Source organism: Quercus lobata, chromosome 8, assembly GCF_001633185.2.
Source record: "Quercus lobata isolate SW786 chromosome 8, ValleyOak3.0 Primary Assembly, whole genome shotgun sequence".
Lineage (NCBI taxonomy): Eukaryota > Viridiplantae > Streptophyta > Magnoliopsida > Fagales > Fagaceae > Quercus > Quercus lobata.
Genome location: NC_044911.1, coordinates 26855606 through 26916990, shown reverse-complemented (window position 1 = coordinate 26916990; position 61385 = coordinate 26855606). Strand labels below are relative to the sequence as shown.

The following is a 61385-nucleotide window of genomic DNA, read 5'->3' as shown; positions in this document are numbered from 1 at the left end:
TGGATCCGTCTCTTCAGTTCTACACTTAAGAGTTTTAGTGCGTGTATTCTGGGTTCGTCTGAACTTCCGCCCCAATTCCAGTCTATCTCAAGCACATAAAGCCTATCCGAAGCGTAATTCCTCTTTTACGTAAGTTCCCTAGCTCCATTAACTCGTGTTTTTTTTCTTTTCTGGGTTTATTTCTCTTTGGCTCCCTTTCTTTCCCATCGCGGGTCAGGTTTGTTTTAGTAAATCACAAAGATGACTAAATTGAGATTGAGGAAGTTAGTCGATACTGAAGAGGCGATGAATAAGTTCATCGTTGATTATAGAATTCCCCCCAACGTAAGTCTGGAGTACTGTAAGATGGGGGAATGGCACTATAAGAGGGGAACGGGCGCGGTGGTAATTCCCGTCCTCGCTTTTGTTGAGGGAGGTATGAGAATCCCTATGGGGCCAGTGACGAGGGGTTATCTCAGACATTTCCGTCTAGCCCCCACCCAATGTGCCGGCAACGTTTTTAGGATTCTGGGGTGCGTGGACGCTTTGAATGAGAAGATGGGGTTAAGACTGACCCATCATGACGTGAACTGCTGCTATAACCTCCAAAAATTGAAAGGGAAAACCTACTACATGAGGTCGAGGGACGAAAGGGTTCGGTTGATCCAGTGCCTCCCTGACTCTAACAAGGGACTGAACAAGGATTTCCTTATCGTCTCTGGGGAATGGCACGATGGCGATCCATGCCCCGTAGTAGAAGGAGAACCAGGTGGGGTACTGGGAATGGAAGGGGGATAACCCTTTACGCCATTCTAATCTAACATTGTTCGATAGCTAACCATGCATATATGTTTGTTGTTTTCTTTTTTTTGTAGATAAACACACCTACACACGGCATTTTCACTTAGTCAATCGGGCGGACTTAGAGACCGTTTTACAAGCGGCGGTTTTTGTGAATGACAAAGATGGCCAAGTCCAAGCAGCTCACAAAATACTAGGGTACCCTCCTGTTCAGAAGTCATTTGGGGACGCAAGGCACGTGATCTGTGCCCGCCGTCCTTGGCTTCCAAAAAGTACCGTAGTTGAGACAGGATTTTTAATCTCCTAGGAGCCAACTATCCCCGAGAACATCCACAGGTGGGCCCCTCCTCGTCTCACCCAGTAGCAGAGGACGAAGACGAGCCAGATCAGCCCGAGGAAGGTTTTAGGGTATTTGACCTAGTCTGTCAATCCGGGGACCCTCCTGGTGACATAGGTGACCTAGCCTTGTTCGAGGCGGAATTGTCGTCAATAGACACCTCTTCTCAAGCCGAGATGGGAGTCAAGAGAATACCCTTGACCCCTCTTCTCCAACTCCTCGAGGGCCAACCAGGGAAGGATACACAGGAAACACCACAACCCGATGCCCCTCCTCCACCACCTCGGCCCCTTACAATCCAAACCAGGTCATCCTCCACCAAGTCCCAGCCACAATCCACCCGTCCCGAACTTCCCACTTCCTCCTAACCAGTTCGGCCTCCTCGACCTGAAGGTGCTAATTCCAAGAGAAAAAGGAGCCCCAAGGGCAAGGACGTTGTGGACAAGGGAAAATCCCAACCTCCTAAGGAGAAGGATGAGACTCCACGCACAAAACAACTGAAGATCGGACACCAAGGCAAGGGCAAAGGAACCGAAGTTCAAACTTCTCAAGGCAAGGGAAAGGGAATTGATTCCCAGTCCCTAACGAGTGCCTGGCTTCCTTCCCCAATGCTTCACGTGGGTCCACTACTGGAGACGGCCTCTCTGAGGGACCTTGGAGACGGCGAGGGTGGCTACGTGGCGGATGCATTAGGGAGAACCATGTTACTCCCTAATGACATGGATGAGCTGAGGAGAATGAGGATGCAGGAGGTTTTTCTCAGTACTAAGAGATACTTGGGCATGGTAAGATTTCTTGAAACCTAACACTTTATTAACTCTTGTCACCGGTTTGTCACTCACTACACGCTCATCTTTCTTGACAGGCTCTCCAGGCAACCTATAGGATGGAGGAAGAAGTGCATGACAGGAGTAAGGCGGTCGAGAACGAACGCAAGAAGCGCATAACGGCCTCAAAGACTTTCAAAACTTTTGAAAATGAACTTGCCAAAGTCAAGGATGACTTAACAATAACTACCCGCGAGAGGGATAACGTCTCGGCGGGCCTTGCTAGTGCCCAAAAACAGGCCAAGGACCAAACAAAGCGTGCACTTGAAGTCGAGGACCAGTTACGAATAGCCAAAGACCTGATCGAGGATTTAAACAAGCAATTGGCCGCGGCTGTGCATGAAAAGGGAGTGGCAGAATATGCCCGAGATGAAGCCCAAAGGGCAAAGCAGGAGGCCAAGTTTGCCAGGAATGAGGCAGAGGCTGCCAAGAATACGGCCGAAGATGACGGTTACAACATGGGAGTAGCCGAGACCCAGGCCACCCTTAAGGCGCAGATTCCTGGAGTGTGTAGGTTTTATTGCTCCCAGGTTTGGGAAGAAGCATTGAAGCAAGCTGGAGTGGATGCTTCATCTGATTTGTGGAAGGCGGAGAGCATATTCTACCCGGCGGCCATCCATGAGGCCACTTCTACCAGCTCCGCGGCTACGTGTGATCAACCCGAGGAAGAGATCACCCCATCGGAAGACTTACAGGCCAGCGGTTCCTCTAGCAAGGCGCCCAAAGAAGGAGAATTTCAGGATGTGATAATGATATACCAGCATACGAGTCTTGAGGCACCTAAAGAGGTTACTGAGCCCGTGGTTGGCATTCAGGTGTCTAGTATAGAGGAGCCAGCCACACTTGCACAGCCGCCACAGGCCATTCGCCTTACTGTGGTCCCTCGGAGTACCAGTGCTGGCCCTGTTCAGCCTTCCCCAGAAGGGACCATCCTCCTGGGCATCGAAGCTGATCCTGTTCCTTCCTCTCAGGACGTGACCGACAAAAAAGCAGAAAAGTAGAGATCTTGGCTAGGCTTTTGTATTCATTTCTATTTTAACGATTAACTTGTTTCCTTTTATTTCGAAAACTTCCTAATTTATTGATCATTTGCAAGCATTTGAGCATGTATATATGAAATCTTGTTTATCCTTTTTCCTTCTGGTTACATCGTTAACTGCCCTCGTTGATACGCAATATTTGTTTATAAATTCTGCGCTGTTTCATTTTATCATGTACGAATATCTATTCATGCAATACATTTATCATCATGTTCCCCAAACCCTAACTTATTTGCACCCGCAGAGGCTTTAGACTCATTTCTAACCCTCGTTTAACGAAGATATAGGCACCATTTTCGACGTCACGCATAGTAGCTAAGTCTTGCTTAGTGCCCAATTTTCTCATCCAAGTAGTTGGTTTCCCCATAGGCTTGAGTCCGAGGACCATGCAATGCCTTGGTTCTGTCCAAAACCTAGTTTTCCTCATCCAAGTAGTTGGTTTTCCCATAGGCTTGAGTCCGAGGACTATGCAATACCTTGGTTCTGTCCAAAACCTAGTTTTCCTCATCCAAGTAGTTGGTTTTCCCATAGGCTTGAGTCCGAGGACTATGCAATGCCTTGGTTCTGTCCAAAACCTAGTTTTCCTCATCCAGGTAGTTGGTTTTCCCATAGGCTTGAGTCCGAGGACCATCAATGCCTTGGTTCTGTCCAAAACCTAGTTTTCCTCATCCAGGTAGTTGGTTTCCCCATAGGCTTGAGTCCGAGGACTATGCAATGCCTTGGTTCTGTCCAAAACCTAGTTTTCCTCATCCAGGTAGTTGGTTTCCCCATAGGCTTGAGTCCGAGGACTATGCAATCTCTTGGTTCTGTCCAAAACCTAGTTTTCCTCATTCAGGTAGTTGGTTTTCCCATAGGCTTAAGTCCGAGGACCATCCAATGCCTTGGTTCTGTCCAAAACCTAGTTTTCCTCATCCAGGTAGTTGGTTTCCCCATAGGCTTGAGTCCGAGGACCATACAATGCCTTGGTTCTGTCCAAAACCTAGTTTTCCTCATCCAGGTAGTTGGTTTTCCCATAGGCTTGAGTCCGAGGACTATGCAATGCCTTGGTTCTATCCAAAACCTAGTTTTCCTCATCCAGGTAGTTGGTTTCCCCATAGGCTTGAGTCCGAAGACCATACAATGCCTTGATTCTGTCCAAAACCTAGTTTTCCTCATCTAGGTAGTTGGTTTCCCCATAGGCTTGAGTCCGAGGACCATACAATGCTTTGGTTCTGTCCAAAACCTAGTTTTCCTTTGGCGGTGGACCTTGGCTTTAGGGGAGTTAGCTCCCCGGCCAAGCCCCTAGAATTATTCGTGCGATTAACGCTACCAAGCGTAGCCCCTAGTCAAGAAGCATAGCCCCTAGCGGAACTTTACTCTAAAACTCTACAACCAGTTGTTAGAGATGTCAAGGGAACTCTCTCGACCCACCGCCTATGCCAATACACAAGCCTTTCCCACAGACGGCGCCAATTGTAAGGACACGATTCGTAACGAACCGTAACAATGTTGGGTTCGCACGTAAAAAGGCCCAAACAATATCATTTGTAGAGCGTGAGTTTGAAAGGCTGGGCCTTAGTCACCAGGTGGTGGGTTTTTCGTGGTGTTCATCCGTGGTTAAGTTTTCTTCACCCCTGGAATCTTTCTCCTGGAGGTGGGCTGGGAGGCTCTGGTTTTTGGTCATTTTTCCCAGCCCCTTGCCTGGTGCACCTACCTTTTTATTATATAGTCTGTCTTGGTTGATCCTGGCCCTCCACTTGTTGGTCAGGCAAGTGCTTATTTCTGTATCCATCCCATCAACTGTCATCTCTTACTTTCTATTAGTTGCATGGATCGAAGTTTACACCGTCCAAACGTCTTTTCTCATTAATCAGCTCTGGGTATTGGCAGGTGCATTTACTGAAGAGGGGACGCATTTTCCTTGGTCCAATTTTACACCTTGCTTCCCTATGGGCCCCATTCCACTCTCATCCCCTTGAGGGGGCTGTTTGGGGATTGCCTCCACCAAGATGTTGGTCTTCCCATTGAAGCTCTGGAATGCCGAGGATAGGGTAATTTCTCAGCCATTTCCCTTGACACCCCGGCCATCGATCATTCGTCCTCGGCAAGAGACCTCCTTAGCACGGGCCCTGGGCCCAGATAGAGTTTGGGCCGGATTGTAGACCTCTCAGACCCACACATATATATATATATATATATATATAAAGGGAAATGAATAACAAGGATTCTACTTAAGAAAGAGATAAAAATAATAATAATAATTCTGTAATTTTGAGAAAAAAAAAATCGAATGACTGATAGAGTAAATTCTTAAAAATAAAAATAAATTTAGAGATTTTAGTGACTTTATTTACATGTTTACTTTGTAAATTAAAAAAATAAATAAAAAAGAAGACAAAAAAGAGAGAGAGGAAGGGGTCGGTGGTACCGGGTGACGGCCCGCGCCCTAATGTAAACATATAACAAAAACATTAACATGTTAATGTTAACCTGAGAAAGGTAGAAACAGGAGAGTCGGTCTGACGTGGCATTGACCAATCTTGTCATGTATCGCTCCGGACAGTCGCCCCAGCAGCGCGTGTGCTTTCAACCTCAGTCAGTCCCTCAGAGCAGAATAGAGTAAACTATTCTTCTGTCACAGTCGCAGTCACAGAGCGAGCGAGCGAAGCAAGAAAGTGTGAGAGTGAGATTGGGAGAGAGAGAGAGAGAAAGAGCCTTCCTTCCTCTCTTCAAGTAATTTCAAACCTTCTTTGTCTTTCTTTTCCATTCCATTTCTCTCTTTTCTTTTCTACTCAAAAACCCTAATAAATAAAATAAAACTTTTCTTCTTTAACCACCAATTCCTCTAAATCCTGGGGATTTCAAAATCCTTAAGGATTTCCTCCTCCTCCTATTTCCGAAACCCTAAAGAAGCCGCTCTGTTTGGTTCGGAATTAATTAGGGTATGTATGTATGGCTTCAGGTGCATTGGGCGGTGACGAAGCCAGAGACAAGAAGCGTCCTTGGGAGGATGGCAACAAGGTCTATTCCCGAAAAACCCCTAAGAAGCCCAAGAATTCCCACAATGTCCCCAAAACCAAACCCAAAACCCAAACCCTAACCCTAACCGAAGATAACAACTACTCCGCTTCCCCGCCTCGTGATGCTTCCGACGACGACTCCTCCAGCCACGTTGGGAATGTCTTCCGCAGGATTTCCTTGAATTCGATAAGGAAGAGTGAGGTTAGAGAGCTTAAGAGGAAGCTAGTCACTGAGCTAGACCAAGTTAGAGGCTTTATCAAGAAGCTTCAAGCTAAGGAGAAGGAGCAGGAGCAGAAGGAGAAGCCCAATCATGATCAGCGAAGGACCGTTCCTAACGCACCGAATCCAAATAATGTAAAGAAGAAGATGAAGAAGTTGAAATCCAATGGGGGAAGTGTTGTTGAATTGGATTGGCATTTGAGTCCTGTGTTGAAGACCTGTAGTGATTTGCTAACGAAATTGATGAAGCATAAGTTTGGTTGGGTGTTTAACAAGCCAGTGGATGTGAAGGGTTTGGGGCTTCATGATTACCATACCATTGTAAAGCATCCAATGGATTTGGGAACAGTGAAGACTAGGCTTGATAAGAATTGGTATAAATCGCCTAGAGAGTTTGCAGAGGATGTGAGACTCACGTTTAGTAATGCCATGTTGTATAACCCGAAAGGGCAGGATGTTCACTTCATGGCTGAGCAGTTGTCCAAGATATATGAAGATCAATGGAAGCCTATAGAGGCCGAGATTAATCACACTAGGAGAGTTGAAACCAATCGCAATGCAGGTTTACCAACACCCACTTCAAGAAAGACTCCAATGCTAAATCGAGCTGAAATGCGTCGTGATGCAGCTTTGCCAACACCCACTTCTAGAAAAACACCAATGCTGCCTCGAGCACATGCTCCGGCTCCGGCTCCTGCTCCTGCTCCACCGCCGCTTCTGCCTTCTCCTCCTCCTTCTCCTCCTCCTCCTCCTCCTCCACCCGTGGAGATGAGGACTTTGGAAAGGTCGGAATCTCGGACAATGACTGAGGAGCCCAAGTCAAAACCTCCTGGTTATGGTCAGTTGGGTAGAACCTCAATTCCAAAGAAACCTAAAGCTAAGGATCCTGACAAAAGGGATATGACTTATGAGGAGAAGCAGAGGCTCAGCTCAAGCCTTCAGAGTTTGCCTTCAGAGAAACTAGATAACATTGTCCAGATTATCAAGAAGAGGCATTCCGCACTTTTTCAACAAGATGATGAGATTGAAGTGGACATAGCCAGTGTTGATCCCGAAACACTTTGGGAACTAGATAGATTTGTGACCAACTACAAAAAGAGTTTGAGCAAGAATAAGAGAAAAACAGAGCCAGAACCAGAGCCAGAACCAGAACCAGAGCCAGAGCCAGAGCCAGAGCCAGAGCCAGAGCCAGAGCCAGAGCCAGGACCAGAACCAGAACCAGAGCCAGAGGCAGAGGGAGAAACTGACCATGCTATGCCAGAGACAGTGAGACCATGAATTACTTATTATTTCTCTCTCTTACTTTCTTTACTACATGAAAGTGTTGTTGGCTAATGCAAATTCATGCTATTATCTTTGCAGAATCTGGCACCAGCCATTGCAGAGGCAACAAAAGAAACTGAAACAGGTAAAATTCTCAAAATCACAAAGATTGGTGATTCTTTTGTTTGAATTTACCATTGGGTTTCGAGGAAAATCTAATTTTCATGTGCTGATATCATTCAAAACCTGCTGGATTGTAACCAGTTGAAAACAATGTTATGGAATTCACCCCTGTTCAAGAAGAAAGGCAAGGTGATAATGTGAGTGGATCGAGTAGTTCTAGCAGTTCTAGCAGTGGCTCCGGATCATCTTCAAGTGGTAAATACTAATTAGTTCATTGTTGGCTGTTACCACATATCATCATATGGCCACATTTGATTTTGATTATAGTGCCATCTAAGCCCATCTATAGATTAATTAATTTGCTCTGATATTTTGCATGCAGATTCTGACACTGATAGTTCCTCTGCATCTGGCTCTGATGCAGATCATTAATCTTGAACTTAAGATGTTCCAGTAGAGGTAGGAAACATTATTCTTACTTTTCTTAGTTATTGACCATCATTGATTTCCTCAATTTGCATGACTTATGATAATATTGCCATTCAAGCTCTATTATATCTTTTCACCCTTAAAACTTGATGGTTCAGTCAGTGTCCACCAGTCCATTATTGGATATCATTTAAAACATGAATAGACATTGCATGGTGGTATAAACATGCTATTATTGTGTGAAGACCTTGTATGCCGGTTGTTGGTTGGAGCTGAATTAATAAAGCTTCATTTTTGAGTCTGAAACAATTGGAATAGCATGGTGACTAGCCAATTGTCATAGAAAATGACCAAATTTGTCAGAAATAGGAAGAAAGATCTACTGGATTAGTAAGTTAACAAATTTCTTTCAAGCTATGCATAGTTTTCCAGGATGTTTGTAGACCAAGTGTCCCAGAGATGCTTGGAAAGCACTATAGAAACTTTAGGTTCACTTCTCAGTTTCTTTTCTAGTTACTTTTCTAATACTCATGGGAGAGAGAGAGAGAGAGAGCTGATTCGTGTCATCATTTTAATTTTCTTATTTTTTACTCATAGTTTGTTTCTCAATTTTGCCCATATTTTACACAAATTGATTTGTTCTTGACTTGCATTTAATTGACGTAAAATTTAGTATTTTACTTTCCATTACTTGTCTTTAAGTTCTACTATGATGAATTTTTGAATGAATTTATTATGCTTCTTGTTATTTGTAAATACTATTAAAAGATGAATTGTTTGCTTGAATTTTTTTTTATTCTTTACTGTTCTAAGATAGGATTTTAATACTTGTATAAAGATTCCATGGTATTTGTGAGCATTTAGCCAGAAAACAGATGCCCTGGAGCTGAAATTTTTTCCTTCTTCCTTTTTGTGTCTTCTTCTTTTGTGGGAGGGAGGTGTGGCAATGTTTATAGTTGATATTTTATTGAGCTAAACGTTAATTTATGCTCTGCCCTTTAGTAAAATATGTACTATATAATATATTACACTCATTGATACCTTGGTCCAATGGCAAATCCTATTGTATCTTTAAAAAAGGGTTCGTTGTTTTGCTTGGAAACATTACCAAAAAGTGAAAAGATATATAGTGGATATATTAAATGCTTATTTAATTAATTTTTGATAATTATCTTATGAAATTATTATCTTTTATGGGTATATCTTATGAGATTATGCTAAGATAACATACCTATACTATTACATTGGAATATGGTAAAAGAAATCATTAATATGTAGCTTTTTTTTGTCATTAAAATCTGTAATATTCCACTATGTATGTCTATTTATGTTTTTCTTTCATTTCCCTTTGTAGATTTTGTGCCTCTTTTCAGCACAAAAAGAGTAGCATTTCCTTGATTATTCTAGGTCGTAGCTTCAAACCACACATTCGGCTCTGTATAATTTTTAGAGACACTCGTATTATCCCAGTAGAACTTAATCAAGAATCATGTCAATTAAAAAAAAAAATCAACAATAATATACTTAAAATTGAATGGAAAAATAGATAGTAAAAATGAAATAACAAAAATTACATTAAGCTACATGACAAATGCATATAGTGTAAGTTTTTATCAAAAACCAAAAATTAAAATAGATTAGGTTATGTTTGGTAACATTTTTTGTTTTCTATTTTCAAAAACTAGTTTTTGGGAATATAAAGAAAAAACAATTTTCTTGTATTTTTGAAATCAAAAACATGTTTGGTTAGTTGAAATTAAAAAGATAGTTTTTTGAAGAAGAAAAAAATAGAAAATACTAAAATATATTGTTACTAGGATTTGAACGTTAATGCTAACTTATTAAATGGGACAGATTCATTAAATTAAATACGTGTTTTTATTGACTTTTGAAAATTAGAAACTGAAAACAGCATTTTGCACGTTTTCAGTTTCTTTCACAAATTGAGTTTTGAGAATAGTTTTTGTTTTCTGCCTATTTTGGGTTGCTAAACAAGTTTTTTAGTCTCAAAAATAGAAAATTGTTTTTGGAAACAGAAAATAAGGAGAAAAAATAGTTACCAAACATACCCTTATAATTTAATTTAAAATGCATAATGAAACTACTTTTAAGTAAATTCCAGTTAACTCAATTGGTATAGTCTATTGTCATTGAACTTGTATACTTATATTTTATTTCATAGTACTAGCATGATATGTATGAGCCAACTTTATTTTTTGTTTTTTGGGATAACTGGATAAGTATGGCCCGACTTTTATTTTAAAAACAAACAATTATTGTAGATTATTAAAATATAGAAAATAAATAATGAAGCTTTTTCTAAAATTCTAGAAACTGTTTTTTTTTTTGTAAGTAAAAATTCTAGAAACTGTTGATAGTAGAACTATGATTGGATTAGTATTTTCAAAACTTTTCAAAAATTTGGTAATAGAGTTTTCTCTTAGAGCAACTATGCTAATTTTTTAAAAATACATATAGTATCGCATGACATAAGGATTAAAAAAACTAATAAAAAAAGAAGAGGCCATCTAGTGCAACCACATCATGTAGGACACAACTTTCATTTATAATATATAATTTTATTGTGAATAATTTGATGATAATGATTAAATGACTACTTATTATATAATTTCAAAATTCGCATATAGTATACCAAATCTCTCATAGTTAACAAGGATGGATCTTTTGAGTTTAGATAATTTAACACGGAAGAACCTTTTTCTGTTTAGAGGTTTTGGTCACAAATTACGTTAATTTCTGTAACTTTTAGTTAATAGAGACTTAATGAGGGATTTTTTCCGTGCACCATAGTTTTTTTTTTTGCAAGTTGTTTTTAATTTGAAACCACCCAAAATAATAGGGGAGTAATGTAATTTATCCAAGTCTTGAATTGAGAGTAGCCATTAACCACTTAGAGCAATGAGAGAGTAATCACTTGGCGTAAAGAAAAAATAGCCACTTGAGATAATTATGACTTTTAGGATCTGACTTTTATTATATCCTTAATATTTAAGAAAATAAATATTTAAATGAACAATGGGCCAAATCAGTCCATTCATGAGTATACTTGAGCCTGATTGAGCCCCATGGGCTAAGGTTTTGGTCCAAGCCCAAAGAACTTTGGGATATGCTGACCTGGCCGGACAGGCCACTAGGTGCATTGCCTCCCCAATCAATGTGATTGCCTATGCTCTCACTTATGATAGGTTTCTTGCAAAATGTTGAGTTTGAATGTGAATTACCCAATCCTCTTGACATGAAGGAATTAGGTAACAGTTTTAGTCCAAGCATGATATATATATATATATATATATTCGATAGCCACAATGGGGAAGGGGGGATTTGAACCTTAGAAGTCTCCATTAGAAGCATCAGGAGGTGTCAGTTAAGCTACAAGGCTCTTGGTAGTCTGAGCATGATTTGAATAGGAGAAAATAGTGGAAAAAATATATGCATTTGATCTCGATTAGTTCGTTGAAGATCCATAGCTAGGTCTTGTTGTTTTTGTTGTCTTTTTAGTTCGAGCAAGTTATCAATCTATAGGGAAAAATTCAATAAAAAAAGAAGAGAAAAATGAAGAAAAAAAGAAGGAAAGAATTTTTCAACATGAGGATAAATATGGAAATCTGTTTGGTAAAATTACTTTGGATTATGTTCCTTTTGGTTCGATTAAAAACTTAATTCTATAAAAGTTCTTGGGATTATGTTCCTTTTTGGATTATGGTTTTTATTAAAAACTATTTTTAGGGCTTAAAGCTTATTCTGTAAAACATAAGCTATAGCGTCTATAATTCAAAGTACATGAATGGCTTGACTTAGTGCAGATAAAGTCTTTAATTGTCAAATTTTAGGTTTTAATGGAGCGCATCAAATCCATATCTTGGTTTCATTGAGGTTGCTTCTCAAAAAAAAAAATCAAAACAAGACAAAAGCTTTCATTGATGTTGGATGTAATTCATTAATCCTAGCTTGTCTTTGTTCTTGGTATTATGCGAGCCAGCTTCCCCCCAATTACATATTTATACAAGTACTCTCCGTTTACATGGATCTAGGGAGCAACTTTTGTGCCTTCTTATGTCTGAAAGTTGAGCTTTTCTCAATTTGTAAGGTTGTTAATATTTCTAAATTTTCCATAGCAATAGGCTAGAATCTCGACAAATTTTTTGGCCAAGAGACAATGTCTTTTTTTCCCCCTAAAAAATCCAACGAACTGCAAAATCATTCTTACACTTCTGCCAACTTTCATCCAAAAACTTCAACTTCTAGGGAAAATTACCTTGGCCAATGGTTTTTAAAATTACTAAACTGCAGAGCTTTGGAAGATTATTCTGCTTATACTTCAAAAATTAAGATGTTGCAAACTACAATTTTCCTCCCTCAGGGTAGTATCTAAACTGATATTTTCTGTATATGAGCTCCAACTGCATCAGAACTGAAGTCCCTGGGTTTTTTTTTTCCTATGGCTTTGTCAGTTTTTGTGATAAGTATAAATTCGCTAATGACTGTTTTCCCAAGGTTGTTCTCTGCAGTGAAATGTGTAATATGTTGCAGAAAGCGTTTAAAGAATGTTCACTGTGTTTACTTTCCCTCGAACTTAGATTGAAAAGCATTAGCACAGTTTGAATTCCCTCTTGTTGGAATGTACATTGGCTATCCACTCCACTGGCATGCGTAACAAACCTCCAACTTCAAAACTTTACTACCATGGCATAAAATTCACTTCAAAACCACTTTCTATCCTCACAATTCATGCTGCCTTCCACCTCCACTGCTACAACATTTCCCCTCTAAAGTTCTTATTAGCCAACCTGATACCTATCAAAAAAAAAAAAACATTTCCCTGCTAATTTCTCCTTTATTTTAGATAGAGGCGCAAGCTGCTGAAATTTTTTTTAGTGGTGTACCAAAAAAAAAGAAAAAGAAAAAAGGAACATGTTTTCCTTGATATTTAAAGATTTTTCTGATTGAAATCTTGTACCACCACCATAATGCTACTGCTATTTTTCTAGAACTAATTCCTAGATTTAATATTTCCATGTTCCAAGGTCTTCAATGTTCCCTTGTTAGGAAGATTTTATCAATGAAACCTCTGTTTTGCAGTTTTATCTTCGATTTGTCAAAGCTATCTACATAATATGTCATTACTTAATTTTCTTGTTATCTTGGTTTTGGAAATCTTAAGTCTTTGAAATTTTAGATTGTTTTTGTTTTATAGAGTGGGGGTGTGTGTGATCAGTACCAGTTTTGACATAATGAAACCCAAAGTTAGCAAGCTCACTAATTTTGCTGCAGTTGTTAACAAGCTTACTAATTTTTCTGCAGATGTAAATTAATCTGCAATTGTGGCACCTGACAATTCTTGAGAATGCATAGGATATGGTGGAGCTGCTTTGGTTTACTGCTGCATTGCCTTTTGTTTTGAATATTTAAGGTGTATGACGTGCAGCTTATATCTATAGGTGGTTCCTTGTAACCTTTTTTGTCATTTTCTTCTGTGGTGGTTCTGTTTTTTTTATCCATTTTGTATGATAACGTTGGATATTGTAATGACAGAGGAAACCTTTTTGCGGGGCAAAAAGGTTCATTGCCACCAACTGCTAGACACCCCTGATTTTAGAATGCTGATGCTAGGTTTTTATGCTAGGTTTTTCCTGTTTGTTTGTCCTTTCAACAATGCAATGCAACAAAAGTTGGTCAAGTTAACTTGAGAATGGTCAAAACAGGTCAGATGTGTTCTAAATCAGCCTGTATGTGGTCACAAATGGTTTAAGTTTAAAATGTAATAAGGTTTCAAAATTGGTTAGAGGTAGCCGATATCTCACAGAATTGCATTTAAAAATATAGGTCTTTGCATTTAGCAATAAATTAATTAATTAATAATACAGATCTTTGCACACGTCTCCTTTTCGGCCTCTTATCTGATTGGTTGGTTTGTACCCTCATTTGATCGAGCAACATCTCCTTTTAGGCCTCTATTTGATTGGTTGGTTTGTACCCTCATTTGAGTCGATCAGTAACCACAGAAATGTCTGAACCATAGGGTTCAAGTCACCACATTCTAGTTGAGCTCAATCAAGATTGTTTCCAGATCTTTGGTTAGGTCTCACATAGCAAAGCACTTCCAGAACTTAAAAAAACAGCAAGTTCTACTTTGTTTTTAACATTTAGGCCTCGTTTGAAAGAAGGAAATGAAATGGAAATAAATGATAAGAATAATTTTAAAATATTCTTCATTTCCTTTGTTTGAAAGTTTTAATAGAGGGAATATAGAAAGTTCATTTCTTTGCCTGGAAGTTTAAGTTAGAGGGAATAGAATGAGTAAGAGAAAACACTCATTCTTCTCAATTTTCTTAGAATCTCAAATTTTTATTCCCCAAAAAATTGGAAAAAATAGGAGAGAATGAAATTAAATTTAATAATATTTTTACTAAAACTCTCAAAATACCCTTACATATTCGATCATTTATTTTAAAATAGTGATCTAATAGTAATATTATTATAAAATAATTTCATTTCATTCTCTCTATGTTGCTCTCAAACAAGATTACGTTGTTACTTAATTCCATTCTTTTTCATTCTTTTTCCTTACTTAAATATATTTCATTTTATTCCATTCTTTTCTATTCCCTTATAATCATTTCATTTCATTCTCTTATGAACGGCCAAACAGAGCCTTAAAGAGTAAATGAGATCATTTCTCAAATTCCAAACCAAGAACAGGTGACAATCTACAGATCAAATTAACCCATGCAAATAGCATATCCGTAATCAATAATTATGAGTAAGATGAATAATCATCCCCAACTAATTGGATAAAGTTCACAGCTATCCCTGCCTTAACATGTCACTGGGAATTATTGATGGAATCTTTGCTTTATAAAAAGCCTACCAAAAGAGCAAAGCCGGTGCCACTTGGAGCAACAAATACAACACTAGTAAAGATAACAACAGCAAAATTTCGCTGACTTTTCTCATGGAGTGTGGACACACAACGCCAGCCACAAATAATATAGGCATCTAACTCTGGTTGGCAAACTTGATACCCTTCTCAATGGATGACAGGAGTTCGGGTTTCAGGCTTTCCAAGGTTTCTTTTTCATAGTCTGAGAGAGGACCTAGCCCTAGAACCTCCTCCACACCGTTCTTTCCGAGTCTCACCTGCAAAAATAGATTTTTTTTTTTTAATTAAAAAAAGTTCTAGTGCAAATGACCATAAAAAAGTTCTAGTGCAAATGACCATAAAGCCTTTTTTGCACTTGCGCTGTTTCCAATATCAGCGGGACAAGATAAGAACTAGAAATAATAAATACATTAAATGTGTTCCCGTGCATCAGATGGATGTTACTAAGTAAATATCTGACCAGACCCAACAAAACAAGAATGATTCATAACTCAACAGAAAGGTGCAAAACATATATGAAAACAATGAGTCAATGACATTATTCCTCTAATTTTTTACAATTCTGTTAAACAGAAAAATACAACGAGACAAGCCTCAAAATTTACTTGGTAAAAAAAAAGGACAGACTAGCTGCTCAATGCACACAAAAGTTCAAAATGGCAAGCTTTGTTTGGAACAGTCTCGAGTAAAATGAAGCTGTCAAAAAATTGACCCTAGCATTTATAATCAGCAATGCACAGTATTGACCCCAGGACCTTACCTCCACCTAGCAATTGCCAAGTGAAGACAGTGCTAGTTGAGCAAGAGCTCATTGCATCAAGTTACAGATAAAAAGTCCAAAAACCTTTTTTCTTTTTTAATTTTACTGATGAGTTACATTTGGGTTTTGACCCCCCGCAACACCTCTCCATCCATCCATGTAGAGAGTGCCATTTAAACCAAAGCTCATTAGTAATAAAAATTAAAAAGAACTAATGATAAATGTGCATAGAAATAAGCAAAGACCCATAAAAATTAGTATAAAAAATGAGTTCAGGTTAATCACCTTGGATGCAAAGAAAGGAAGCTCAGTGACGTTTGATTGCACATATGAACATTCCACTACGTCTGGAACTCCATTAAGTCCCTTTAGACAAGCATCAGCAAATATGGCTCCAGCATAGCTACAAGAAAAATGGGAAAGTCAGTCCAGAATAACTAAATATCGATAGAAAATACAAATGGATGGGTATCAATCAAGACTTACGCCATTGACAATGTCGCAGATCCCTTTCCGGCCTTTGCTTCCACAACTTCTGTTCCTCCATCTTGAGTTCTCTTGGTAAGAGCCTTGATAACTTCATCTGACAAATTGGCTTTTGGTGTGGCCTATTAAAACAAAGCCTCAAGTCAGCAAAGTCTCCATCAACAATAGAGCAGCAAACCAGATTTTACAAGAAAAAAATTATATTATCTAATATTCAATGGAAGAGATACAATTCAATAGAAGAGATCATGAGGGAGATTGAGGGGCAAAGGAAATACTTGAGAAAATAGTGGGAGAATAGTTATGCCAGCATGGCCACCAATAACTGGGACATTAACCTCTGCAAATAAATACAAAAACTCAGGTCAGCAGAGGAGCTATATATATATATACACACACATACACATACATATAAGTTCCTTACATCTGTAGGAACGTAAAAATTGAAGGATAAAGAGTTCACAACCAAAAATCAACTCTTAAATTATAAAACTCATGTTTAAGACTCAATGAAAATGAAGTCCTTAACTCAAAGGAGCCTTAATATAAGCATATTGCCTTGTTGAACTGAGTTTTAATTCTTTAGAAAAGCAAACAGAAATATGATTTTACATTATTTTTTTAGCAACAAAACAGAGAGTTAAGACAAAAAAACAAGAACTAATATCAAGTAGTAGGCCATTATAGGTATACCTGCAACGTTCACATTTGCTTTTCCAGCATAGAACGTCTTAGCCCTAACCACATCAAGGGTAGTCACACCAAACAATCTCTTCTCATCATACGTTCCTGCTTTCTTGAAAACCTCAGCAGCAATGGGAACCGTTGAGTTCACGGGGTTGCTTATCATATTAACAAGGGCCTGTTCTCACACATCAAATCAATGAAACATTCATATTATAAAATAAAAAGAATTCAATAAATAGTTAGAAATAACTAAAGGAGGTGTTTAAAAAAAAACCTTCTAGAACACGAACACAGTAGAAAATAAAACATTTTACTTAAGAAAGGTCATATTATTGAAAAAAGTAAAAGGGTGGGTTCCCATTTCTAGAAAATACCCAATTCAGTGCAACCAATTTTACAAGTGAAATGGCAAATGAAAAAATGCATATGCAGAGAGAGACTCACATGAGGGCAGTATTTGGCAATAGCAGTGCAGAGAGATTTGACGATGCCGGCATTGATGTTGAAGAGATCATCACGGGTCATACCGGGCTTTCTGGGGACACCAGCCGGGATTATAACAACATCCGCTCCCTCCAAAGCTTTTCCCAGATGCTCTTCACCCGCATACCCACACACCTTTTTTTTTTTTAATATCAAATTCAGTTTAAAATGTTAATGTTAAACCCACTTCACACTGACCATATGTTACACAATTCACAATAAAATATTACCAATCCAAAGAAGAAAATATATAAATATATATATTCTGAGAGTGAGAGTGAGAAAATCAACAGGTAATCTGTTTTCATTTTGTGTGTCTAGGATCATTATTTTCTTTTACTTTTTCTTCATTTAAAGAACCAAAAATTAAAAAAAGGAATCCTTTTTTACCATGAATGAAGAACCAAGTAATTGACTTGAATATGTGCGTGTGAGAGAGAAACAATCTCAGGAACACAGATGTAAAGTTAAATCCAGTTTAGGGCTAAAACTAGTCTGAAATAATCCGAGATCGGTAGAAGACAAAACCGTAGAAATGAAAGAGAGAGAGAGTGAGACCTCAGATCTGGTGTTGATGTGGCTAACATCGGCGGCAACACCGGGGGTGCCAGCGATATCGTAGAGGGAGAGCTTAGAGACGAGAGGGTTGAGCTTCATGAGCAAAGCGAGAGGCTGGCCGATCCCACCGGCGGCGCCCAAAACGGCGACCTTGCGCTCAGGGACAGAGTCCGATGAGTATGCGCGAGCACACACATAAGTACGGCTACTGCTACTGCTACTTCTGGCTATGGCAGATTGTACGGATCTCACGATGGAAGTCCTCATTTTCCCACACAAACAGATAGAGATAGAGAGTGAGAGAGATGAGAGATGAGAGATGAGAACTTTTTTTGGTTGGCGAAATGAATGTGTGAGGTTAACTTCAGCCTTCAGTACTACTCTCTCGAGGACTCCGTCTGTCAATTCTTTTTATGGAGATGATTTTGGCCTTTAAATTCCAATTCCCCTTCTTTTCTTCTTTTTTTTTTACTTGAATATTTAGTAATATATTGTTTATAATTTTTAAAAAGACGTGTGAGTAAAATATAGGTAAATATATATATATATAATATTATTTAAATACTAAAAATTATTCTTTAAATAATGATAACAAATTGGCCTTGTTTCCTAAATATGAAATAAAATATTAAATTTTTTATATATTACTTCTTTTATATTTTTATAAATCAGCAATACTACAAATAAAATTTTTCTCACACCTAATTCCATAATTTATTTATTTGTATAATTGTAGGTGATTAACAAAAAGTAATAAATTTATGTCATAAAATTGGACATGAGATAAATATTTCAATGCATTTGGCCTAACTTATTTATTTTTCGTTTTTGTCTTTTTGTCTCAATTTTTTTTTTTTCCAAATAACCTAACTTTTAATAATAAATTAATTTTTAATTTTTTTGCCATACATTCTATATAAAAAAAAAATAGCAAAAAAACAAAAATTATATATTTTAAATTTTTAATAGATAAGATATTGCAAATAGAGTGTTCCCTAATGCAGTGGTAAATTGGTAATTAATCTTTAAAAAAAATAAATCATAGACATTATGGTAAATTAACCTGGCAATGCATGCATCACCTCTTTGGGCTTCTGTTTGACTCGTAGAGAGAACCAACTTATTATATACAAAAACTACATCATTTTTCATGTTTGGATGAAAATGCATGCATCACCTCGTGTATGTTTGGATAGAGCTGAAAAGTGTTTTCAGCTACATTGGACATTTTTCAATGGGTCTCGTGCATTGTACACGAGATCTGCAAGCACTTTATTCAAAAAAAAAAAACTTTAAAACTAGTTTCCACGGTACTATTCATACATTTAAAAATTATTTTGCTACAGTATTTTCAGTTTTCTAGTTGCAATTGATGAAATTTTCAATCTCATCAATATTCATTTTCACTTTCTTATATTTTTAAAAGGTGAAATTACAATATCTTAATAATTACTATAGTTGATGTTAATACTAACCACAATTACTTGCTATCAATATTGTTATGGTGTAGCCAAGGGTATTGTAATTCAAATAATTGGCACCTCCTAGTATTTTCAATGGAGATATCCAAAATTAAAATCTCTCATTTCCTCTAGTTAGAATAATTGAATTATTAAAAAAATTACAATAGTGGTAATAGTCATCATGTGGTAAGAATGGTTTCAACAATGGTGAGTGACAATAATGATGGTGATGTTTGAGTAGGAGTGTTCATTGATCGAATCAAGTCAGATTTATGCTTAACCTATAGTTAACCCATTTACATTGAGTGGAGGAAAGCTCAGCCCACAATCGACAAATAAGGAGCTACAAATCAAACAGAACAAGCTTTTCATGGGTGGCGGGCATTTCAGCTGAAACTAGTAGCAGTAGCTATGAAGTAAAAAAGTAACAGAATAGGCATGGATTAGTTTGGTTGTGGCAAAGATTTGTTGGATCTCATCCAAATTGATCAAGATCTCACCAAATTTGGTTGGGATCTCACTATATCTCGACAGATCTAAGACTAAGAGAGAGAGAAACAAAGGTTCAAATTGGCCGAGTTTGTTGAATTTTGAAGGAGAGAACTTGCCACTCAACTTGCTATTGTCATATTTTGGGGAGAAAACCGGTTGTTAACCGCCTTAGTCACCAAATCAATCCATTTTTAATTTAAATCTGGTTAGATTTATCGAGTTGCCTAAGTCTATGGACAGTCCTAATGTTGATGATGATAGTGACATAGTGACCATGACAATGGTAGTATTAACAAAGTTAAGAGTATGGTTGATCAATGCAAACTACAATCAACTAAAATTGTTCAACTCAATCCTAATCAATTATCTACACTAGTTTATTTGCTTAAAGTCAAGACAAAAAGTGATTTTAAGCAAATAAGTAGACTTATTTATGTTTGGGAACAACTTATTTGTATAGTGTTTATCAAAAGACATAGGTTTTGGTAACTTTTTTATGTTAAATGTGTGACAAAACTAAAATAAAGCTTATTTCCATGGTTAGCTTATTTGCTTAAAGATGAGACAAAAAGTGTTTTTAACAAGCATACATTTGGGAAGTAATGCAAAAGCTAGCTTTTTGCTTATTTTCTCTATTGTTTGCTTATGGACTATGTTGTTTGGGAGTCTTACGTGGGTCCCGCCAAAAAAAAAGAAAAAAAAGCAATAAGCCAAAAACACAAAAGAAGCAACAAACAACCAACTTATTTTATTTAGCTTTTATCTATAGTATTCTTAGCAAACAACTAGATAAACACTTAAGCAAATAAGCATACTTATTTGTGTTTAGGAACAGCTTATTTGCATAGTGTTCATCAAAAGATATAGTAATTTTTTTGGTAACTTATATTTTAAATGTATGACAAAAAATTAAAAGATAGATTATTTGCAAAAGAAAAAAAAAAGTGAGACAAAAAGCAAGACGCCAAACACACAGGTTTTCAAAAAGGAAACACAATAAATTCGAATTGTCCGAAATTTTGTATCCTATATGTGAAACAAATAAACCCTTCTTTCACCTTCCATCCAAAAATGTGCTTTTGAGTAATGCCTTCAATTCGATTTGATCATCATAACGCATATTTGATCAACCACTATACTATGCACCAATTTTCCTGTTAATCAAAAAAATTCAGAGTTTAATTCTTCATAAATATTTAAGGACTGTTTGGTAAGAGGATTTAAATACAATATTTTTGTTTTAGAAACCAAAAAATGGTGAATCCCACACTTAAATCTATTATTTAGCTGATGTTCTTTAAATATAGTTTTTAGAAAATTATTTCTTATTTTCCTTATTCAAAACAAGATTTTGGAAACAACTAAGAGGATGTTTTCAAGATATAAAAAATATTTTAAATGGCATAATTGTAAATAATTGAAAAAAATTGGACCCAACATATCTGCCCAAACTCTTTTAACTCTTAAATTAATGAACTTATCTTTATTACAAAAAAATTCTCACATTTCAAATTTGAAACAAATCATTACAAATAAATAAAAATTTTAAAAGTACATTAGTTATATTCTCACACTTTAATTTCGAAGCTTATCATTATCCAAAAAAAATTAATAATCTACACATTACTTTTTATAATAATATATATATATATATATATTAAATGTCAAAGTAGAAATGTTCTTTCCAAACATTTTTTTCCCAGTATTTTGAAAATTGTTCTTAAAAATGGGAGTCAAACACAAATAATGTAAATACTATTTTCATATTGTTTTAAAAACAAGAACAAAAATTCTCATACCAAACATGTTCTTAACTTTTACAAGTTCTCCTACCAAAAAAGATATATATTTAAAAAAAATCTTACACCTTAGTGTGTGCCTCGGAGGCTCTTCTATTTTTTTTTCAACAGGTAAAGTAATCACATATATGCAAAATAAACACAAATGATTGTGGAAAATTGTGAGTATAATATGTACATGATAACTAATAAATAGTTTGTCTTTTTTTTTCTTTTTTCTTTTTTTTTTCTTTACACTGGAAAAGTAAGTAGGTAAGAAATGTGAGTTAGTGGGATTTTAAAATGAAACACAATTTTACATTTTTATTTTGTATTTATCCTAGTAAGTGAATAGGATAAATCTCCTCTTTTTTAGAAACCGGTGAGATATAGCTAATTTAGAGATAATGTATGCTACAATAATTTTTAGGAAAAAGAAAACCTGTAATCATGTAAATAGTGCATGGAAGGCAATGAAACGTGAGCTGTTTTTTTTTTTTTTTTTTTTAAATGAATGAAATAGATAACTATTTAGAAAAGAAAAAAAAAATTTGCGAACGATTAAAAAAAATTAAAATTGTAAACGTCCCATCCAAAGAGGGAATCCTCTTTATATAAATATATATATATATATATATATTCCTGATATATCAAGTTTATTAGTTGATGTAAGGCCTCTTCATCCTTATATTAGGCTAAAGGTTTGACAGAATTATTGATATTTTCAAATGGCTTCTATTTTGCTTTAGAAATAATAATGTATAAAATATTATACATATAGAAGCCATTAGAAGAAGAAGAAGAAGAAGAGGCCAATTTGAAGATAGAGAGAATGATGAAGCCATTAGAAAGAAATATGAATTGAGGGAACTGGGAAGATAGAGAGAAATATGAATTGAGAGAATGATAAAAGAAGAAGGAGGAGGAGGAGAAGAAAGAAAAAGACGAAAAAGAATGGGAAAAATAAAGGGAAAGCGTCAGCATGTGTGTTAAAGTTGGTGGGCCATATGGTAGGTATGAAATAATAATAATAAAAATGTGAGAAAAATATTGTTTAAATAAAAGAGTGTATAAAATAGACAAAATGTGGGTGTTTTGTAAAAATAAGTATGTAAAATAGAAAAAATATGTTTTTTTTTTCGCAAAATATACAAAAATTATACTCTTACATACTTCAATTTAAGCAGAAAATGAATGTGGCAGTGGACTATATTGATTACAAATACATACACTGATCTCATTATCAAAATCCTCCTTTATGAAACAAACTCAATTTGGCTTCCAAAAAAGATGAATGCTTCCGATATATTTCTCTTTTTTGAGTCTCTGCAAAAAAGATGAATGCTCAAAGGTCTTGATCAAATTGGACAAGGATAGAAATATGCTATAATAAGGCAAGGGCCTTGAAAACTTACCTCTGAAAGGGGGAAAATTGTTTCATTTTGGATTCTGTAAGGTCATTCTCATAATGAATTTAGATTCAAGTGAACGAAAAAATAGCTTCATTGCTTGATGACCCTTGGGTTCTGCTTATCCAGTCCAAAATATCTGAACAATCATGACGGCTGACAAAATGCCTTCACATTTAAAGAGAGCCTTTTAGACCTTTGCAATAAACAACCCAACAACTTTATAAAAAAATATAACTATTTTATTATACCTATTTTTGGTGCGGTAGCCCTTAAGTTTGGAAGTTTCTCGGTGGCTTGTATCTTTCTTCATTCTTAGTGATTCAGGCACCACCAAAACTCCACTTTCATCATGGTATGAATCATAAATGAAGTTCAGCACCTGTTCCTGCAAAATTGTCCCTGATTTAAGCAACAGAATTTAAGGGCCTGATGTGATTCAATAATTTTTCTTTTGGTGCCAATACAACAAGCTCACATAAATCAGTATCTAAGAAACTTATGTTGCATAAAGCTAAATGGTCTCACAACTGTAATTGCAGTAACTAAGACGACTTAATTTGTAAGCATAAAAAGTCAACCCACAAAATGTTATCATTTCGCAAATCCTATCCATGACCAGATAAAAATGAAACCTTTTAGCCAAACCAATTTGAAGGCATTTCCCCCAAGATAGAAAAGTTTGTTGTCAAACGTGAATAATCAAAATGAGGGTTCTTTGGATTGTTATTGGTCTTTCAATGTAAAATATATCCTAGGGGAAAAAAATAAGGAATTCAAATGACTGATTGGAAAAACCCATAGCATGCTTTTGGAGAGTCACTGTCACCTCTAAAAGATGACAAGCTGTACACCAGCTAAAGAGCTAAAAAATGGTTGCCGGACTAGCAAATCCATTTGCTGCAAGTCCACTAAAGATCAATAAATTTGACAGTCACATGTTCCTTGCATCTTGACAAATTCCAGGTTTCAGTGTTAAATATATTCACGTTTGCACGGTACACTATCAGCCTGTTGCATGAAAACAGCATTAATAGTAATAATAATAATAACATTAATTATTAGAAGTAATACATAGTAAGCCTTTGAACATGGTAGGAAGAATATCTCTATAGGATCTGTATGGAGAAGAAACATGCTTCAAAGTTCAAACTCAACAGAAAAAATTCATGCGTGCAGAAAATAGGAATATGAGCAATACAAGAATAACAAAAATAACCATCATTTACAATCACATGAAAATAGGTATATGAAAATAGCAAGGGAAAAAGATCCAATATACACTATGATTAGAAAGATTTCAAATCATATTGTGGGCACTCTTTCACACAATCTCTACATTCTACTGAAGCATCTCAAATCTGATGGAGTCCCTTTGGTAGAATTTGGCAATTTCCCATTATGCATATTTTGAAGTAATACTTTCAATTCAAATAATTTGGGGGATAAAATTATTGTCTAACTTAAAATCCTCTCCTGATTATAAAGAATCTCAAGACAAAAAATAAAAAGTGTAACATTGTCACAACAAATCTGAAAAAATATAAGATAAAAAGTGAAAAGCGCAAATACATTGTTAATATTCAAATATAAATTCCTTAATGCTTATAAATAGATATTAGAGTTATAATACATGAAAGGTGAATAAGAGATGGCAAATTGATATTCCTTAAAGTTAACCCACTGTATATTATTAATATTAATAGATGCGCGCAAATACCTCATGGATTCACTGTTCCATTCCTGGTAAGATTTAACTCTGACTTATGAACTTATATTAGATAAGAACATTTAATTGGTCATGATGTATAAAAAATTTACAATATAAAGAAATCTGCCTAAGGAAACCACAAATTATCCCCATTCCATGTGCATTAGCAAGCACACCACAGTAAGTGGGAAAGGAAAGGTGTGGCCCTTCCATATTTTGTTTCACTAAGAATCCATACTTCATTGTTGAGAACTGTACCTAAATTTTGGATCTTGATAACATACAACTAGGAAGCATGTATACTTCAACATTGCTGCCATACCAGTCATACGATACCAATCGTATATAAACTACAAGGGGATATGGTTGGAATGTTGGATACATACTGGATATGTATCCAAAATTGTTTATAAAACAATAATATATCTTTAAAAGATATGGTGGGATAGGGCTCAAATACGGCGGGAATGGGTACACAGCATGAGCATGGTTAAGATTGAGCTAAATATCTGGTCTAGAGTAATAGAAAATAAAAAACCTTTCAAATTCCAAATTCATGTGTATGCCAACATAGATTGAGCTATTCCTTCCGGTGGATTTTGAACCCACAACACTCCCATTGCCTAACTCATATGAGGGAAGGACATGCATCATGTATTTTTTTTGTAAGTTTTACTTCAAAATTAGTTTCATTATTTATACCAACTTTATCCCTTCGGTGTTTGTTATTATCTTTTAAACGAAAAGATTAACAATATATACAGTTTCAGTTTTACATAGCATACAACACTTGTACAATTATTTCCACACGGATGAGAAATATGCCCCTTCAAGACCAATTCTACTTGTAAATGCAGAAAGGAATACATTCATCCCAAACTACACCAATACCCATGTTGAATTCTGTGCACATATAAATGCACTGCAAAAGCCTTGTACAAGTGACATCCAAATGAGCTAATGCACTTGAAGATGAGGAGAAAAGAGGAAGGAAAAAAAATGTAGTTGTCAAGAAAGATGACATACCAGGGGCTTAGAAGCATCAAGCCAATGATATATATGCTCATTACGAAACCATGTCAATTGCCTTTTTGCAAAATTTCTGCACCAATAAATTTAAAATTTCTGGATTAATATACAATGAATAAGAGCATCAAACTCAAAATTGGTACAAGGAGTACTCAAGCATGAAATGCATAATCAAGCTTTGTCCTAAAACATAATGCACAGCTAACTGGATATGTGATCCATGATCCATTAGACCGGGTAATAAAGCCTAAGCTACCACCATCAAGCCTCTTTTTTTTTCTTTTTTCTTTTTTATTATTATTATAAGGTTGCACAAGTAACTCCACATGTGTGTTGTATATTTTTCTTATACCCAAGTCCAAAAAAAATTGGAAGGGTTACTGTTGGTTGACAGCCAATGTAAAATTTGGTCACTTTATTATGAATAGATCTTGTGTAGATACAACTTGGGGTGTTTTCTACTAGCGATTCACAACATTGGACCCTGGAAAAAAATGGAAAGTGGGTAAGGGTAGCTAAGGTGTTCCCTATAAGCGATGCACTGCATCAGCACCTGCGTGTAGTGAGAAATGAACAGTGATTCACCCCATTTTGATGGATGGGTGTGGATAAAGAAATTAGTCTAAGATAATAGGGATTTATAGAAATACAGGGTCATTAACAGTGAAACTAATGAAATTAGTAGATACAATGATTAGGAAAAAGATAAACATAGTGTGCCCAAAGGAACTAAATGGATTATGGGTAGGTGAAAAATCTAGAGAAATTGAACATACAAGATATAAATCGAAGTCGAAGAATATAGAAAAGGATAAAAAATAGAAATGGGGTAGAAAAACAGGTTGCTTCACCAAAGGTAATCATACACTGACCAGCAGATACTCCCGTGCAGTAGGAGCAGACTAAATTGGTATTTGTCTATGAGAGGCACAATTGTATGCATTTCAAGGCGTCGCCTTGTAAATATTCCCGAGTAAGAAAGTAGAACCTCACCCTGGATCCCTATGAGCAGAGGATTTTGAAATCAGCTAAACCCACCCTCTGCCCTACTTTCAACCTGTTTCCAGCGTTTCCGATTGGTTGAGAAAAAAAATTCCAGTTGATTACAAAACTTTCTGATAGAGTATAGTTTGCAGTAGAGAGGGAAGTCCTAGTTGAAACTTAAAAGAAAAGAAAAGCACATTCAAGAAATCCTAGGTTGAAAGTCATTTCTCGATAGTTTAGTGAGCCCCTTGTACCTTAATCAGAGAGCTTCGCAAGCATTTTTGGAAAGTAACAATTCTATTCGGTTTAGTTTTGGAAAACACATAGGCCGCAAATTAGTGCATTCTACACTGCCAGAGGCCTAAAATCAAAGGCAGGTTGAGTTTAAAAGGATAGAGGAAAGAATTTTGTTAAAATACTTGTTCTGGGAGACAAAGAGAGTAACATAATTAACACAGACACTACTTAAACGGTTGGAAGAATCCATTAAGAAAAGAATTTGGGGAGGTTACCAAACGAGGAAACAATTTTTAAGTGGAGGAGACCTTAATGGTCATGTCAGAAAAGATAATGGGAGATTTGAAAGAATTCATGAAGGCCATGGGTAAGGAGTAAAGAATGAGTCCAAATACGCTACTTTAGTCTTTGGGGGAGAGTGATTGAATATAGGTTAAGACACAAAACAACATAATTGAATAATCAATTTGATTTTATATTAGGAGAGTACCACAAAAGAAAATTTTTCTTATTTAGACTTCTAATGGAGAAATATAGGAAAACAATAAAGATCTCCATATGATTTTTACGGGATATAGAAAAAAACGAATGATAGAGTACCTATAATGGCTACGTAATGGGTTTTAGAAAAGAATATAGTTCCTCTAAAGTATATTATAGTAATAGAGGAATGTATGATCGAGTTGCAAACAGTGTGAGAACAAGTACAGGCATCACAAGCGAGTTTCCTATCACAATAACTTGCATCAAGGCCTCAAGGGTCAAATTTATGTCCATGTCTCTTTCCACTAGTTATCGATGAACTTGATCGCTTTCATAAACTTCTAGAATAAGGATTCTTCATTAGTGTTGGTCCTACTTAAGTGGGGTCCTTCGTCCTCAAAGGGTGGGATGCATACACTCCTACCCTTCAACATTGATACAGAGAGCACAATCAAAATTATTTCAGAATTTCTTCTAATATTGAACTAGAATTCTTGTAAAGATGCCAAAAATTTGGTGACTCAATTGAAATAATTGATCATTAGATCTTTGTTCGACCGGTCTCATGTATAGTGTCTTACCAATAGTAATTCCATTGTTATTTCAAAAATTCGCTATACTTTTGTGTTTGATAACTTATTCTTTGTAATTCTTTAGGCTTCTTTGTGTTCAATATATATGTAAGTGAAGTATTCTTTTTTCAATAATAAAAACAACAACAACAATAATAATAATAAAACAAAACAAAACAAAATTTCTTTTTCAAATTTTTTATATTAAGGAACTTGGCCAATTTCTTTTCAATTTTGAATTTGGCTTTGATGTTGTTGACGAATATAAGTGTGCATTAATGTATGAAACCCCTTAATTCTATTAAAACGAGGCTCTGGAATAGTTTCTACCAGTGCAATTTGAATAAAAAATTTGATTAGATATGTTTCTCTAATTGTGGTTGTGATTCCAAGCACCGAATAAGGTTTTCAGGCAAATTCTAGGCTGCAGCGATTCCAAGCACCTTTAAGTGGTGAAGCGTAAGGTTTTCAAGAAAAGTTTAGATGGTGAAGCCTAGAATTACATTAAGGTGCAATTACATCCCACAAAATCCTCAACAACAAGAAAGCCAAATTCAGAATTAAAAAATGAAATTTGGAAGAAAATCTTAAAATTATTAATTTTGAAATAATAAACCAATTCAAAATTTAAAAATAAAATTTGGAAGACATTCTAAAATAATAAATTATGAAATAATTTTAGTTATGCTCCCTGCATCAAACATATTGCATAATGGCCACTCTCTGGACTCAAATCCCCACACTTGCAATTGGTAGCCCTAGACATTTACCATTGCTCCAGAAAATGGCCCCAATAAACGTCTAGACTACCGAAAAGAAAATATCCCTAGTGATACTCTTTCTAATCCATTAATTTGAAGCCTTTTTCTTCTTCTTTTTTTCTTTTTTAAACAATAATCCACTACCAAAAATTAAAATTGGTATTGCTCAAATACATAACAAAAACATCTATGGATTCACAGGACTCTAATATATTAATCATATAAATAATACTAGCTGACAGAAATGCATTACCTAGATGCTTTCTGAAATTCAGATAAGAAAGTGAAAAATTCTCTGGGAGAACTACCTCCTAGCTCCCTACAGTGTAATAAATACTCCATAGCCTGAAATTAGTAAATCACACAAACCAAATGAACCTTTCATTAACTGTCCAGAACAGAATAAACCATTTAAACAAAAACAAGCATCAGTTTGAAAAAAAAAAAAAATTTATGGCTAAGTCAAGGACAAAGAAGGCAAGATAACATCATGTAAAAATCAAATATTTAATATTACCACAATTTTATCTAAATGAATAAAAGATTGCATAACATTTAAGTCCACAACATGAATCAGAATAGTAAAAAAGAAGTCATAGTTGGCATGTTAGAAGATGTAACAACATTCAATTCGAACTAAGTAAAGAGGAAACGACTTTCTAAAGCTTGGACTTAAAAATAATAATAATAGTTTTGATGAATTAAAATTTCAGGAACAATAAAGTGTTCTTTTTTTTTTTCAAAAAAAAAAAAAAAAAAAAAAAAGACTTAGCCAAAACATTTGAAGATTTTTTTTTATGCAACCATTTGAAAATAATTTATTATAATGCAAAAACAAGCAACAAGCCTAATGGTCAAGTGATGGGCCTTCCCTCGTGATGATCCAATTTCAAGATTAAAAAATTCAATAGGACAAGCAATTCTGCTTGCAGATTAAAATAATAATAATCAGAAAGAACAGAAGAAAATATTAAGGGTGTACTTGTCTATAACCGATTGCTCGAGTTGCAGAATTTGAATTGGGTAGAAGACCAGTATCAAGAAGCCATTTAGCCTCAGACAAAATCCCATCACCTCCTACAGGCAAAAATCAACCATTCCAAATGAACACAACCAAAGAGTTGAACAATAATTTAAATGCTGTAGTGGGTATCAAATAATTTCCTTGCATCTACTGTAACTCTTTCATAAAAACATATCCCAAAATATTAGATTATCGTCTACTAAATTCTTTTTATTAGTGGATTTTATCATCTACTGATACAATTCTGATTTGCAGTCCTTCAAGAGTAAAGAATTATAACCAGGTAGAAGATTGTGTGAACTAGATGATAAATAAACAATGGAGCAGAAGGGTATTTAAGTCTCTATAAATGCTACCTTTAACCAAACCAACAAAATATGCACTATGCAGAGAAAAATGCTTGCAATACTTATCAATTTTGTATAACATGTCAACTTCCACTCAAGATACATACAAAATACAAAGCCCTAAATCTAAAAGTAGACCAACTAATTGTCAACTAAAATTAACATCAAAATGATCACAAGTTTTTCTCTTATTTTCTTTTTGTTTCAATAACTACTTGTTCATTTTTTCTCCTTTTGGGGGAGAAAATATAGACCCTCTAACCTGCTTAAGAAATTAAATAATTTCTTGACCTAGATCCCATAGTCCACACCACTTGCCAGAAATGCTGAACTGTGAAATTGGCTCTAATTATGTCATTGTAAATGTGGTGTATACAGATCAATTAGATGGGACAGGGTTAGCACCCAATAATTTGTTCTTAAGAGTTATTAACATGAAGACGCATTAAAAGATCCTGGATTTTAAGTTAAGAAATAAAATAACACAATATATTTTGTCCAGTTAAAGCCCATCAAAGAGTTGATGATGAATCTATTAAAGCCGGCTCATATATGGTGCTGCCTCATTGCACAAGAAGCAAGTTTGAAGAAATTGAGAGTAAATTGTATACTTTGTTTCTTTTGCATTGATTAGCAGTACATGATAGCAATTTGAGCTATTTATGATGCAATCAACCATTCATGTAGAAATTCATGCTTAGGCATTAGGCCAACCTCAAGAAACACTCAGTGCTCAACATGACTAGCCATTTTTCTTTTTTTGAACTGGACAGGCATGATAACAAGGTGCCAACACACACACACACACACACACACACACACACATAATTATTTTATTTTAAAAAGTGTGAAAGGGGATGTCCTGATTATCAGCCAAGTGAGAAGATGTGTTGGTTGGCCAGGGGCCTTGTAATTTTCAAGGAAGAAACGGGGATGATGGGAAAGATATTATTCCGAAAGTCATTATGGATTTCAAGCATGGTGAAACAAACTAACACATTGCTAGTAGATTCAATATTATGAGCAGTATGGATCCTTAAAGGCAAAAGGTACCACATCTCCCTATATGATTGCATAAACACTAATATTAAAGTGTAAAAGCCTCTGTGATTGTGTGAGGTCAAAATATAGATATAACATAGTAACCTTTTAACACAAATAGAATGGTAAATGACAATTGAAATGTAGATGGCTGTGTGTGCACCTCAAAGAATTTAAGATTTTCAAGTGGCAGAAAACAAAAAACATAGTGATGTTTAGTAGCAAGATCTACCTGAAAGCATATCTTCACACCGGTAGTCAATTAGTCTATAGAGATCAAGTCTTTGGCTAGAGAGGAAAAAACAATTAAAGTCATAATCCAAATCCTTTGATTTATTTTCCTCTAGGGTATCAGTAGAATAGTTGACACCATGAGAGCTATCTGTTACGTTACTACATTGTTCCTTGAAAGAATCATATGGTACTCGAAAAGCAGATGGAGGTGACCCGCTAGACTGCCATTCCAAAGGAAATATTAATAAATGGTGAACATATATAGTTATTGATATGTCCCATAGTATTTTATCAAATCCACAGAAAACCATCTAAGTGTGCGTTTGGAAAAAAATATTTTTGCCAACTTATTTTACTATTTAGCTTATTTTTGCTACTATTCATGGATCCCACTGCACTTTTTGGTACTATTCACGGGTCCTACTGTACTATTTCAACTAACTTTTATCTTTATCTATAGTATTTTTAGCAAAATAAACGGATCCCAAACGGACTTTAAATATACAGAAGAGCATCAATGTATAATTAGATTACTCCAAGATTGGGAATCCACACATCTGTAGCTTTTGCAGCAAATTAACATTTTATTTTTCATAAATGACCATTTTGTAGCTTTGTGTTTTAGTTTTTGAGAGAGAGAGTCCAATATTCACAAATAAAACAAGAAAACATCAAAAACCAACCTTTATAATCTCAAGGCTACGCCGTAACCGATACCAATCATTGGCAGCTAAAAGTTGGGCCTTTGGATCACCTGCCTTGACCACCAACTGCACAGCAGCATCCCAGTCTTCATTTCTCTGTAAATCTGCTAACTCTGAGTATACCTCGGAGGCAATCTCAGGAGATGCTTTTGGAACGTCTGGCTTTCCATAAATGAACCTTATATTTTAAACAAAACAAATGGCATTTATGTGCCATAAAAGTTGGTGTACAATAATGCAAAGATATATGAATGCAGCATCGTGAAATGTTTATGACATAAGTACACATTCAAAATTATCTGCCCCATATACATCAGCATCATTTCTTATGACTTCCATTGGGGTGTACTATTAATATAATTAATAAAGCTCCAAAATTTCAGATGCTGTCATGGTGCAGTCATTACCTACAACTTCTATAGTTTTTTTTTTTTTTGGTTTTGGGGAGGGGGATAAGTACCTACAGCTTCTAAAACTAAAACTAACATTAACTTTAGCTGCTAACCATGGGGTGTTAAAATTTATGCAACCTAGTGAAAGTCCTTCACGTATATACTATGCGATTTTTTTGCAGCATTTGGCTGCAGGTTCTTGTAGATAGTAAATTTTCCATTGATTAACAAAGTAAATATGCATAATATGTTTGTAGCACACAAGTATGGGACATTTCAGAGCATATCTGCAATTCTTTCTGGGGCCTAAAGCATATGACTCATTTAAAAAAGGTAACATCCAACCTCCAACTTTCTCTCTTTCTTCTCAATGCCTTCCCCTTTCCTTGTGAAGAGTAAAAATTTCTTCACAGAGCATTTATTGATGATGCACCCTATGTGGTTGTAATAGCAACAACAGAAGACATAACAGAGTTAAATGACCTTTACCAATCAGAATTTAGATATTTTTATTTCTCATTCGTTAATAGATTATAGAAAAATTTATATTTGGCATAAATTATATAAAGTAAGTATAATGCTTTGCCAATTATCTTGCTACTTCAAGGCTGTGACAACCACACACTTTTCTAACGAAGAAGATTTTTAAGTATATATTTTTCTTATTGATTACAAGAGCTTGTAGTTCAACTAGCACCTCTTGGTTTTTCCAATGGAAACATCTAAGGTTTAAGTCCCCCCTCCCCCACTGTAAGCATTGAATTATCAAAAAAAAAAAAATTCTTATTGTTAAATCAAATGTGTAGCCAGTGGGTCTTGAAGCCACAACCTCACCTTCCATCTAATTCTTATGGAGAAGGTACCATATAAGCTACAGCTCATTGGTGATTTTTTAATTACAAATTACTTTATCAACTAGGGTTTTGATAACAAGAATTTATTTTCTTCCTTTTTACTAAAAGTCTACCTTGGAGAGCTAAAGGCTGTGTTGTTACAAATAAAGCTAATGCGCTGAATTTGGGTACAAGTAAGTCAAGTTGGGCAGTTTGATTTTTGTTTCAGCTTTTAATCATGAGTTTTCAAGCTATTATTTGGAATAAAGTTTCTCCTCCTCCCCCAAAACTTGTGTTTCTAACTCATGCTGTATTTAGCAGGCGTCTAAGCCATAGGTGGTTTGCAGGACACAAAAGACAGGACAAATACTTGATTTTTTGTTGTTGTTGTTGTTGTTGTTGTGTGTGTATTGATTTAAGGTTTCAAATAACACAGAAGAAATATGTTGTTTGAAGGGTGATCCATATAAAAGGATAAATGGGGGAACATACCATCGCAAGTACAATCCAGTCCCACCAACAACTATGGGAACACGACCAGTGTCGAGAATATTTCTTGTAGCCTGCCTAGCATCCTCAAAAAATTGCCCAACGGAATACTCTGAAGGAATATTATAGCAGATTTTAAATTGGAAGAAAAGAAATGTTGAAAGACCATCAACATTATTATTATTATTATTTAGTAGTAGCCATAGGAATATTACATGCTATGAACATTATTATTATTATGTAAGTGAGAACAGGCGGTGCCACTGGGAACATACCTTCGGATGGGTGCAATATGTCAACCAGATGATGCGGTACCTCCTTAAAAGAGAGAATTACAATTGTCAAGAAAGAGGAGAACATAAAAGCTTATTCTATAGAGTAAGCAAACACAAAATTGGTTACCTTTCTCTCACTGGGAGAAGGCTTGGCGGATCCAACATCAAGACCACGGTATACCTGTACTAGTACTAGTCTAGTAATCAATAATCATCATCATCATATATTGTAAAAATACAATCCCTAACTAACTAACTAACTAAAATCAAAACCTGGACAGAGTCGGCGCTGATGATTTCGCCATTGAGCCGCTTTGCCAGCTCGAGTGCCAGGCGGCTCTTTCCGGCGCCGGTGGGCCCGGATATCACTATCACCTTCTCTTTCTTCTTCTTGTTCACCGCACAGGCGGTGGAGAACACGCGCCGGCGAAAGAGGTGCAGGTGTATGGGCTTGTCAGGAAGGCAACACGTGCGGAGCCCACTCAGCATTCTCTCTCTCTCTCTCTTTCTCTGTAAACTACACTTTCTTTTCTTTCTAATTAGGAGGAGGTTTCCAGGATTTAGAATTCAGATATTGCTGGACGCCACTGTTTAACTGTTTAAGCTCTTGCTCTTGTTCTTGGACTTTTGGCTGAACCAATTTTACGTTTTTTTTTTTTTTTTATTATATATTATACCACATTTAAAAAAAATTATGTTTTTTTTAATTAAATTTTTTTAACTTTTCTTTGAGAATTAAAATAAACAAGGTTTTTTTTTTTTTTTTTTTTAAGTCTTGTTGCCAATCCTCCGGTAATAATAAAATAAAATGAATTTTGATCACAATTACCTAGAATTTCTCCAATTACCTCCCCTAAATAAATAAAATTTGCTTTCTCAATCTTGTTTTCCCTATTTTATTAATATGCTATCAGCCTCGTATTTCAACCCCAAAAAAAATTCAGCCTCATACATATATCCTTCCTTTTTTTCTTTTTTTTTTGATAATTGACAAAGATGACTATTTAAATCCTAGAAATCTAAGAGCATTCATACGAGTTCATGCAAAATTTCTGTATATTTTACTATGAGAAACTACTTTTTCTTATACCTAACTACTTTTCAAAACATCCACATCATATTATTTATTCTAAACTCTATTTTAATAAAATTTCTTTTTTTTCCTTGATTTTTTTAATTATTCTACTCTTTCTTCATCCTCAAGAAACACAATAAAATAAAATAACTAACATGCACAATAACGGTGCTTGTGTATATTTGTACAACAAATGCATAAACTGATGAGATAATTTTTGGAGTCGAACAAAATTTGAGACTTATGCTATTTTATATCCAATAATGTAAATGCTCTTAAAAACATGACATCGCCCCTAATAGAAAATTAAAAGTCTGTCTTTCTTTCTTTCTTTATTATATTTTCTTTCCTTTTACATATATAATTTTTTCCCTGGTAGAAAAGAAAGTAATAATCATGATTCATAAGCTAGCAAAATTTATGACGAAGAACAATTGGTCACGAGACGAACATTGAATGAGGCCCATTGGAAGAAACAAAAGGAAAGGAAGTATCACCGTCTAATTAAGTAGAGTGAAACACAATTCAACAGTTCAAACTTCAAAGACCTGTTTGTCCACTTCTAGCTTGACACACCACCTTTTTCTTGTGGAAAACCAGAAGAAAACAAGGAATTAGTGCAAACAATCCAATTGGATGGCCAGGCCAATGATCATAGTCATAGTCATACTCAACAAACTACCTAAACTAGTTAGAACCAACCAACTGGTGGTTGGATGTTGTAGTATTGCTCAGATGCTTAGAACTAAAGACTTCGGGTGTTTGAACTTAGAATGAATGTCTTTAGTTCTAACCCGAAGTAACTTTTGTCTCATCATTTACAAGGAGAAAGACACAACACAACCATTTCATCTTTTTCAATCAAACGTGATATCCTAAATGATGAAGCATCTCTCCCTTGATCGGCGGATCCAATCACTATTTCCTGTTGCATTGGCTTCTCTTCTAGTCCTAGGAACTGTACGACTAGTTCTGGATAATTTGAAGAGCGACCACAGCCAGATTTTCCGGCTATATGGCTGGCCAAGAGGTGAAAAGCATAGGTTACCAATTGTTCTCTCTCCCAAGGATCGTATTGAAGAAAGATGCAATGTGTTTGAAGGGAAATGGGTGTGGGACAATGTGTCATATCCTCTTTATACAGAAGAGAGCTGCCCCTTCTTGGTTAAACAGGTGACTTGCCACAGGAATGGGAGACCTGATTCCTTCTACAAGAATTGGAGGTGGCAGCCTAATGGATGCAATCTCCCAAGGTAAACACTATTTGTATATCATGTATTTTTTTGTTAAAGCACTTATCTTACTTTCGGAAGTAAAGATCAAGGTTGATCACTGCTCTACAAAGCAATAGAAGCACCTTGTAAAATGCTAACCAAACAAAATGTCAAGATGTTATTTCATGTTACTTTCACATACATTTGTTTTGTTGCGATGTGGAAATAAATTCCAAAATATAAGTGAAATCATTTTTTTGTTTTAGACAAAGTTTCACTCTCCTTCCATCCTATTACGTAACGGTTCAGAATTCATTAAATCAATTAAGCAAATTACATGACTATTACATAGGTTATGTGATTACAACTACACTTTGATAGTCATTTGAGTTGTCATTAAGTGGGTTTAAGTTTTTCTCAACAAAAAAAAAAAAAAAAGTGGGTTTAAGAAAATTTTTGCTTATTTTTTTATTAGTGGAAATTCATTTATGTTTTTAATTAGATGGCAGGCCACATTGCCACTTCATTTGATGATTTTATGGATCCACCAAGATTTTTGACAAATCATTGTAGAACCATTTCATTAGGAGAGAGATTTGTGGTTCAAAATTTCTTGGAAAGAAAAGAATAAAACTGTGTCATGTTATTTGTCATACCACCACTTTTATTACTGATGATATGGAGTTTTGGAATGTTTTTTGACCTCTCAGGTTCGATCCATTAAAGTTGTTGCAGATCTTGAGGGGTAAAAGGCTCATGTTTGTAGGAGATTCTGTACAGAGAGCCCAATTTGAATCAATGGTCTGTTTAGTACAATCGGTAATTCCAGAAGGAAAGAAATCCCTTCGAAGAGTTCCCCCCAAGAAGATCTTCAAAGCCGAGGTACTATTCCCAATTTGCCTATTATCCAATAATTACTCCAAAATATATATATTCAACAGCAATGATCAAGCTTTTATATATAGGGAAACCAAGTATAACTTGTCAGGTTTTGAACTATGATGATAAACTTAGGAGCACTCTATTAAAATTTGGATTTTTTTTTTTTTTTTTTTTTTTTGGTCAGGAGTATGATGTATCGATTGAGTATTACTGGGCACCCTTTATCGTTGAGTCTAACTCGGATCATGCAACAAATCATACCGTACTGAAACGGTCGGTCAAGCTTGACTCAATAGCTAAGCATGGCAAAGAGTGGGAAGGAGTTGATGTGCTGGTATTTGAGAGCTATGTCTGGTGGATGTATAAGCCTCTTATCAATGCAACGTGAGTATCAGATTCTATAACTCACTAATTAAAACCCAAGTAGATTTTTGTACATCAAGGATTGTGTAACCATGTAATTAACTTATCTTTGGCAATTAATCATAAAACTGCCAATTTTTTCAAGGTGTTTGTATGTTTCATGGAAATTGAGTTGGTCCAGCGCATATAATCAAAGTCGTGAAAATGAGAGAGAATGACTTCTGTGATCCATCATTGTTTCTAGCTCGTGGATTTTTTTGCTTTTTACAAATAGGGTCCATCAAGCATTCAAGCTTTCTAGTGTACATCTTACTTTTACATTTCAGTTTGTCCTGTAAAACTATTTTGAGTGGAGACTTGAGTTTCAGAATCTAACACTACCTGCCTTTCGTGGTTTTCTGATTTCAGATATGGATCTCCATATAATGTGAAAGAATATAATTTGACCACTGCCTACAGACTAGCCTTAGAAACATGGGCAAATTGGATAGACTCCAAGATCAATCCTCATAATCAAAAGGTGTTTTTCATGAGTATGTCTCCAACACACCTATGGTGAGTTTTACTTTATATATGAATTTGTGGAAGATAAAGAATACATAGCATCACCTCCCAACCATTTCCTTTTGGATGTTTCTATTCCGCCAGACACATAAAGCCTAGAGACTACACATTGATAGATAGCTTTCCTCTAATCCCTCCCTAGAAACTCCCCCATCATTTTTGTGTTTTCCAGTGTTTTGGACTCCCATATCACTGGTAAAGGACTTGGACTTGATTTCAGAATTCTAGAATAAATGCAAGAGATTTCAGTTCGGCTAGACTAAGTGCTAGGGAGAACCGAGTTCCTCAATAATTAACTAGATTAAAGCCCAAGAAGTCCCTCAAGTTGAAGTGTAATTGGACTACAAGCTTCTAGAAAGGCACCAAGTTTTTGCCCCCAGTTTGAAAAACATCACTTACTGTTTTTTTTTTTCTTTTTCTTTTTGGATGTAGGAGCTGGGAATGGAAGCCTGGAAGTGATGGAAACTGCTTCAGTGAGTCAGACCCAATCCAAGGTCCATACTGGGGCACTGGCTCAAGCCTCAAGATCATGGACATAGTACATGACATATTACAACAATTAAAAGTCAATGTAACACTTATGAATATTACACAATTGTCAGAGTTTCGAAAGGATGCTCACACATCAATTTATGGGGAACGCAAGGGAAAGCTCTTGACTAAGGAACAGAGATCTGATCCAAAAAAATTTGCAGATTGCATTCACTGGTGCTTACCAGGAGTACCTGATACATGGAATGAGATTTTGTATGCTTATTTGTTGAAAAATTATCACGGTTTTTTGTAAATTAAAACTACACCAAGAAATGTGATGCAACCCTCCATAAAATTTAGGAGGCAGCATTACATGTTGTTGCTGAGGATTCAAAATTGCAATCTTGTTTATCAATTTTTTGAAATGGGAGGATTTTCTTTCAAAAAAAGAAAGGCCACAGCTCAAATAGGGAGAAAAACCAATGACTACATCCACAAGTACTAATGTATGCATTATTAGTAAAAGAGTATAATTACCTTGTACCCCAAAGATGTTGCAGTATTTCGAAACTTAACCAGAAAAGAATACTATTAATCTAGAACTGAAACAGTCATTGAACTTCCTTATTTTTGCATGTGTACATTGAAAGTGGGAGCCTCATCTGCACAGGAAATACACTCTCTGACCAGTCTAATTGCAGCTATATACAGAGGTTTATTGTTTATCTACAGAAGCTCCCATTCGGTGTCATATGAAAGTTCTAATTGCAAATTTTTCGAGTTTAAGGATTTTGCAGGGGTAGATGTCAAAAGAGGTTGTGATCCATCTTTGCTAGACCCCATGTCAACATCTCCATACCAAATTGCTAGTTGTTCATATTCCTTCACCAGTCTCTTCTTTGAAGCAAATGCATCTTGAATCTTTTTCTAATATGGGGAGAGAGTAATTATAAAAATAACAAAAATAAAAGGATTCAGTTGCCAAACTCTTCAATGAAAAGTTAAAAATAAATCAATTTAAGGCATAAAAGATTCTAATATAGTTTCCAAGAAGCACAATTCCTTAATGCTTAAGTACATACAAGAAAATTATTGCTTTCAAAAGCCATAATGACTCCAAAAAACATGTTCCAAATAGGTCTCACTTAAGTACATTCTATGTATTGATATATTGAAATTCCAAACAAGTGTGCCCTTTCAACATGAGAAAAAGGAACAGAACTCACCATTTGATGAGTTCACTTTGACAGATCAAGCATAATAAAGCCGATCAGATTTGACGGATATGGCCTTTTCTCTTAACAAAAAATGTTATTAAGGTCAGGAAAATGATGATCAGTTTCCATGGTTAGAACTCATCATATCTAATTCATTACTGTAAACTAATGTTTAAGAGGGCATGTTAGACAGTGCATTCCTACCCATTTTTATTATGTTAGCATTCAAACAAATACAACAAGAACAGTTTTATCAGAAAAAGAGAGTACCCTGTACGATCTGAGCTTTCGCACTCTATGAGAGACAGCATAAAGTTCGCTAGGTTCTACAATGACACAGCTTTCATCAAGCTTCACCTTGTCACACAATTCAATGGTTTCCATATCAGGGTCATTAATATCATTGTTCCAGTCATATGAATGTCCTGTAAAAAAGCTTTATTAGTGATAAGTGATAAGGTAACAACAAAAGATATTGCAAATGTAGGGATTGTCAGCTATAATTTCCAATCAACCAACCTTGCTAATGCAGTCCGAAGGGCACTCCAGTCATTATGTCAGAAACAAAAATATCATGAGAATCAGACTAGCTACAATTATATTCAACCACACAGAATGACGACCATTCCTTCTGGTACCAAAGGTGTATGATACATCAACTGCTGTAGTCTTCAACATTAAATTTAATTGACTATGAAACAGAATGCATAGGACCATGTCCAAGTAAAAAAGGATTTTTTTACCCCATGATGTAAACATTCTAGATAACATCCAACACTAACATTATTATTATTATTTTTTTCTTTTTGGACGAAAGGGGAGAGAAGGGAAGAGAAGGGATCCATTCTCCTTTGTTTGGTTAAAATGAAAGGGAGGAAAGAAAGGAAATGCGGAGAGAACGGGTTTCTATGGGTCCTACCAATTTTTTACTATTTACTAAACCATAAAATTACTCTTATGCCCTTGAAAAATTTTGACTTTTTATGAAATAATTTTTACATCTTCATAATTAATTGATAATTTATAATTTAGTAATTTTCCTTCCCTTTCTCTTTCCCTCTACATCCAAGCACGCTGAGAAATATTTTCTTTCCCCTTTCTTTTCTTTTCTTTTTTTTTGAGTAATTTCCCCTTTCTTTTTTCAATTTCCCTTTCCTCAAGCTCTTCTCTTCACTTCCCTCCCCTTCTATGCAACCAAATATGGTGTAAAAGGCCAGTCAGAATGGATAAACCCCAAGCTGAAAAAATGGAAGTTGGACAAATCCAACTCCCAGAGACACAATCAAAATCTGTACCTGGATTCAGAGAATCACATGCCACAAAAAAAAGAAAAAAAAAAGAATGGAATAAATGTTTCAATCCAAATAACTTTATTGCTACTGTAAAATTTCATACAAGTTGGGTCAAGAAAGAAAATCAATAGTACTCAAACTGAGCCCATCATTCTAAATAATCCTAAGATTAAGAGAATCACATCTCAATTTTATATGCTAACTGAACAATAGATGAATCAAAAGGCTAGAAAAATATGAAAACATAATTATTACCACATGACATGAGACATAAATAAGGGTTCAAAGAATTGTGTATATAGAACCTACTTAAGAAAAAAACAATAATTTACCACACAATACACATCTCAAATTTATATGCTAACTGAACGATAGATGAATCGAAAGACTAGAAGGCTAGAACACAAGGTTCTGCTAGAATGATGTAGTAAATGTGAAAAAATAACATAATTTGAGCTCCTGAATATCAAAGGAAGCTCTGCATCATCAAAAGTAATGCTGTCAAAGAGCAATCAAGCCCTACATTACCCAGAAGAAAGACCATTGTGATACATGGTACAGGTGCATGAATATTGTATACTACATGTCCAAGAAAGTCAAATGCTTAGAATAGGCTTATTAGACGTTAAATAAAGTGGTCTTCCAAGTTAAAATGTTTCAAATTTTAACCTAGTCTTGCAGAAAATCTGTAATGTATATAAGATTCAAACATTACTTTACACCTTTAAAAGTATAAATAAGAGACGGAAAAGACTGAAATCTTCAGACCGCCAAAATTCGTGCATTGGTAATGAAATTGTCACCGCATTTGGGATTGAGTAATCAAGAAAGTAGTGTATTATGGTAACTCTAAATTCATGCCTTTGATACCCCCACAAAGGCTTTGGAATCGACCTAAATGCAATCAGCAAAATGATAAAACAGTGCCTAAGGAATGGAGCAAGTAAAATGCTAGATTACAAAACTATGGTTAAGATTCTTCAAGGCTAACAACATAAGCAATTATCATAACCATCATCATCACCATTTATTTATAACTACCAAAAAGAAATCAGAGAAAAGGCCGATGAGCTCTTGCTCACGCACTTCCTTTTCCCGTAAGGATTGAATGGAGGGTAAGGTCATGGGAACCATTGGATGTGTGTGTTACTTACCATTAAAAAAATAAATAAATAAATAAAAAAAGAGCCAACTGAGGGGAAGGGGCAAGGTAAGGAAGAAAGCACATTAAAGTCTCACCTAGAGCAGATTCAGATGATTCATTCAGAGACAAAATTTCCTTAATTCTGGAAGTGTCTTCTTCTGCCAAAATATTAGTTAATTACACCAGTTGTTTTGGAAACATAGAAAATTTTTATAATGTAAAAAGAAAAAGTACCAACCAATGGATTCCAATGATAGTATACTGCTGGAGGAACCAAGTCCTGACTCGACTGACTTATTCTTACAGGAGATAATTGGAGCTGGTGGAGAAGAGGGGAGCTTACTGGAATTATCACAAACACAATCGCCAGAATAATTACAAGATAATGCATCCAGGGAGTTGTCAGGTGATTTTCCGGACAGACTAAAAGATTCTGCTAACAGGGAACTGCAGGCAGATAAAGACCTCATCTCTTGTATTATTTTCTCACCATATACAACTGAAAAGGATGTTTCAGAATAAGTAAGAACACTTGAAACATCAGAAACAACCTCAGTGACATCTACAAGGCTATCACAAACTGTTCCCATTTTTGGGCAAGATTGGAAATCCACACTATGCAATGAAGATGCTGGTGAAACCTCAGCCAGAACTCCAAATGCATTTTCATGATTATCATCATTAAACTTACCAGAAAATAAATTTTCAGAGGATTCTTCATCACCTGGAGAAATTAACTCCAACACCTCAGGTGCAGACTCCTCTATTGCATTTTCATGATTATCAACATTAAACTCACCAGAAAATAAAGCTTCAGAGGATTCTTCATCACCTGGAGAATTTAATTCCAACACCTCAGGTGCAGACTCCTCTATTGCATTTTCTTCAGTGCTCTCATTTGGATTTTCTCTTGTTGGAACATCATCAACCTTTTGGAGAGTTTTGTCTGTCACTGCCTCCTCAAGAGAATCTACAGAAGTTGGAGGAGTTAGACTTTTAAGGTGAGACCCATTTAATGCATCTGGCAGCTGTTTTGTCACAAGATCAACTGCTTCGGGCTGCACATTTGATTGCATTATGGCAGTAACTTCCTGCTTTTTTTCATCACCCATCATTGACTTCAAATAGGTGCCAATAGCAGCATTACTTTTCAAAGCCACAGCTTGAGCTTCACGCTTTACAGAATCCACTAATGCATCTTGGACAACATCGGAATAGAACTTTTTCACATTTCCACCCATATTTTGCAACTGGTTTTCAACATATTTAACTGTATCCTGTACATGAAAGCAATTCAAAATTATGAGAGGAAAATCAGCTGCAGTCAAAAGCTTACTTGCAACTAAATTGAAGACGGGTTGGACCAGATTACATCAGTGCATCTAACAAAGTTATTTGTTTAAACACACAACAACCAAATAACATCCAGTGAAAACAGTGAAAATGCCAGTCTCATGAGAGGATTAGTTAAAGAGCACCAAAAAAATATAGGGAAGAGCTTGTGGAAAAAGATAAAATAGAATCAAAGCTACCTTGCTCACAATATCATCCACCTCTTGGCACACAGCTTCAAGCTTCTGGAAAAAATTTCCAACCCAGGATATACCTTTACGATTCAGATCCATTGTGGACATGTACTATATTGCTGGAACCAATGTTTTAGATACCTCAACCCTTGTAAAAGGCACCAGGAATTAGAATTCAAGGATGATAAAATTTACCTGCAGACTTTCAAAATATAAAAAATTTGTCAAGATTCACATGACAGATTTGTAGAACACTAATTCCAGCAAAACCAACATCCCAGCTCAGAGAAACTGTATAGAAGATAATCCCCCATAAATTGACTACTAAAGTAGCGCATTTTGAAAAAAAGAAAATAGATATACAAGATAAGATACTTTTTCCTATCCCTCAAGCTACCAAAATAGAAAACTTAAGGGCATTTAGGATTAATCTAGTGCAATGTGTTAAAAAAATAATTAATTGGAAGAGAGTCATAGAAAATCCAAGGTGTCAGCAAGTCTCTAACTCATCATCCAAGTGAGACAATAGCTCAATCACTTCTAATATAATATAACAGCATTAACAAAGGAAAGAGAGTACATCACACAATTCTCTTTAGTCATTACAGTTTTACAACTCTTTTTTTTTTTTTTTTTTATAATAATTCTATAGTTGTGGAGAGAGGGATTTGAACCCTGGACATCTCCTTTGGAAACAACAGGAGGTGCCAGTTGAGCTACAAGGCTCTTAGCCAATTTTACAACCTAACGTACTAAGCAGCATATGTTAGAAAGTGGACTTCAAAGTTTACAAATACATACACCATAAATAAAGAAACCATAGATCAAGAATTTTTCAATAAGTAAATACCAAAGTGTATATAACATTTTTTTCATGTTACCCCCAATATATATTATCAACGAGACAGAAAACTGATGGGAGATGGAGAAACCAGAATGTTGTAGAAAGGCAACAATAGCAAGGAACAAGCTGGTCTGAACCAGAGTGGTTTCAGAGAGCGACAACAGCTGTGACAACTTAAGTGAAAACCCAGACCAATCAATAAAAAAAGTTTAAATCCATGAAGATAAGCTACTTAGCTGTACACTAACCAAATCAAAAGATAAACTTCTCTGGATAACGACCATCGAAACAAGTGATGGTTATCTTAAAACTCAGACCAACTTTAATTTAACATACACTCTCGTCAAACCAACCATCAGGATTGTGAAAAAAAGAAAGAAACTTTGTCCCAAGGCCGAAATGGAAAATTATTCTTGTTTTGATTTTATGTGTAAATCAGTGTCACGTAGCAAATTTATGAATCACCCAGACGAGATGATCAAAGCTGTAATTATCATAAGCTGCTTTGGCGGCCAATAAATAAATGATCAAATATGTGTGTATTAATTTGTTCCATTATTACCCGCATAAGATAAGATAAATCAATGAACAGCACAGCACAACACACTCACTATTATGAAAAAGAAAATTTAGAGAGACATGATGTATTATCATCAATAAACTGATAACTATATCAAATTAAAGAGATAAACGCTATATTAAATTCAGCGCAGAAAACGTAGCGTAAAGAAGAAAATGAGGAGTGGTTACCGGAAACCTGCAGCTGCAGCAGGAGGTGATCGGCTGTAAGATTATTTATTAGCGCAGCTTTTTTAGAGAAACAGTGGTGAGAGAGGTTCTGGTTTTGTTTTTGTTTTTAGAGATGGAAAGGGTTTAATTATTAATAATTTTTATTTATTTATTTTAATTTTAAAATCCGCGAATTGTTAGGTATTGGTTACTTTTACCACTACTACTTTTAGACTTCAATTCTCGATGGTGAATTCAGATTTATATAGCCGACGTGCAGCATAACTTGTTCTATCCAACCTTTAAACTTATAGTTTCTCAAAAAAAAAAAAAACAAAAAAAAAAACCTTTAAACTTATCAAGCCTCTTCTTATTAATTACTCGCTACTCCTTTGTGTTTGTGTTTTTTTCTATAATAATAAATAAATGTCTGTTTGGTAGGCCATTTTAAGCAACTTTTAAAGCATTTTAAACATACTAACACACTTTTTCACTCACACCTATATCAAAAACACTCAAACAACATTATTCAAACTCTTCTACCAAACATTCAGTTTAGAACGACTCTGTTTTATTTTAATTTTAGCTTAAATGCAAAACTCGTCTTTTATATTTTATCACAATTCATTTCAGTCTTTGAAATAAACATTGTCTTGACAAATATATATATATATATATATATATATATCTATCTATAAAAGTTGAGTTCAAGTTACACCTAGTGTAACATTGCTCTAAGCAATGTTACACTTGTTATTGAATTCATATTTTGGAAATCTTACCGTTAGATTACATGTTCTATATGTTTTTAACATGCATGCCAATTTTTATGCTAATCAGATGTTATTTACCATTTTATCCATAAATTCATTTTTTATTCATTATTTTAAATTACAAAAACTTGAATTTAAACAATTGATTGATGACATGGTTATTGATATTCAATTACCTTGAAATTTTGTAAGTATGGAGAATATACAAAGATAATGTAATCCAAAGGTGGATTTGTCAAACTTTGCATCCTATTAAAAAATATTAAGTAGTGTAACATTACTTAGAGTTCTGTTACACTAGGTGTAACTTGAACTCAACCATATATATATATATATATATATTAGAAAATTTCAAATAGTCAATTATACTTAATGATGGTTTTTACGCTTTTGCGAGAGACCACACTCCCAGCCCATTCTGGAATTGAATGCGTTTGAGCCAAACCCACATGAATGGGTAGAGTCGTGTTTTTGTCTCTCAAAATGGAGATTTATCTGATTACATTTTTCCCTTTAGATTAAGAGTTTTATAATGAAGTCGTCACTTATTTAATTATTGGGAAAAAAATAAAAAACCATAATTGAAAAATTCATCATTTTATTAATTTGAGAATGAATTTACATTGATCATAGGAAATTATATGGCTTTAGTTCTAGATACAATCTAAGATAAAGTACATGATTTTGTTTCCTACTTACAATCTAGAGGTTGAAAATTACATGGATAAACATTAATCTACTAACCTTTGATCTAAGTTTGGAGAATATGTTACAAGATGGGAAGGTATTAAAGACTCACCTTACCCAATGAAACCGGCCTTTTAAACTATAGTGACCAACATTCATGTCATATCATCTGACATATTATTAATCAATTGCATGTTCATTGTTTTGCTTGAATTTAATGTGTGTGCATGTGATAAACCCTAATTTGGATTTTTTTTTTTTTTTTTTAAAAAAAAAAACCTCTAGTGAATGTGTGTGAATGGTGATGTCCTAAATTTAAGTATTTGGAAAAATTATGAAATCAACATGTTTTTCATATTTTAGATATAGATTTAAGATCAAAACTAATGTCATGCATGAATATGTGATGAACAACAAAGAATACATGAAGAACTATATGAACAACATTCAATCATATTTAAATAATCCACTAACATGCTTTAATCTTAAATTCACATTATAGCAATAAGTTAAGGAAAGAGATTATACATGCATGCAAGATTTATAAGGTGGGGAAGAGGACTTTTGGTGGAGGTTCTCTAAAGGTGGAGTAGAGAAGAAGAACTAGGAGAGGGAGAGAAAGTCTCACTCAATATTTTGAGTCTCAGGAAAACCAAAATATGATAAGACCAACTCTACTTCACTAGAACTCAAGAAAGGAGAAGAAAAAAAAATTCCTCTTGGAATGGAGGAGAGAGGGGGTTTATATAGTACTGGTGGAAAAAATGTAAATGAAATGCCATTTAATGAGGGTTGACAAAGGATCAAAGAAAATCATGAACCTAGACCCTTTAGAGTTTAGGGAAAGCTAATGCATTAAATTTGAAGGTTGGTGGGAGTAATGAGCAAACAAAATGACTAAAACCTCGATTTTTCCCGTAGCTCCTATAACAGTTCTTAAAGCTCATTTTGAAAAATCATATATTTCTCAATTCTAATCAGAATTGTTTCATTCTCATGCTCAAATTGAAGCCCTAGATGTCTAGTTTCTAGAAAAATTAACCTCACTCACAAATTCAAAATATTCTGAGAGATATCAATGAAATGCTGAGTAGAGGTCATTTGTTGGGAAATAGTTTCAGCATAATTAACCTTAATAGGACCCAAATTAGATTCCAATTAACATTAACAGGCCCCCAATTACGTCCATTTCACTATTTCAGAATTAATTCATCCCAAATTTACCCCAATTAAAAAGATAATTACACAAATTACTTATTGAATTATTAATGTTTGATTATCTAATTAATCAAGTGTGCACAACTTTACCATAAATTGTAGTCCTAGCCAATTAAATTATGACACGTCATTAATTTCAAATTGATTATAATTATAACTAATTGAAATCAATTGTTCATAATCACATGTAGTCGGACTTAATTTGTGATAGTGTATCTCGACCATTAAAACTTGACTTGATGATAACTTTCAATCTGATTGTCTGATTAAGGCTTATGACCAATCAATTTGATTGTTACAACATCAAGATCACTTTAATGAAATGAAATTAAGGATTTAGTGGCCACAATTAAGATGCATATTTCTAAGGTGAAATTACTCTTTTACCCTCCATGTGAGGTTAAATACAGGTTGCAAAATGGGGTTTCAATAGCTTTAACCCTTGAGAATTCAACACAAAATAATAATAATAATAATAATAATAATAATAATAATAATAATAATAATAATTAACATCAAGACATATACAAAATAAACGAAAGTCTTTCAAAATTTAGTTTCCCATATTGGTGAGGTTTCGTCAAGAGTCTTGAAAGTTAATTGACATCTCTTAGCATTTCCAATTGAAAGACATATTCTAATACATGCACCACAATGATCATGAAGTAATCATGTTATGCTTGAAAGACCTTTACCCTTAACGTTGCCATGTGTATTCAATTTGATTGTTCTTAAAGGAGGAGGTTGCCACGTAACCTAAGCGGGATTCTTATTAGGAAAAGTTTGAATTTTATAAGTTATAAAATAAAATTTCATTGAATGATGATGTATATTTTGAATAATATGGAAGAAATATATGTGGAAGATTTGGTCAGAAGCGAGGTGAAGCAAATCTTTGGTTTAGGTAAGGTCCTTGATTATCTTAACAAAACCTTGATTACTCTAATTCCAAAGTATAGTAGTCCTAATTCACTCAACAACTACAAACTTATCAACTTATGTAACTTTGTTTATAAAGTGGTTACTAAACTTATTGTTGCCCATATCTGTCATCTACTAGCAGGGCTTGTCTCTACCCTCAGACAACTTTTGTCCATAGTAGGAAGGGTGTTGATAACGCTATCATTGTCTAGGAATTGATTCATTCTATGTCAAAGAAGAAAGGAAATGAAGGGGTTATGGCTATTAAAATAGATTTGGAAAATGCCTATGACCACCTTGAGTGGAGTTTCATTAAGGATGTCCCTCTTCAAATTCCTAGAGCACCTTATTTCTATGATAGTGAGTTGTGTCTAGGGCTGTCCAGCAACTTGGTTGACCCGGTCCAACCGTCCAAACCGATCTGACCCGAAGGCCCACGGACGGATCCAAATGTCCATACGGGTCGGGTGCGGGTCAATTAATATTGAAATTCAGTTTTCCGGGTCGGTTTCGGGTCCCTTGACTTCTAACCCATGTAAACCGACCCGCCCGACCCAAAAATTTTAAAAAGAAAAAACACGGTGATGGCCTGATGGGTCTATTGAGTTTTAGAAGAGTTTCTTTCACTTTCTCTCATCTCTCACTCTCACTTTCTCTAATCTCTCACTCAAATCCCTAACTTGGCCTCCTTGCTGCCACCATCACCAAGGTGGGCCTTGTCGCCGCCCCTTACCCTAACCTCCTTGCCGACGTTGCCCAGTCCGTCGGCGCTGATTCAAGTTCCACAAGCCTATTGCCGACATTGCCCCTTCGTCATTGCACTCCGTCCTTGGTTGAGTCTCAAAATCCATAAGCCTCCTCTGATCAACCTGAAATCTCCCTCTTAATACTCTGATCTGTGCATTTTGATGGTGGGTCAGTAAAAAAGGTTCTATTTTTCTTTAAAAAAATTTGTATTGATCTTGTGATGGATGTGTTGGTTGGTGGTGAGGGAGGGAGTGATGGTGCTGCTGTTGGTTTAATCTCTATTTTTCGTTTTAGTCATAGATCTTGGGTTTTTGGTTTGGATTTTAATTTCTTTGTTCTGGGTTTTTTTTAAAAGATTGTTCTAGGTTTTGATTTTGTTTTAGTCTCATAGATATAGAGTTTTTGATTTGGATTTTGAGAAGATTGTTCTGGGATTTTTTTTTTTTTTTAATATTGTTTTGGTTTTTTTTTTAGAAGATTTTTCTGGGTTTTGAAATGTTGTTGTGCTTGAGACCCGACATCACCCGAGGCTCCGACCCGCTCAACCGATGACTCGCTCCGTCGGGCTCGACCCGAAAGTCCAGTCGGCCGCGAGTCTATTTTCCGTTCACCCAATTCAATCGGGTCGGGTGTGGGTCAGATCCAAACCCGACTCGACTCAACCCGACCCGACCCGACCCGTGGACAACCCTAGTTGTGTCTCATCCTCCTCTATTCTTTGTCCTTTTTTTGGGGGGTGGGGGTGGGGGGGGGGGGGGGGGGGGTAGGGGGTGTGCTCTTAAGCCATTCCAACCTTCCAGAGGTCTAAGGCAAAGAGACCCTTTATCCCCCTTCCTATTTATTCTATTCATGGAAGTTTTGGGGGCCCTTACAGTTGAAAAATGTGATGCTAAACTTTGGAACCTTGTTAAGGCCTCCCGTGGAGGGATTGCTTTCTCCCACCTTTTCTTCAATTATGATGACCTCATTCTCTTTGCCAAGGACGACTAGAAGAATTTATGTGGCTATTAAAGATGCCTTGGATACCTTTTGTGAGTTATCTAATCAAAAAGTGAGCTTCGAAAAGTCTTGAGTTTTTGTTTTTTTTTTTAATCCCAATGTCTCTCCCCTATATTTGAGAGGAGCTCTGTGGTATATTGGATTTTCTATCAACTCCTTTCTTGGGAAAATATTTAGGATTCCTCATCAAGCACACTATTATCCCGTAAGATTTCGGGGCTATTATTGAGTAGGTCCAAAGTTGTCCAGCAGGTTGGAAAACTCACCTGTTGTCCTTTGCTGGAAGGTTGGTCCTTACCCAAGTAGTCACAGATGCTATTCCTAGTTATATCATGTTTTTTCTCTTTTCTATCTTCTATAGTGACTCAGTGTGTGGACAAGTTGTCCAGGAATTTCCTTTGGGGAATGACGGAAAAAGACTTAGTGTGCGGCGGTTCCGTTCTGAAAAAGACTCTTTATGGGCTCGTGTCCTATCACATAAATATCTCTAAGTCAAGGGTTTGCTCATCTACTTGGGCAGCAATTACAAAATGAGAAGTTGTTTTCAAGGGTGGCTCCAAATGGATTGCAAGTAAAGAGAGTTTCCTTTTGGTGTAGTTTGATAAATGGATGAGTAAAGGAACTTTAAAAAGCACACTGATGGGTCCACTTAATAGGGGTAAAGAGATGAGAACCCCAGGAAATACTTGAAATCAGAAGTCATAGCTAAAGCTTCAGAATTTTCTTTCCTAGGCTTGGAAAAGAAGGTGGAATCAACCAAGAGAATCATCCAAGTTAAATGGAATCGGCCTATGGCAAGTTGGTATAAGCTAAACTCTGGTGGGGCAACCCAAGGTGCACTGGAGAAAGAGGAATAATTAGAAATGTAAATGGGGATTAGGCGAGTGAGTATGCAAGGGCTATAGGGAACACATCTATGGAGCGTTTGGTTCGTCGTGATGTTACATTACACCATAATATTACATTATTATAATCTTGCATTAATGTAATCTCAATACAAGAATACAACATTACATTATTTAGGAAGATGATGAGATTAAGGTAATGTGATATATTTTATAATTTTAGATTATGATAATGTTAGAAAAATAAAATAAACCAAAAACCTTAATGTTACATTATTGTAATGTGCATCACATCAAGAGCATATCACAAAGAGCCAAACGCCCCCTAGTATTGCTGTTGAATTATGGGCACTAAAAAGCTAGTATTAATTTATGCTTGTCCTTGAATCTTCCTATTATGGAGATTGAGTTGGATTTGAAACGAGGTTAAGGTCTACTTATGCACTTACTAGGAAGGGAGTTGTTCTTTCTCAAGACTTAGTTGTATTTTCTGAGGCCCCTTTGAATGTGGCTCTTCTGCTTTGTCTAGATTATGCTGGAACATTCCATTTCTTGCATGACTGTTGGTAGCTTTTAATATATTCTCCTTTTCTAAAAAATATAACTCCCATGGTCATTGCCCCAATCCAAGGTTGTCAAAATTGGGATCCTACATAGAATCACAAGAGATAGGTACGATTGTGGATCGTAGGATTGGATCGTGGATCATAAATCCCTACTTATTTTTAGATTTGAAGCAAAAAACACATTGATAGTGACTTTGTATATTGAATAATCACGTAAATTATAAATCTTCCATAAAAAAATAAAGATTTTAATCATATAATGTAATTTGCATGTCCTACATTGCTACATTTATACTAATGAAACAAATATATTTAAGTTTTAACGCAATGTATTTAAAAAGTTCAGTGAATGTTTAATTAGAAACCAACTAAGTACCAAAGTACTAACACACTTTTTCCTTCAGCAGCACCTCTTGAACCCTCATCATCACCTAACATTGATAACCAAATGATACAATAGTGATCACACATTCACACTATACATATGTAACTTTTTTTAAAAAAAAAATCTATAAAGGAATGCATTAGAATTGTTACTTCATTATCTTCATCAAAATCCGTACCATCATCTTCTGGTTGACACCCTTTGCTAACCACTCATCATCCGAATACAAGTTCTTCAAACCAATTTCTTCTATTGCACTTGATGGTTTAGGTATTTTTTCTTTTATCTTTAAGTTTTATATAATAAATGCCAATTCATTCATTTTTTTTTTTTTTTGGTTTAAACAATTTCCTCCTTTTTGAGTGTACTTAAAGTTGTACCAATTTTAATAGAGAATTCTCAACTGGGATAATATACCAAAGTCATTTGGTCTTACTATTCCAAATATACTCCAATTACTTTCACAACTTGAAGAGCTATATGTTAAGCTCAATATTGTTATAACAAAAAATTTCAATTCAAGAAAGTCATCTCCATATGAGTTCCACCACTTAGTTGATACATTTATGAAGTACAATGTCTTAGTCTTGAGGTTACAAATTACAACTTATAAAGATGAACTAACTTACAAAACAAGAAGAAGGTATTACATACTCAAAAAAAGAAAAACTAAATTTTAGTTTAAAAAAAAACTTTTAAATGATTTTTAAAAAAAATAAGCAAAACAAGAGGAAGTAGAAAAAAACAATTAGTTGTTTCTGTTTGGTGTGGATAGCCTAACATGGAATTTTGGTTTCTTTGTTTTTGGATTGAAATTTTTGTGAGTGTGGAGTAGAAAATATATATATATATATATATATTTTTTTAATTTGGTACAAGTTGTAAATATTTTCTTTTTTGTAAATTTTTTTTGTAATTTTTTAATTAAAAACATGACACTTCATTAAAAAAAATGTCAAGTCATTCTTTAGGCATGTAAATAACACCATTAATGATCATTAGTAAAATAACTCAGTTTTAAAACTTGAAGTACCAATATTATAATTTCGTCATTTTTTTAATAAAAAATAAACCAGTACCTTTTTTTTCAAAGTTCTAGGGTTTCTACATTCAAATTAGATTAAAGAGTCCGTTTGATGGTGACCCAAAACTTGGGGCTTTTATTTTTTTTAATATATATACATATATCTCTATCTTACCCTATTTTTTCTGGATATTCCTTCCCCTTTTTAATTGGCCGAGAAGTAAAGAATAAAATACAAATTGAATGACCGTCTCATTGGAAAAAGAATTTTGAAATAACAATTATACTCTCTAGTAAACGTCATACTCATAATTCATGTAATCCGGTCTGGAGCTGTTTGATTATTATCAGACAAATCAGTCTCAAAAATTTCTCAGGTTGATTCAATTACATAATAGAGTTTAATATTTCGGGCAAGGATAGATAATAAATAAAGTGATAACAAAGAGAATGATAAAATAAAAAACAAGAAGAACGAAACAAAACCCTATAAAAGGTCAACATATGCTTTCAATATATTTGCATACGTTTCTAGAGTAAAAGGCGGTGGGGACCAGCATTACGAGTATACCAATGTTGTAGTTTCTGAATAGGAATGATTATCAACTGTCATGTCTATGCTAAATTTTTATAACATTCATACATGTAAACTTTGCGAACTCATATGAAGCACTTTGCTGGCCTGGAGAGTGAAGAAATATATATATATCATATAAATTGTGGCCCTTCATTCATTAAAGACAAACCCACGGACATCAGTTCCCCGAAACTGTGACTTGAGATGGCAACAGGTTTGAAACCACCTCTGATAAAAAGCTTTACCGTATTCCAAGTTTATGCAGCAAGCCACCTCCATTTCTTGCTGGAGAGGTCGGTCGTGCATCCCGGATGCCTCAACCAGCTCCCAGGATCACCAGGCTTGAGAATTGTGGGCTCCCCAAGCTTCCCCTCTTAGTCCTCACTTACTTGCCTCACATTTCGTGCAAAATAAGAGAAACAAAGACGCCAAACAACCACAAAGAGAATTTATAAATTTATATTAAAAAAATTAAAATAAAAAACCGTGTTCTAACAACCCAAAGGTTAATAAACAACCCGTTAATGTCTACGATAGCAAGTTTGGTCCAGACTACCAAAGTTTCATCTGCCATCCATTGGCAGCCAACCCAAACATTTGACACATAATACCGTCATCCCTCAAAAGGTCCTCCTAGTTAGCAAAGTAAACAAGTTCGGCCATTCAATACAAAAGTAGGCAAACACCCCTCCCCAATGAAACACAAGACAATTCTTCAATATAAGACCACAAAGTTCCAAGCAACACTTTTGAAATGGGCATATCACACCAAAAATATCCGAATTAAATTATGACACAGGCCGGATAACAGATCATTAGTGACAGCCTTTGATGTATGAAATCATTCAAGTTATGAACTCAAAATTTAAAGTATAAATTGGAAGGTGGAATCCAACTTGCTGACTTTAAAGCAAGCTCTATACTTCACAACAAATAATTTTGAAAGTTTCACACCAGACCTATAACAATCATAAATCTACGTATGGCATTTGGTGTGATCAGAAATTTTTCTAGCAACAACTAGCATCTGGTTCAATATCAAGAGACAATCTTGTAGAAAAGAGAACCTGGCACTCCTGTGGCCGAGTATCTTCAGAAAGTTGCACAATACATACTTCATAACCACAATGCAGAAATTTGAACTTGGTAACTAATTGAAAATCACAACAGACAAAAAGGGGGGGGGGGGGGGGGTCTGAACGTTAATACAGAAGTACAATTAGCATCTTAGAAGCTAAATACTACTCCATATAGGACCTCAAATTTATTACCAAAAGAGAGAGTTCAGGAAAAATGAATATGTAAAAAATACATTGGAACACACAGGCATGAACACAAACCAAAAACGGGCCACAGCTCAATACGAATGTGTGTTTAAGCAGATACTTGGATGAAGAGTATTGTATCAAGGACCAAAAGCATTAAAGCAGTGCCAGCCTTTTTAAACCGAACATGTAGATAGATCAATGTACATTGAGCGGAAGCAAAAAGCAGCAGAGATAGCCATGCATAAGCACTCAAGGACTCCAGACTCTCATCACAGCACTGATCAGCAAAGACTCACATTTATTAGGTCACAACATTCAGTCAGCAAGTTACAACTATAGATCCCTCAGGCATCCGTATCAGATAGCCTATGCATGTAAAGTCCAATGAAAGGGTCACAAGCAACAATATTGATAAAGCAGGCTCCTTTTTTAAAAGGATTAAACTTCCACAATCACCACCACGGGCCAAAAACTAGAATTAAATACTGCCATTGGTAATAAGCCTGCTGTTCCCACAAGACAATCCCATCACAATTCAAGCACCAACCAAAACAAACCCATATTGCACAAACATACTAAACTTAGACACATTAAGATGAACAGAATACGTAAAGCAATCTATAGAAGAAAGACTTTCAAAAATCGAACAGAATGGATAAAAAAATCCCACAAGAGTCAGCACACATCAACCCCTTAATAATTATACATTCAAAACAGCACACACTACTAAGGTCAAAACAGTTTGCGACCACTAGGCAATTGATCAGCACCATACAACAGATGCTATTTTATCAGGCAGGTAGTGATACCTTCACCAGCAGACTTCTTCAGAACCAAACATACTAACATTTTTTTAGGGTTAATAGCAAGCTTCTCCCACCTATGGTATAGTACTAATTCAATTTGCCAGCATGCAGTTCAAAAGCAGCAATTTACTAACCTAAGATTAGCATTTGTTAAATTGTGCCACTACATAAAACAGTGCAACCATCAAATACCACGAAATAACATAGATAGGAAAAGTGCCATTTTTCTTGGCCACACAAGGATAAAATGTTACTTCTCTAATCACAGGTGTGTACCATGTCACTTTTTCTTAGGCTATGCGATTTGCACAAGTATTGATGGGGTAGTCACTTTTTAACCAACAGGTTGGCAAACCAAATTTGCTCAATAGAAAAGGTGGAGAAGTGCAAATGACCCTTCTATTGATAATCTGTAATATCATACATACATAATACATCCATCACATATTTAGTTGTATTTATACTTTTTTTTTTTTTTGATTAGTTGTATTAATACACATTTTTTAGCCCAATTAAATAACTAAATATGGGTGGGCAAGCCGTACCAAAATGAAGGAAAATGTTTGCACTTAAAAATATAAAAACCAAGCATACACATTAGTAAAGAAGGGCAAAAAAAATAATGTCAATAATTGTATTACTAAAACTATATTATTAAAAATAGCCCAGATGGCACATTGGGTCCTGATAGAAGTACAGAACTAGTCTAACTCAGTTGCTTTGACTACAAGCACTCAGAAAAACAGAACATTATAAAAGGTGCAGACGAAGGGGCTGTAAAGGAACAGCTAATACATTCATCACACTCTGCAATCACGCAATCACCAGAACCACATAAAGCATCAGCGCCCAATAAGCTGTCATACACCTGAATCAACATCCATTCACAACTCAATACATCAATCAACATCCATCATGCAAAACAAAGTTCATTCTAACTCAAAGCAATAATCAAAACAAACTACAAAGCAATATTATACCTTTTTGGAGCACCACTAAAAGAAACAGCTCATATGTCTTTCCTAACCACAAACAAAAACAAAGATGGTGTGATGCAGGATTCAAAACAAATTAAAAGCAACTACCAGGAAAACAAAGCAACCACAATCATAACTAGACAAATATAAGGCATATAATAAATCATGATGGGATCATGATATTAAAATGAAAACAATGGAAACACATCAGGAGGTAAATTTCATTCTCTTTGAAACAGTAACAACTGGAAAATCAATAAACTTATAGCAATTATATTTAAATTTCAATGAAAAACAAAAAAAAAATCTATAATTAACACAAATGACCAATCATCAGCAACTATATTAAAATTTTCAATAAATTAATGCATAATTAGAACCAGAAATTATATTCAAAATGTTTTATCAATATGCATGGCTAAGGACATATATTGATATGTACTGAATATAAAGTTAACAAGATATTGCCCATTTACTAAGAAAAAGATGGGCCAGCCAACATTGGAATTTTGCAATTCTTTTTCCATCAATCAAGTCCAATTGGTTCATATGACCTTTTGCCATACTATTTAACTACACCAACTTTAATCTTCAAAGCTTTTTCTTTATCTAAAATTATGATTATTTTAAATGGAAAAAACCCAGCTACAAATTTAAAAAAAAAAAAAAAAAAACTGTCAAGAAGATCATCCATGCTCAATAGTAGATGGTTCGCTGATCAATGTGAATACTGACCCTCCATTTGGAGCACACAAATAATCCTATGCAAAATTACAAGCAAACAGAAGACAATTCAAGTTACTTATAAGTAGGTTTTAAGTCCAGCCCACTCTGAAAATCAGATATGTCCACAAAATAAAGGCATCTAGCTAAATTAATGAAAACAACAATACACTGAATTTCAATTGTGACAAGCCAAATTCTGAACATATATATGTCAATATAATTAACTGCCACAACCTAATTACAGATTAGATGATTGAGGAATCACCTCGCAGGAAGCAAGATACTGAAATCTTTTTGATGAATAATTGGTATAAAAAAGCAACTACATCTTATATACATCTTGACCTACAAAATTTCAGCACTCAGACTTGCAAACCAGAACTATTAGAGAATATAGAAGCATTATGCATCATTATCTATAAAGCCAATAATCAAGTAGATAGACTATCATAAAGCTTTGAAGAACTCAAAATCAGTCCATTCCTACAGGTGACACCAGTCCATAACAGAAATCATCAATTATGGACAAACAAAACCAGATTATCAAAATCTTATATACAAATAAGTCATGATACCACCAAATTAACGATGAATATCAAGTGATGGTACACTTCGATATAATTCTGTCAAAGAGGGTGCTGGTTTGAAAAGTTAAACCATTTGATAATCAGTATTCAGCATCTCAGTTCAGCTTGAAAAAATGTGTCATTATACCAGTTAATTTCATGCCCAAAACCATAAATGAGTTAATTTTTAAATATCCACAACCCCAATAAAGTGCAGATACACAACCATTGTAATTACAAAACATACAAAGTCAGCAACAATCGCTGCCAAAAGAATCACATACAAAAATACCTGATCGTACAACACTTATCAATCAGGAAACACTTGAGTACCAAACAAACCACTTAGACTACTGGCAAAGCATACAAAACAAACAAATGCAAAAACACACACAAAGTGGCACAAACACACTATACACAATCCAGATCACACAAAACCCAGAACAAATTGCATAGCAAACACCAGCAAGAAGAGGCAACAAGCACAATCATAACATTGCATCAAGTCAGTCTAATCAACAACCAAATAAAGCAAATATGAATAAAACCCTAGCAGATTGAACATGAAAAAAGAACTAAACAGATGATTGTTTACCTCAGAAGTAATGTGGGACATTGGGGTACATTACCCCAGCACCAGGTGGAACCCTTGGTACTGGTGAGGTCCCAGTCCCTGGCTGGTGGTGCTGATTCTGATACCCAGATGAGGAAGACAAGCTATAATGCCCACTCTCTGGATACCCACCAGAGGGAATTCCCACCGAAGTAGGCGGCAATCTATACAAAGAAGAAGCCCCACCAACACCAACACCAACACCAGCACCAACGCCACCAGAGCCGCCTCCGGTGCCACTTAATCCCACTCCAGCTCCACCCAATCCAGCACCAGTCCCACCAATGCCACCATACCCACTATACGGCCCACCATACCCACCAGTGCCACCCAAAGACGAAGGCACCTGATTATTCACGGAGGATGGATGATGATGATGTCCTATAGGCTGCGGCGGCCCACCGTGAAACCCACCATACGATCCAATTCCACCCGGCCCAGGATACTGCGACCCGGGAATGGAACCCATCCCCATACCACCAATACCATCATTCCCAGCAGCCCCACCAATAGGGCCCGGAACCTGAACCCCATCACCTTGCTTCCCTTTCTTGCCATCCACATTAGCCAGTTTGCAATTCAATTGCTTCCCATCAATAATCTTGAGAGGATTAGCCAACGCAGCCTGTGCCCCCTCAGGATTCTTGTAAACAAAAAGCGCAAAACCCTTCGACTTACCTGTAAATCTATCGAACCCCAACGGGCCTTCCTCGATCTCCCCATAGGACAAGAAATGAGAAAGAAGCTTATCAGGAGACATATCGTGTGGAACCTCCCAAACGTAGATCTTGCGTGACGACACGTCGGTGGAGTTGGTAGTCGACGAGGAATTCCCGGCGGCGGCAAGCTGTGTGACGGTGACGCGGCCGTCGATGCGTTTGCTGGGCTCTTTGAGGGCGAGGAGCGCGCCGTCGACGTGCTTGAAGGTGACGAAGCCGTAACCCTTGGATTTTCCAGTCTGCTTGTCGAGAATTACTACGGCTTCCTCGAGTTCTCCGTAGGAAGAGAAGAGGCTGCGGAGGCCTTCGGTGGTGGTATCCCAACCCAGCCCACGGATGAAGAGCTTGCGCTGGGAAGAGTCGGAATCGGCGAGAGATCGGACGGCGTCAAGGACGTCCACGTGGCGAGAGGCGGCGTTGGCTACGATGTCTATGAGTTTACCCTTGTCGACGATGCGGTCCACGATCTTACGCACGTCTTCAGGTGTGAGTTTCGGGACGGAGGGGTCCATGTCCGAGACGGTCAGACCGACGCCATTTTCGTCGAGCTTTCGCTTCTTGGTCAGGTCCATTGGAATTTCTTTAAAAGAAGAAGAATGAAGAAAACCCTAACCCTAACCCTAACACGCTGAGTGTGAGGGGAGTCTGCTACTGCTACTGCTAGTGTCAGGTACACGCAGTTAGGCCTCTTCTCTCACTCTATATTTATAGATTATTATTATTATTGTAGCCAGAATTAGTAGGGTTTTTTTATGAATTGGGCTTGCTGTTTGTAGAGGGGATGTTCTAAACTTTGGGCTTACTCCCTTATTCGAGTCCACACTAGTCGGTTAGATTATTATTACTATTATTATTATTATTATTATTATTATTTTTAGGAATTGGATAATTTTTTTTTTAATTTAAATTTTACCCCCTCTAAATTATAGTCCTTCCGTCCCACTTTGTTTGTCCTCTATTTCATTTTAGAATATTCCAAAATATTATCCTATTTCTAAAAATAAAAGCCATTAATTTACTAATGTTCCTATTATACCCCTATTTTATTAATAATTTAATTTTTTGATAAATTTAGTTAAAGGTAGTTTTGAAAACTTATACATTTTTAAAAGGTAGACAAAACAATAAATAATGTTCCCTTAAAAAATTTGACTTTTCAAACAGGACAAACAAAGTGAGACGGAGGGAGTACATCCAATTACACTTTGCACATTAAATTTTCAGAATTTATGGTTACTAGGGATGCCAAATGGCTGGTTGGGTCATAAATGGGTTGGATGTGTAATTACCCATTTATGACCCGTTTATATATAAATTAATTATCTATTATCCAACCAATCCATTTAATTAGTAACCCACCCACTTAACCCAATATAACTCAAATATTTCTAAAATTAGTTGAATACCCTATTGAATACCAAAATTACCAAATAACCCTTAAATATCCAAAATGACCCAAATACCCCCTACATTTCCAAAATTACTAATATATC

At 35.4% G+C, this 61385-nt stretch overlaps 6 protein-coding genes across 17 annotated transcripts; 2 read left to right on the top strand and 4 right to left on the bottom strand.

The window, feature by feature from the left end:
- The first annotated feature begins 5448 nt into the window (after positions 1–5448).
- LOC115955954 (transcription factor GTE3, chloroplastic) lies at positions 5449–13729 on the top strand. Its single transcript, XM_031074378.1, has 5 exons — positions 5449–7469; positions 7566–7611; positions 7731–7844; positions 7972–8048; positions 13341–13729. The coding sequence occupies exons 1-4, from the start codon at positions 5916–5918 to the stop codon at positions 8019–8021; spliced, it is 1764 nt and encodes a 587-aa protein (XP_030930238.1). The 5' UTR covers positions 5449–5915; the 3' UTR covers positions 8022–8048; positions 13341–13729.
- Positions 13730–14737: 1008 nt separating this feature from the next.
- LOC115956030 (malate dehydrogenase, mitochondrial) lies at positions 14738–18296 on the bottom strand. Of its 2 annotated transcripts, none has more exons than XM_031074479.1 (7): positions 17894–18293; positions 17297–17470; positions 16859–17027; positions 16444–16505; positions 16166–16287; positions 15965–16082; positions 14738–15176 (listed from the first exon to the last, which is right to left on the bottom strand). In XM_031074479.1, exons 1-7 carry the CDS (start codon positions 18158–18160, stop codon positions 15036–15038), a joined length of 1053 nt encoding a protein of 350 aa, XP_030930339.1. In that variant the 5' UTR covers positions 18161–18293; the 3' UTR covers positions 14738–15035. The 2 variants fall into 2 exon arrangements, with proteins under 2 accessions (XP_030930339.1, XP_030930340.1); XM_031074480.1 differs by having other exon boundaries at positions 15115–15171; positions 17894–18296.
- A 4477-nt stretch (positions 18297–22773) lies between these two features.
- LOC115957684 (tRNA dimethylallyltransferase 9) lies at positions 22774–34796 on the bottom strand. 2 transcript variants are annotated; one of them, XM_031075992.1, is made up of 12 exons: positions 34425–34796; positions 34279–34332; positions 34152–34194; positions 33880–33988; positions 32142–32340; positions 31457–31679; positions 29795–29889; positions 29066–29157; positions 25773–25848; positions 23287–23423; positions 23042–23203; positions 22774–22952 (listed from the first exon to the last, which is right to left on the bottom strand). In XM_031075992.1, the coding sequence occupies exons 1-11, from the start codon at positions 34638–34640 to the stop codon at positions 23107–23109; spliced, it is 1341 nt and encodes a 446-aa protein (XP_030931852.1). In that variant the 5' UTR covers positions 34641–34796; the 3' UTR covers positions 22774–22952; positions 23042–23106. The 2 variants fall into 2 exon arrangements, with proteins under 2 accessions (XP_030931852.1, XP_030931853.1); XM_031075993.1 differs by lacking the exons at positions 22774–22952; positions 23042–23203; positions 23287–23423 and adding an exon at positions 26769–26832 and having other exon boundaries at positions 25834–25848; positions 34425–34777.
- A 1170-nt stretch (positions 34797–35966) lies between these two features.
- LOC115955776 (protein trichome birefringence-like 31) lies at positions 35967–39160 on the top strand. The gene is made up of 5 exons (XM_031074110.1): positions 35967–36479; positions 37151–37322; positions 37507–37706; positions 38094–38240; positions 38682–39160. Exons 1-5 carry the CDS (start codon positions 36106–36108, stop codon positions 39034–39036), a joined length of 1248 nt encoding a protein of 415 aa, XP_030929970.1. The 5' UTR covers positions 35967–36105; the 3' UTR covers positions 39037–39160.
- Positions 39161–39283: 123 nt separating this feature from the next.
- On the bottom strand, positions 39284–45626 carry LOC115955775. 8 transcript variants are annotated; one of them, XM_031074106.1, is made up of 7 exons: positions 45497–45619; positions 43909–44104; positions 43068–43653; positions 42615–42875; positions 42472–42534; positions 40211–40365; positions 39359–39650 (listed from the first exon to the last, which is right to left on the bottom strand). In XM_031074106.1, the coding sequence occupies exons 2-7, from the start codon at positions 44008–44010 to the stop codon at positions 39450–39452; spliced, it is 1368 nt and encodes a 455-aa protein (XP_030929966.1). In that variant the 5' UTR covers positions 44011–44104; positions 45497–45619; the 3' UTR covers positions 39359–39449. The 8 variants fall into 8 exon arrangements, with proteins under 8 accessions (XP_030929961.1, XP_030929963.1, XP_030929964.1 ...); XM_031074108.1 differs by having other exon boundaries at positions 43176–43653; XM_031074109.1 differs by having other exon boundaries at positions 43209–43653.
- A 10297-nt stretch (positions 45627–55923) lies between these two features.
- On the bottom strand, positions 55924–60590 carry LOC115958395 (UBP1-associated protein 2C). Of its 3 annotated transcripts, none has more exons than XM_031076814.1 (3): positions 59156–60590; positions 57272–57308; positions 55924–57159 (listed from the first exon to the last, which is right to left on the bottom strand). In XM_031076814.1, exon 1 carries the CDS (start codon positions 60462–60464, stop codon positions 59157–59159), a length of 1308 nt encoding a protein of 435 aa, XP_030932674.1. In that variant the 5' UTR covers positions 60465–60590; the 3' UTR covers positions 55924–57159; positions 57272–57308; position 59156. The 3 variants fall into 3 exon arrangements, with proteins under 3 accessions (XP_030932674.1, XP_030932675.1, XP_030932676.1); XM_031076815.1 differs by having other exon boundaries at positions 57272–57313; positions 59156–60587; XM_031076816.1 differs by lacking the exon at positions 57272–57308 and having other exon boundaries at positions 59156–60587.
- Positions 60591–61385: the final 795 nt, after the last annotated feature.

What these genes read in the sequence shown, in the direction of transcription:
- LOC115955954 (XM_031074378.1), top strand. Translation starts at nt 5,916, where the DNA reads ATGGCTTCAGGTGCATTGGGCGGTGACGAAGCCAGAGACAAGAAGCGT. An exon ending in ACCATGCTATGCCAGAGACA is followed by an intron (nt 7,470 to 7,565) that starts GTGAGACCATGA and finishes TTATCTTTGCAG; the next exon opens with AATCTGGCACCAGCCATTGC. An exon ending in AACAAAAGAAACTGAAACAG is followed by an intron (nt 7,612 to 7,730) that starts GTAAAATTCTCA and finishes GATTGTAACCAG; the next exon opens with TTGAAAACAATGTTATGGAA.
- LOC115956030 (XM_031074479.1), bottom strand. Translation starts at nt 18,160, where the DNA reads ATGAGGACTTCCATCGTGAGATCCGTACAATCTGCCATAGCCAGAAGT. An exon ending in ACATCAACACCAGATCTGAG is followed by an intron (nt 17,471 to 17,893) that starts GTCTCACTCTCT and finishes AAAAAAAAAAAG; the next exon opens with GTGTGTGGGTATGCGGGTGA. An exon ending in TTGCCAAATACTGCCCTCAT is followed by an intron (nt 17,028 to 17,296) that starts GTGAGTCTCTCT and finishes GTGTGAGAACAG; the next exon opens with GCCCTTGTTAATATGATAAG.
- LOC115957684 (XM_031075992.1), bottom strand. Translation starts at nt 34,640, where the DNA reads ATGCTGAGTGGGCTCCGCACGTGTTGCCTTCCTGACAAGCCCATACAC. An exon ending in ACTGGATTGTACTTGCGATG is followed by an intron (nt 32,341 to 33,879) that starts GTATGTTCCCCC and finishes TTAAAATATAAG; the next exon opens with GTTCATTTATGGAAAGCCAG. An exon ending in GAGCAATCGGTTATAGACAA is followed by an intron (nt 29,158 to 29,794) that starts GTACACCCTTAA and finishes TACTAATTTCAG; the next exon opens with GCTATGGAGTATTTATTACA.
- LOC115955776 (XM_031074110.1), top strand. Translation starts at nt 36,106, where the DNA reads ATGATGAAGCATCTCTCCCTTGATCGGCGGATCCAATCACTATTTCCT. An exon ending in AGAAGATCTTCAAAGCCGAG is followed by an intron (nt 37,323 to 37,506) that starts GTACTATTCCCA and finishes TTTTTTGGTCAG; the next exon opens with GAGTATGATGTATCGATTGA. An exon ending in AAGCCTCTTATCAATGCAAC is followed by an intron (nt 37,707 to 38,093) that starts GTGAGTATCAGA and finishes TTCTGATTTCAG; the next exon opens with ATATGGATCTCCATATAATG.
- LOC115955775 (XM_031074101.1), bottom strand. Translation starts at nt 44,010, where the DNA reads ATGTCCACAATGGATCTGAATCGTAAAGGTATATCCTGGGTTGGAAAT. An exon ending in ATCATCTGAATCTGCTCTAG is followed by an intron (nt 40,366 to 42,471) that starts GTGAGACTTTAA and finishes GCTTTTTTACAG; the next exon opens with GACATTCATATGACTGGAAC. An exon ending in GAAAGCTCAGATCGTACAGG is followed by an intron (nt 39,651 to 40,210) that starts GTACTCTCTTTT and finishes TCCCCATATTAG; the next exon opens with AAAAAGATTCAAGATGCATT.
- LOC115958395 (XM_031076814.1), bottom strand. Translation starts at nt 60,464, where the DNA reads ATGGACCTGACCAAGAAGCGAAAGCTCGACGAAAATGGCGTCGGTCTG.